This window comes from Triticum urartu, chromosome 6 (genome assembly GCF_003073215.2).
Source record: "Triticum urartu cultivar G1812 chromosome 6, Tu2.1, whole genome shotgun sequence".
NCBI lineage: Eukaryota > Viridiplantae > Streptophyta > Magnoliopsida > Poales > Poaceae > Triticum > Triticum urartu.
In genome coordinates, this window is record NC_053027.1 from 170,501,306 (window position 1) to 170,573,394 (window position 72,089).

Here is a 72,089-nt window from a genome sequence, read left to right on the forward strand (position 1 = left end):
GCAGATAATGCACTGAGCCAAACTTGAACGTGTCAAGTGCTTCATTCGGAATCTCCTTGTACATGTTGGACATGGAGTTGTGGTCCATCTTTTTCTTGGCATAAATGTCCATGTCATCTGCTTGCTCCTCTGGGGCATTGATCAGCTTCGCCCATTCCTCAACAGTAGAGTGGTACCTCGTACCCTCAGACATCCATGTAATCCTCCCATCTGGATAAAAGTGAGTTGTGGAGTAGAACTGCATGATGAGTTCCTCGTTCCACTTTGTGAGCTTTTGCCCACAAAGTCCTCTACTCCACACGCCTTAAAGCTGTCCTGAACTCCTGTGTAGTACTCTTCATTATCCTTGATATAGGTCCAGTCGACCCATCTCATGTCACATACAATTGGCTTCTTGTCAAGTAGCACTGTCTCATAGAAATACTGCTGCTCCTTTGTATGAAACCTGTAGTCCACTGCAGTCCTTCTCCTAGAAGCATATGGATCTTCTTCTCTCCATTTCCTGAGCCCTGAGTCTCTCCTAAGCTTCATATCCTCAGCCACAGGATGAGCATCGTTGTGGTCTGGGATCTTGGGCTTGAGCTTCCAAAGGACACTCTCTTCCTCTTCCTCTGCAACAGTCTCAGGCACTGGGGCCTTGTTCTTCTCAGTGGCTGGGATGCTTCTTGTGTTTCTCTTTGGTGCACTCTTAGGCTTAGATGCAGCCTTAGGTGCTTCCTTGGGCTTGGATGCAGCTCCCCCTGACCTTATGGCATCTCCCATAAGTTTGGCTGCCTTGGGCGCTGATGCAGCTGCCTCTTCTTCCTCCTCCTCTTCTACCATGATGGAGGCCTTCCCAAGCACTCTAGCCACAGTCTTCTTCACTCTCTCTTTCCTTTTCTTGCCCTCAGCTGCAACGGGCTCAATGGGAGCAGGCTTCTCAGTTGAGGCTCTAGCCTTTGACATGGGTTGCCTGCCTGCTGGCCTTTTGATTTTCAGGCCTGGCTTTGAGCCTTGAGCTGGCTCAACTCTCTTGGAAGTGGCCTCTTCCTCTGCCACATAGTCCTCATCTTCAGAATCTGAGGTTTTCTTCTTCCTTTGTCTCGTGGCAGCTTTAGGCAGGTTACTGGGTGTGCTCCTGCTGCCATCATCTGAGGAACTTGAGGGGCTAGTGCCCTCACTCAACTGCACTTGCTGCTCTGACAAGTTCTGGCTATCACTCTGGCCTGACATGTTGCAAACTGACTGCTGACCCTGTGAATAGATTATAGAGGAGATAGAGTGGATGAGCATCACAAAATGCAGAGATTTTTGCAAAAAGAATGATTCAAAAACTTAGTTTTAGTTTCCCACTGAAATCATCTCGGATCTACCGATTTTCAAACTCGGTGATACTGAAGCAGTTTTGGAACTTAAACTAGTGAACTCGGTAGGACCGAGTCACAGTTCGGTGGCACCAAGACTGCTAGGGTTTCACTGAGTTCAAAAATCGGTCACACCGATAAGTAATTCTCGGTCAGACCGAGTCTCACTTGTGCAATGGCATAAGCCAAATCGGTGGGACCGAGTTTTTCAACTCGGTGGGTCCGAGATGGTTTTGGCGGAAACCTAAACCTAGAATTTTCGAATCAAACCTAATCTATGAGCGTTTTGACTGGATAGAAGTTTATCAAACGTGGCCAGAAACAATATGATCACAATGTGCTAGGAATCAGATTGAGGAATAGCACAAAGATCAAGTCCATACCCTAGTTCGGCGGGGACTTGCTACGGCGGCAACGGCGGGGCAGAAATCCCGTTGACGGCGACGGAGACCAGCGACTGGAGGCTGCTGGCGGCGAGAAGACGATCCGGAGACCTCGGGGGCAGAGCAGGCTATCGCGCGGGCGAAGGGGTTCGGAGAAATTTCCAAATTTTTCCCGTGACTATATATAGCCCGACCCTGTCGGTGTGACCGAGTTGAACAGCTCGGTGGCACCGAGATTCATAACTGCGTGTAGTTACTGAAACTCGGTGAGACCGAAAGGTTCAAATCGGTTGCACCGAGATTGAAAACTTAGATCAACTTAATGATCTCGGTAGGACCGAAAGTGGAGTATCGGTCAGACCGAGAATCATAAAGAGGTTTTGGAAGTTTAAGTCTATGACAAATCGGGGACTCCGAGTGCTCCTCACACAGAGTGGTTCGAATCTGACTTGATCAAATTTTGTGATGCAGCATGAATACAGTTTGAGATGAGAAAAGCATAGATAGCTAGAGGAGGTTCTTAGGCATTCTTCTCCATCCACTTGGCAAAAGAAGATAAAGCCGAACAATCAAAGCAACAAGTGGATGTCCTCGAATGAGTAAAATATGCAATCAGCATGCTCACACAATAAGATAGCAAATGAAATATGTGGCAAAGCATGCACAACCAATTCTAGCATCTATCAAACAATTTGCGATGACTAGGTCATCTATATATGAGTATATTGACTTAGGAGTCAAGTGAGAACACTTGATCATAGGTCATACTCATCGTTTAAGCTCAAGTGGGGTTACCACTTTTACATAAAGCATTGTTTTGTTCACATCTTTAGAGTTGCTTTAGCTCAAGTCTTAGAGTAAAGCTCCCCCTAGATGTGATATCCCCCCTAAGAGGGATGAACTAACCTTGGGTTTTGTCGATGATGACTTCATGTAGACATTGAAGATGTGGATGCTCAATGTTGATGTAGATCTCTTGGAGCTATCCATTTGAGTGAATTGCACTTTCAATACCTACATGGGTTAGTCCCACAAGGAACAAACAAGGATATCCATAGACATAGAGTGATGCACACAAAAGATGATGTCCATGAAAACTTTTAGGTTACCTTGTCCCTTGTCTTACCAACAAGAGGGTTTGTGACTCCTTGAACTAGTGCAAGATGTGGAAGTTGATTGCACTTGTTCTTGCCAAAATGATAAGAGTGAAGTATGTTGGCGGAGTCACCCTCAAGAACTCTCTAGTTCTTCTTCTTTTGGATCCACGTCATCTTGATGGGAATCCTTGGAGTTGTAGTCGTACTTGATGAAGTGGAACTTGAAGAAGTCTTGGGAATCCACTTGACTGAGGTCTTAGGAGCTTCTTCAAATGCATCAATTTCCTCTTGAAGCTTGTCCTTGCCTTTTTGCTCGTAGTCTTGTGGTGGAAGATCATCTTGAGCTTGTGTCCCCTTGAAAGAAGTATACTTCTCTTGTTGAGGGACAAACTTTGTCTAGGGGTATTGATCTTCTTCCCATTCAACTCCATTAGCATTGAACTTTCGTTCAAAACCAACACCTTGATTCTTCCGGTGCATTCCTTGCTTGCGCACAATTTCCTCGAATTGCTTACTCCCGACAAGGCTTTTGTACACTCCTTTCTCTATAATTCCCTTTAATAAGCTATTTTCTTGCTCAAGTGTAACTTGGCTAAGAGAATCATTAGTGGAATCAAGAGAACTACTAGAAGCAACAATATTGGATTTAGCATGATCATTGTTACTACTAGCGGAAGAATCTTTCTTGTTAGACTTGACTTGAGGCATGTAAGTGGATAAGAGTAAACGCTTGGCAATGTAAGAAGAACTTTTCTTGCGGAGATCATCATTGATTGCTTTTAAGAACTCATGCTCTTGCTCAAGATTGAGCTTTTCAAAGTGTAGTTTCTCATGAGCTCTTAAAAGTTCTCGATGATCTTCGAAGATAGTGTCATGAGCTAACTTAAGAGTTTTTAGTTCTTTAGTTAGAGCCTCAATCTTCTCCTTATCATTGTCATTCATTTTATCTTGATTAGCATGATTAATTGGTCTTTCATCATAGTATTCATCACTAGAGTTGTCACCAAGCAAATCATCACCTAACAAGTCATCTTCATCACTATTGAAATCAACATACTCGGGGTGTGTTACCTTAGGACCTTTGGCCATGAAGCATCTTCCAATTCCTTCATTTGGTGAGTCAAATATGTCGTAGGAGTTGGTTGACACAAGACCTAGACCGGCAACACCTTCATCTTGAGTATCTCTCGGAGTGGATGTCGGAGTCGGAGCCGGATACCCATTCACCAACATGAGCTTGATGTCTTCGTCTTGTGTAGCTCCTTGATGATTTTTCCTTCCTTTCCGAATCCTTGCTTCTCTGTGAGTATCTTCGTTCATAACGATCATCTCTACTCCTTCTCTCTCTTGGTGGTGATCCTTTGCTTCTTCTTTTTGGAGAATCTTCTCTTCTCTTGTACGGAGCCGTACACTCGTTGGAATAGTGTCCGGGTCTTCCACAATTGTAACAGTTTCGTTCTCGACTAGAAGATCTTTTGTCATTGTAGGACCTTGACTTGGAGCTTCTATCTTTGCTTCTACTCTTGTAGAACCTGTTGAAGTTCTTCACCATTAAGCTCAATTCTTCATTGAAGTCTTGTTTCTCACTTGATGATGTAGGGGCTTCACATGAGGCTTTATAGGCACCACTTGATTTGTTGTGAAGTTCCTCTTTATCCTTAAGTGACATCTCATGAGCAACAATTCTTCCAATCACCTCCGTTGGCTTGAGATCTTTGTAATTGGGCATCATTTGGATCAATGTGCACACGGTATCATATTTTCCATCCAAGGCTCTTAGGATCTTCTTGATGATGAATTTATCGGTCATCCCTTCACTTCCTAAGCCGGCAATCTCATTTGTGATGAGAGCAAGCCTAGAGTACATTTCAGCGACACCTTCACCATCCTTCATCTTGAACTTGTCAAGTTGGCTTTGAAGCACATCCAACTTGGATTCCTTGATGGAGTCGGTACCTTCGTGCATATCAATCAAAGTGTCCCAAATTTCCTTTGCATTCTCAAGGCGACTGATTTTGTTGAATTCTTCGGGGCCCAATCCGTTGAAGAGAATATCACAAGCTTGAGCATTGTATTGCAACATCTTCAATTCATCCGCGGTAGCTTCACGGTTTGGTTCTCTCCCATCAAAGAAGTCACCTTGCAAACCAACGCACACAATAGCCCAAACAGCGGGGTTATGTCCAAGAATATGCATTTTCATTTTATGCTTCCAACTAGCAAAATTAGTACCATCAAAGTAAGGACCTCTACGGTGATAATTTCCCTCGCTAGACGCCATACTTCTCCTAGGTTGTGAAACCAAGGCTATGACCACCAAAAGCTATGGAGATCAAGCAAATGGAGACCAAAGCTTTGATACCACTTGTAGGATCGAAAGTATGTCTAGAGGGGGGTGATTAGACTACTTGACCAAATAAAAACTTAACCTTTTCCCAATTTTAGTTCTTGGCAGATTTTAGCTACTTTAGGACAAGTCAAGCAATCATCACACAATTCAAGCAAGCATGCAAAGAGTTTATGGGCAGCGGAAAGTAAAGCATGCAACTTGCAAGAATATAAAGGGAAGGGTTTGGAGAATTCAAACGCTATTGGAGACACGGATGTTTTTCCCGTGGTTCGGATAGGTGGTGCTATCCTACATCCACGTTGATGGAGACTTCAACCCACGAAGGGTAACGGTTGCGCGAGTCCACACAAGGCTCCACCCAAGGGCAACGGTTGCGCGAGTCCACGAAGGGGTCCACGAAGAAGCAACCACCCACAAAGGGTCCACGAAGAAGCAACCTTGTCTATCCCACCATGGCCATCGCCCACGAAGGACTTGCCTCACTAGCGGTAGATCTTCACGAAGTAGGCGATCTCCTTGCCCTTACAAACTCCTTGGTTCAACTCCACAATCTTGTCGGAGGCTCCCAAGTGACACCTAGCCAATCTAGGAGACACCACTCTCCAAGAAGTAACAAATGGTGTGTAGGTAATGAACTCCTTGCTCTTGTGCTTCAAATGATAGTCTCCCCAACACTCAACTCTCTCTCATAGGATTTGGATTTGGTGGAAAGAAGATTTGAGTGGAAAGCAACTTGGGAAGGCTAGAGATCAAGATTCATATGGTAGGAATGGAATGTCTTGGTCTCAACACATGAGTAGGTGGTTCTCTCTCAGAACATATGAGTTGGAATGATGTGTGTGTTCTGATGGCTCTCTCACTGAATGAGAAAGAGGTGGAGGGGTATATATAGCCTCCACACAAAATCCAACCGTTACACAGTTTTCCAATCTCGGTGGGACCGAATCAATAAACTCGGTCTGACCGAAATAGTAAACCTAGTGACCGTTAGGAATTTCGGTGGGACTGACATGCAACTCGGTAGGACCGATTCGGTTAGGGTTTGGGCATAACGTAATCTCGGTGAGACCGATTACACAAACTCGGTGAGACCGAATTTGGTAATTAGCTAACCAGAGAGTTGGTCAGGCAAACTCGGTGGGACCGATTTGCTCTTTCGGTGAGACCGAGTGGAACTCGGTGAGACCGAAAAGTTACAAAGGGGAAACACTGAGTTTACATTGCAATCTCGGTGGGACCGATTCGCTCTTTCGGTGGGACCGAAAAGTTACGAAAGGGAAACAGAGAGTTTGCAACCCCAATCTCGGTGGTCCCGGGATCCTTATCGGTAGAACCGAATTGCTAGGGTTTTGAAGTGGCTAATGACAAGTGAAACTCGGTGGCGCCGGATAGGAAGAATCGGTAGGACCGAGTTTGGCTTAGAGTTTAGGTCATATGTGGATATGGGAAAGTAGTTGAGGGTTTTTGGAGCATATCACTAAGCACATGAAGCAAGAGGCTCATTAAGCAACACCTCATCCCTCCTTAATAGTATTGGCTTTTCCTATGGACTCAATGTGATCTTGGATCACTAAAATATAAAATGAATAGTCTTGAGCTTTTGAGCTTGAGCCAATCCATTGTCCTTAGCATTTTGAGGGTTCCACTTTCACATCCATGCCATGCCAATCATTGAGCTTTCCTGAAATAATTATCTTGGAATAGTATTAGCTCAATGAGCTATATGTTGTTATGAATTACCAAAACCACCTAGGGATAGTTGCACTTTCAGGACTACTACATGCAAGAGGAGGATAATAGGACGCTGGCCTTCTTGGAGCGCAGGGCAACCTTGGACGGCACTTTTGAGAAGCACGTTGAGCTCGCCGCCAACGCCGCTGCTCCTCACACGTCGGTTGGTGACCCAGCGCACCAGGGCGTGAGGATGTCGTTGAACGTTGATGGATCCGTATGTATTTTTATCTTTCCATCAAATCCATGTAGTAGTATATGATACTACAGTAATTATCTTACCTTTCGCATCAACTTCATAATTTTCATACGTACTCCATGCATGAAAAGCGCCAGAACCAAACTTCTCATTACTCTAGGAAAAATCGTTATTTTCTATCTATCGGTCGCGCCATGGAGCAGAACCAAATTTTACAAGTTACGAGTTCAAAAGGAAAAGCCTGTCGTGTTCGCGTCGCACCCCCACACGGTTGGTCCGGCATGCCGCTCAAGCGGGAATGCGTGCGGTGTTGCATTTTCACTTACAAGTGGGACCGCAGTTGAGCAAACCGACTATCGGCAAACCCCCACCCCGCCCACGGCACGATGGCTGAGAAAACAGGAGGGAGAAGATATGGCTGTAGCATGGACTCCAAGAAAATTGGTGTCGGATGGGACTCGTGTGGGTGGCGTGTGCCGTACTGCTAGACGTGAATGCTACTGAGTTATGGCCCATGCCACCCCACTATATCGAGGTACGTAGAACAAATTTCCTGCAGTCCGTGCTCAGCCCTCCTCTATCTCTCTTCTCAGCCAGCCAGCGGACGCGCGGAGCCCATCGTCTGTTTGCTCACATGCGGCCCCACATGTCAGTGAAAACGCAAGAGGACCCACTGAACCTGCACATCTTTCACCTCGACGTGCTGGTGATGAAAAACAAATCCAATAAAGATCTTCGGTGGCCGCTTTTGGAGTTACTCAAGAGTAGTAAGATTCTATTTACAGTTTAACCCAAGATGCACATCTCGTGGCTTCAACTACCACTCTATTTTCTTTCATGACACGACCTGGATGCTGGTTGTCCCACGTGTCAGCAAAAGGAGGAAGAACCCGACCAAATCTTTGGTTCTGCTATCGGATGAGATTAGTGCACTTGTTGATACTCCTACTAGAATAGAGGCTAGACATGAGACTAGATGCGAGGAAGCAACGTCTACTTCTTTACACTCGAAGAAGAAAGAAGCACGCAAGATCAAGCCTCTGCAGATCAACAATGAATGCATCGAGAAGGCACTAATCCAACTTACGGGAGTAGTAAAATGTATTCTTGTGGTTCTTGTTTTCTTTGGTCTTGCTTTTCTAGTCAAAATTATCGTTCGAGTCCGTGCAAAATGGAGGTGCGTTTGGGGTCGTGCGTTGGAGTTGGCCTTACAAGTGGGACCGCAATTAAGGAAACCGACTATCGGCAAACCCCCACCTCACCCGCTGCGCGATGGCTAAAGTTAGAGAAACGACAAGGTTGAAGAGATTGCTCTAGCACGGACTCCAAGAAATAATATGGTGTCAGATGGATATCCTGGTGGTGGCGTGTGCCATACTCCTGGACGTGAATGCTTGTTCTGGCCCATGCCACCCTACTACTCCTGCTACTTACTCCTACTAGTATATAGTATACTAGTATCGAGGATTTGAGGTGTTGGTTACGTACAACGAACACATTAACATATGGCTACAGTAAAAACACCCGCCCGACGCGCGAAGCATGTGAAGCTAGTACAAATTTAGAGAAGCGACTCGAAAGACATTCATAAATTTAGTAAGTTTATCACAGGCATATCATTTTATTACATACAACAGTTCATCAACCCACATCGACAAGGAGGATACATTATAAATACTGAAGTTTTCACCACACAACAAATAACAAGCCATGAAATGAACTTCAACTCAACCATTCCGCGGCGTTGGAAATGCTTGTTTTGCACCACAACTGATTCTCTGGGATGGGCCATCTGTTGTCGATCTGGAGACCAACGCAGGATCGATCATCCAGGCTGAAGCGGCCTACTATATCAGTACCAGGGTAGGGAACCACCCAAATGTCTGAGGTATAGACACAGTTGCTTCTCATAAATGTGTCAATAGAAGTTGGATCACCTTTCACCATCATTGGATAGTTTTGTCCAAGGAAGAGCGAGTTTTGTCCAAGACTATCAATTCTGTGCCATGGAGAAGGAGTTGGTGCTAGCACACTAGTATCCATCCCGAATACCATGCAGCGGCTGTTGGAATAGGTCCGGAGAGTGCGACATGGGAGACACCTGCTTCCTTACCAGTAACATCATCAGTGCGTTGTATACACACAAGAAGAGGTGATCCATCGGAATTAGTTTCCAGGCGCCACAGAGTATATCGGCGCTGCTCGTCCTCATGCTCGTGATCATCACCATTGTCATCTCCCCCTTGGTTATAAATTTTTTCAAGTATAGGTGGTGGGATGTTCATAGGACCATGGAAACACAAGAAGAAGGTTAATTAGTAAAGGGAAACTTGCAAACTCGCATGCATGTGGATGAAACAATTATAATTACGGTGGAAGACAAACGTACCGAAACTATGAGGATACCATGCAAAAAGAGTGCCACGAGTGGTGGCAGCAAACACAAGGCCCTCGTATTGAATTGCATCACAGTACTCATTCGTGCACAGAAACTAATTTTTGAGCAATGTCCATCGAGTCAAACCACTAAGGATGGCAACAAGCTTATCGAAGATAGCAACAACTTCATAGTTGTTGTAATTCCAAGAGCGGTTGGGAACTCGACAAATTGCTATCTTCCGTAGAAGACAGTCACCATGATCGTATTTGAATGTGTGTACATTGCCGGTGTGATCAACCTCTGGGTAGTGTGCTGAGATTTTTGGAAGTGGAACCCAGTGACGAGTGTACACATTCACAAGTTCCCACTCGCGGTTGGACCCAATGTAAACAACCCAATCTCCATTTGCACCCGCCCAGGCCTTGCCCTCGAGCGATGGCATCTTAACATCATACGTATCATTATCAAGCGGCATCAACTGGCACAAGGCGAGGCCTCCGTCGTGCCGGCGCCAGTCATCAGGGTCACGGCGAAGAAGATAGGGGAGATCAAACCGCTCCTTGACTCTTGGGTTCTTTGTAATGATGTTATTAGTTGAGTCGAGAATGGGCTTGAATGAACCTGCCATGCTAGCCGAGGTGATGACGTTGCACCGGTCAATGAGTTCCTCCACCACGTCATCTTTCAGATCAGGGCAAGAATAACGGGGTCGTTTCCGGCCTGTTCCCTCCATGGAGAAGACAATCGAACAATGGCAGAAGAAAGGGTGAAGGGCTGAAGGAAAATGGAGGAGGGAGAGGAAGAGCGTGCGACAGCAGTTCCAAATCAAGAGGTAAAGGCGAAGAGTTGGTGGACGGTTGCGAGTTTGCCACGGTTCATGAAGAGGCGCCCCGTCCTACACGTCCGTTCGGAAATACTCCTACTACTCGCCGTCGTCTCACTGATATGTTGGAACAGGACCACATGTCAACAAAACATGGTGTGTAATTTCTCGTGCAAAATTTGATCTGGCCGCGTTGGCCCGAGGTGCCGCATTAGTTATCGACCTTTATTTTTTTCATGGCGTGCCGATCAGTTTTGAAGCACGACTAACTGGTACTGTACGTGGAGAGGATGACAGCAGGGACCCGCCAAGGTCATGGCAGTACGCAAGCAAGTGTCTCCTTATTTGAAGACAATAAAAAATGGCTCCTCCTAGTGGATTTCTGACATCTGGGTCCCATGACATTGTCAACGTAGTCAATAAACGAGAGAATTGCACAACGAGCGGCTGACACCAGGGACCCAGCAGCTCGCCTAGTTATTTTTGTTTTGGGTTAATTTGATAAATGCCACTCCAAATCTGGTGTATCCGAGAAATGCCACTGCAATTTCCAAACTTTGAAAAATGCCATTCATGCCATTTCTAATGGCATTTTTCAAAGTCTCGAGTGGCGTTTTTCAAAGTTCGCAAACTGCAGTGGCGTTTTTCAAAGTTTGCAAAAATTGCAGTGGCATTTTTCAAAGTTTGAAATTGCAGTGGCATTTTTATGAATCGCCATAATTGGAGTGGCATTTATCTAATTTGTATTTGAGATGGAAGCAGGGTGTCAACTGGGCTGTGTGGGACACTCTGCCCTGTCTAGACAGCCTTTTCTATTATGTTTACCACAGATTAGCCCAGCAGTTTTTTTTCTTTCTGAAAATGGCAAGCCTAGTTCTTTTGATATTTGTCAAGTAAGTCGCTTTATCAGGCATGCAGGGCTGCAAATCTTTCAAGACGAGGAGAGCTTCATTTGGCTGGCCGAGAAAATGGCCTATCAGTAATGAGAAATGGGTTGTACATTTTTAAAACACATCAAACCGGCAATTATTTTCAAATATCTTTTTTTCATTTCGAGATTTTAAATTGCATTGATTTTTATGCGTGGACAATTTATTGGATTTTATATTGATATACATTTATTTTTTAAATCAGTCTGAATGTGACTCGAAATTTCGGGATTAAAAACAGTTCAGACTGCACCGACATATGCAAAATTTCGTATAATTTTTTAACCGTGGCCACAATATGGGCTGTAATGCTAACATAAAGAACATGGGCTCCAAAAAAACCCGTAAGAATTAGCAAATGGGCTGTAAATTATTTGAAATAATGGAAGACGGGTTGTATGCTATTTTCCACAGATTTGAGGCTTTCCACAGATGGCCTGTATACTGTCGGATGTCCATCCAACGGCCGTCGTGCTTCTTCAATCTCTGCTCTTCCTGCTCTAGCCGCTCAAACAAGCACCGGCGGGACTGCCTGCTCCCTCCTCCCCGCGGCCGGTTGTGCTGCCGCGCAGGCCTCACCGCCCCACCGTACTCCCATTGCTGGCCTAGATATCCCTCTACTCACCCACACCTGCTGTTATTCTCTGGCGATGGCAGACGAACCAGTAAACCCTCGTACAGTCATACTCCCCTCCACGTGGGAAACAAAAACAACGGCCGAGTCTTCCCTACCTCCATGTCGTTCCCTTCCTAGTCCTCGCCGTCGTCCACCGCCCTGGTGCTCTCAGCGTGGCGTGGTCAGCATGGTCAACGACCGACATGCATCTGAAGTGGACTGTACGTGGAGAGGCTCACAGCTGGGTCCACGGCCGCATGCAAGGAAATGCCTCCTTATTATGCGCAAAATAATGATTTCCTCCACCTGACATCTGGGACCCACGAAAACGGCCTCTGTATTTCGCGAAAAAAACGTTACCGCCGCTGACAGCTCGGACCCACCAGCTATATCTTCGCACGCAAGGAAGTGCCTCCTTATTACGCACAAAAAATGAATACTCCCCCTGCTAGCTGGGACGCAGTATAGTGGGCCTACTAAGTTGACGGGGACGAAGGGCTTTGTCAACTTTGTCAATATGCACGATTCTAGCTCGACTAACCGTACGATGTCTGTCCAACGGCCGTAGTGCTTCTTCAACCTCTGGTCTTCTTGCTCCAGCCGCCCAAAGCAGCGCCGGTTGTGCCGCCAGCTCCTGCCTCCTGTGGCCGGCTGTGCTACCGCGGAGGCCTCACCGCCCCCATACTACTCCCACCGCTGGTCAGGCCATCTCTCCACTCCACTCACCCACACCCCCTGTTATTCTACGGCGACGGCAGTGCAGCCGAACCAGCGAGCCCTCGTACTCCTCTCCGCGTGGGCATCCACTGCCGCATCTTCCCCGGCTTCGCGTCTTCCCCTTCCTAGGCCTCGCCGTTGTCCACCGCCGTGGTGCTGTCGGCGCAGCATGGTCAATGTGGTCAACGACCGAATTCCATCGGAAGAATACTGTACATGGAGAGGCTGACATCTGGGTCCACGGCAGCCACAAAGAAGTGCCTCCTTATTACGAGGAAAATAATTATTCCTCCACCTCACAAAAGGGACCCACCGGACGCCCACCAGTATATCGCGAAAAAAACGTTTGCCCCTGACTGCTGGGACCCACCCGACGGGCCACCGTATTTCGCGAAAAAAACGTTCCCCCTGCTGTCAGCTCGGACCCACCGGAAGTGCCTCCTTATTACGCACAAAAAAATGAATACCCCATGCTAGCTGGGACCCACCTTAGTGGCAGGATGACTTGTGGGCCTACTAAGTTAACGGGGACGGAGGGCTTTGTCAACTTAGTCAATATGCACGATTCTAGCTCCAGTGACCGTACGATGTCCATCCAACGGCCGTAGTGCTTCTTCAACCTCTGGTCTTCTTGCTCCAACCGCCCAAACCAGCGCCGGTCCTGCCTCGTGCTCCTGCCTCCCGTGGCCGGCTGCGATGCGGCGGAGGCCTCACCACCCCCTACAACTCCCACCGCTAGCCAGGCCATCCCTCTACTCACCCACACCCCCTGTTATTCTGCAGCGATGACAGCCTCACACCGCAACGAACAAGTGAACCCTCGTACTCCTCTACGCGGGGGCATCCACTGCCGCGTCTTCCCTGGCTCCGCGTCATCCCCTTCCTGGCCTCGCCGTCGTCCACCGCCCTGGTGCTCTCGGCGTGGCATGGTCAACGTGGTCAAGGAACGGCTTCCATCGGACGTGGACTGTACATGGAGAGGCTGACAACTGGGTCAATATGCATGATTCTAGCTCAACTAACCGTACGATGTCTGTTCAACGGCCGTAGTGCTTCTTCAACCTCTGGTCTTCTTGCTCCAGCCGCCCAAAGCAGCGCCGGTTGTGCCACCAGCTCCTGCCTCCTGTGGCCGGCTGTGCTACCGCGGAGGCCTCACCGCCCCCATACTACTCCCACCGCTGGTCAGGCCATCTCTCCACTCCACTCACCCACACCCCCTGTTATTCTACGGCGACGGCAGTGCAGCCGAACCAGCGAGCCCTCGTACTCCTCTCCGCGTGGGCATCCACTGCCGCATCTTCCCCGGCTACGCGTCTTCCCCTTCCTAGGCCTCGCCGTTGTCCACCGCCGTGGTGCTGTCGGCGCAGCGTGGTCAATGTGGTCAACGACCGAATTCCATCGGAAGAATACTGTACATGGAGAGGCTGACATCTGGGTCCACGGCAGCCATAAAGAAGTGCCTCCTTATTACGAGGAAAATAATTATTCCTCCACCTGACAGCGGGGACCCACCGGACGGGCCACCAGTATTTTGCGAAAAAAAATCTTTTCCCCCTGACTGCTAGGACCCATCGGACGGGCCACCGTATTTCATGAAAAAAAACGTCCCCCCCCCCGCTGTCAGCTCGGACCCACGGGAAGTGCCTCTTTATTACGCAAAAAAATGAATACTCCGCCGGCTAGCTGGGACCAACCTTGCTGGGAGGCTGACTTGTGGGCCTACTAAGTTGACGGGGACGGAGGGCGTTGTCAACTTAGTCAATATGAACGATTCTAGCTCTAGTGACCGTACGATGTCCATCCAACGGTCGTAGTGCTTCTTCAACCTCTGGTCTTTTTGCTCCAGCCGCCCAAAACAGCATCGATAGTGCCGCATGCTCCTGCCTCCCGTGGCTGGCTGTGCTGCCGTAGAGGCCTCACCGCCCCCTACTATTCCCACCGCTGGCCAGGCCCTGCGGCAACGGCAGCCTCACACCGCAGCCGAACCAGTGAACCCTCGTAGTCCTCTCTGCGCGGGCTTACACTGCCGCGTCGTCCCCTTCCTAGGCCTTGCCGTCGTCCACCACCGTGGTGCTCTCCATGTGGCGTGGTCAACGTGGTCAAGGAACGACTTCCATCGGAAGAGTACTGTACGTGGAGAAGCTGACAGCTGGGTCCACGGCCACAGCCCAGTTTTTTGTGATTTGCCAAGTAAGTCGCTTTGTCAGGCCTGTTGGGCTCCAAATCTTTCAAGACAAGGAGAGCTTTCATACGGCTGGCCGAGAAAATGGCCCATCAGTAATGAGAAATGGGTTGTACATTTTTAAAACACATCAAACCAGCAATTAGTTTCAAATATCTTTTTTCATTTCAAGATTTTAAATTACATTAATTTTTATGCGTGGAGAATTTGTTGGATTTTATATTGATATACATTTATTTTTAAAATCAGTTTGAATGTGAGTCGAAATTTCGGGATTAAAAAACAGTTCGGACCGCACCAATATATGCAAAATTTCGTATAATTTTTTAACCGTTGCCACAATATGGGCTGTAATGCTAACAAAAAGAATATGGGCTCCAAAAAACCTTAAGAATTAGCAAATGGGCTGTAAATTATTAGAAATAATGGCAGATGGGCTGTATGCTGTTTTCCACAGATTTGATGCTTTCCTAAAAAAAGGTTGACGCACAAGCACTGACTGTTGGATGTCCATCCAACGGCCGTCGTGCTTCTTCAATCTCTGCTCTTCCTGCTCCGGCCGCTCAAACAAGCGCCTGCAGGGCTGCCCGCTCCCTCCTACTCGTGGACGGCTGTGCTGCCGCGCAGGCCTCACCGCCCGACCGTACTCCCATTGCTGGCCTAGCCATCCATCTACTCACCCACACCTGCTGTTATTCTCCGGCGACGGCAGACGAACCAGTAAACCCTCGTACAGTCGTACTCCCCTCCGCGTGGGAAACAACTGCCGAGTCTTCCCTGCCTCCGTGTCGTCCCCTTCCTAGGCCTCGCCTTCATCCACCGCCCTGGTGCTCTCGGCGCGGTGTGGTCAACGTGGTCAAGGAACGACTTCCGTCGAACATGGACTGTACGTGGAGAGGCTGACAGCTGGGTCCATGGCCGCAGCAAGGAAGTGCCTCCTTATTACGCGGAAAATAATGATTCCTCCACCTGACAGCTGGGACCCACCGGACGGGCCACTGTATTTCACGAAAAAAGCGTTTGCCCCTGACTGCTGGGACCCACCAGCTACATCTTCGCATGCAAGGAAGTGCGTCCAGGCAAAAAAAAATGATTCGCCCCCTGACTGTTGGGACCCACAACCTACATCTTCGCAGGCAAGGAAGTGCCTGACATTCGGGACCCACCTGGTCGAAGCATACGTAGCGTTGTCATTCTGGTCGCGAACGTGTACGTACATATATACTGGTCGATGTAGAGGCGCGCACGTGTCGTAGTAGAGGTGCGCACGTAGCATGTACACGTACGTACAGCGGCCAGGGTGCAAGAAAGAAAATATGGCCACATATGTGTACATACGGGCGGGGTCTCGAACGCCTACTCGCGCATACGTACGGCCAGGGCTCGTTTACATGGCTGGGTCGGAATGGAGAAACAGCGTCGTCGTCGTGTTCATGGGGAGGCAACGGAATGCGTCATGTTCATGGGGAGGCAACGGAATGCGTCGTGTTCATCGGGAGGGCTTGGACGTAACAGGCGATGGAAACGAGGCATGCCGTACCGCGGAACGGAGGAAACGGCCTTGTGTTCGACCGGCCACGTTCGAAACGGGATCCTGTTGATCGGGAGGGGTCTAGTGTACCGCAAAATGGAGGAAACGGACCTCGTATGGTCGAAACGGGGGTCCTGTTGATCGGGAGGGGTGTGGCATACCGCAAAACGGAGGAAACAGACTTGTGTTGGAGCGCTAGGGTCAAAACGGGGGTCCTGTTCATTGGGAGGGGTGTGGCGTACCGCAAAACGGGACTCCAAGGGATACTGTTCATCTCCACCGTCGACCCCCTCCAGCCTCCACGAGCTACTGTTCATCCACCGTCGACCTCCTCCAGCCTCCACCTGTGACTATTCATCCACGGGCTCCTGTTCATCCATCCTCCACCGCGTGCTACTCCACCGGCTACTGTTCAACCAGCCCTCTCCACGGGCTCCTACAACCACCCCTCCACGGGCTACTGTTCATCCTGCCCTCCACCGTCTACTGTTCATCCTGCCCTCCACGGGGTGGTCCTATTCATCCAGCCCTCCACGGGGTCCTGTTCATCCAGCCCCAACCGGCTCGATCGATCGGGGTCATGTTCATCCAGAGGCAACACCACGGGGTCCTGTTCATCCACCCCCACCGGGAACTGTTCATCCAACCCCCTGCAACACTCACTGTTCATCCAGAGGCAGCATCGATCGGCTTCAGTTAGCAGCAGTAGCGAAGGAATTGCTCGATCCGGTTCAGTTAACAGCCATCGATCGATCGCTCGGGTTCAGTACCGCATAGCCTGCAGTGCAATCGCTCGGGTTCAGTTAGAGCCCAACGCCTCGCTCGGGTTCAGTTAGAGCCAACGCCTCGCACACACGCGCATACATGTACGAGAGAAATGCGCATCGCTCGCCCCCCGACCTCCCACCGTAACCGGGGACTCCCCGAAATTTTCCTCCCCCTCGCTTCTACCATGGTTTTTTTCGTCATGGACGGCCCAAAGAATGTCATGCAGCTGCGTCTCCGGCCCGCCCAGGATGAAAAGCCCATTTTCTGTCATGATTTTTTATCATGGAAGTAGGAGCCCACCACATCTATGATGATACCGGGTTTTGTGACAATAATCGTCATAGAAGTGTCATATGTATGACATAAAAAAAATTCGTTCGGCCCAAAATGTCACGGATGTGTCTTTTTTTGTAGTGGCTAGAGCTGGCCGGCCTAGGAGCACATGATGAGGACTCTCCAGGTCAACCACCTTGAACCAAATTGCCTCGCGGCGGAAGTGATCTTTGTCTTCGAAGAGGACGTATATCTTAATCTTACCGATTGGTGAGCAGGAAAGGCCGGGCACAATGCCATGAAACACAGTCCGACTAGGCTGGAGCTATCTCTCTTTGATGCACAACTTCTCCATGGTGTCACGGTAGAGGATGTTGATGCTGCTACCAACCATCTATCAGGATCCGGGAGAAATGAGCAGCTCGCCTCTCTGTTGCAAGGGTGGCATCTAACACCAGGGCATAGGAACCCGGAGAAGGCATTACTTCCGGGTGGTCTGCGCTGCTCCAACTGATAGGCTTCTTAGACCAGTGCATGAACTCTGGGGCGGCTGAGGCAACGATGTTTACTTCATGGCGCTGCTAACGTCGGCTGTGCCGGCCACCAGCCACATTGGTGAAGACGACGTAAGCTCCATGATCCTCGGGATATTCATCTTGGACAGCGCCGACTACTGGACGGGCCGCCGGCTGCTGGGGAGGAGGCAGCGGCTGCCCACCAGGCGGTGGAGGCAGCAGTCCCTCACCCTTGGAGATTCGAGTGAGCCAGTGGCACTTCCGGGTGGTGTGGTTGGACGGCTTCGCGCCACTGTGGAACTTCCAGGGAGCATCAAGGGTTTGCTCATAGGAGAAGGCAGGCAGCCAAGTAGGCTTTCCGCCCTTCTGACGCTTGGGACCGGGCTGCCCCTTGGGCTGCTGGTCCTCAACTGTCGCCACCTACCGGCTCGTGGGAGCCGGCTGCAGGACCTTGCGCTTGTTGTCATTCTGCTGCTGGCGTCGACTATTGTCACCAGCCGGCATTCGGGGAGCCGGAGGGAGCACCTTTCCGGTCGCGTCCACTTGGAGCTCCGACTTCATGGAGGAGTCAGCCGTGGCGTACATGTCTGCTATGATCAGCAGCTCGTCGAGGGTAGCCGACTCGTCTAGAGGAGTCGGTGCTTGAGCAAGGTGCCCTCTCGGCACCCAGCAGTGAAGTACTCAATGGCTTGTGCTACCTCTTGAGCTTGTGTTGGTTTTCCCTTGAAGAGGAAAGGGTGATGCAGCACAGTACCGTAAGTATTTCCCTCGGTTTTTGAGAACCAACGTATCAATCCAGTAGGAGACTACACGCAAGTCCCTCGTACCCGCACAAACAAATAAGAACCTCGCAACCAACGCGATAAAGGGGTTGTCAATCCCTTCATGGTCACTTATGAAAGTGAGATCTGATAAAGATAATAAGATAAATATTTTTGATATTTTTGTTGTATAGATTGGAAAATAAAGATTGCAAAATAAACGACGACAGAAATAGCTTGTTGATGGGAGAATAATATAATGGACAATAGACCCGGGGGCCATAGGTTTCACTAGTGGCTTCTCTCAAGATAGCAAATTCTACGGTGGGTGATCAAATTACTGTCGAGCAATTGATAGAAAAGCGCATAGTTATGAGAATATCTAGGCATGATCATGTATATAGGCATCACGTCCATGAGAAGTAGACCGAAACGATTCTGCATCTACTACTAGTACTCCACACATCGACTGCTATCCAGCATGCATCTAGAGTATTAAGTTCATAAGAATAGAGTAACGCATTAGGCAAGATGACATGATGTAGAGGGATAAACTCAAGCAATATGATATAAAACCCATATTTTTATCCTCGATGGCAACAATACAATACGTGCCTTGCTGCCCCTGCTGTCACTGGGAAAGGACACCGCAAGATTGAACACAAAGCTAAGCACTTCTCCTATTGCAAGAAAGATCAATGTAGTAGGCCAAACCAAACTGATAATTCGAGGAGACTTGAAAAGATATTCAAATCATGCATAAAAGCTTTCAGAGAAGAATCAAATATTCTTCATAGATAGACTTGATCATAAACCCATGATACGTCTCCAACATATCTATAATTTTTGATTGTTCCATGCTATTATATTATCTATTTTGGATGTTTAATGGGCTTTATTATACACTTTTATATTATTTTTGGGACTAACCTACTAACCCAAGACCCAGTGCAAATTGTTGTTTTTTTGCCTATTTCAGTGTTTCACAGAAAACGAATATCAAACGAAATCCAAACAGAATCAAACCTTCGGGAGAGTTATTTTTGGAACAAACGTGATCCAGGGGACTTGGAGTAGACGTCAAGAAAGGAGCAAGGAGGCCACGAGGCAGGGAGGCGCGCCTGCCCCCCTGGGCGCCCCCACCCTCGTGGGCCCCTCGCAGATCCACCGACCTACTTCTTCCTCCTATATATATCCATATACCCCGAAAACATCCAGAAGCACCACGAAACCCTATTTCCACCGCCACAACCTTCTATACCCAAGAGATCTCATCTTGGGGCCTTTTTGGAGCTCCGCCAGAGGGGGAATCGATCATGGAGGGCTTCTACATCAACACCATAGCCTCTCTGATGATGTGTGAGTAGTTGACCACCGACCTTCGGGTCCATAGTTATTAGCTAGATGGCTTCTTCTCTCTCTTTGGATCTCAATACAAAGTTCTCCTCGATCTTCTTGGAGATCTATTCGTTGTAATTCTTTTTGCAGTGTGTTTGTCGAGATCCGATGAATTGTGGGTTTATGACCAAGATTATCTATGACCAATATTTGATTCTTCTCTGAAATCTTTTATGTATGATTTGTTATCCTTGCAAGTCTCTTCGAATTATCAGTTTGGTTTGGCCTACTAGATTGATCTTTCTTGCAATGGGAGAAGTGCTTAGCTTTGGGTTCTATCTTGCGGTGTCCTTTCCCAATGATAGTAGGGGCAGCAAGGCACGTATTGTATAGTTGCCATCGAGGATAAAAAGATGGGGCTTATATCATATTGCTTGAGTTTATCCCTCTACATCATGTCATCTTCCCTAATTCGTTACTCTGTTCTTATGAACTTAATACTCTAGATGCATGCTGGATAGCGGTCGATGTGTGGAGTAATAGTAGTAGATGCAGAATCGTTTCGGTCTACTTTTTGCGGATGTGATGCCTATAAACATCATCATGCCTAGATATTCTCATAATTATGCACTTTTCTATCAATTGCTCGACAATAATTTGTTCACCCACCATAATACTTATGCTATCTTGAGAGAAGCCACTAGTGAAACCTATGGCCCCCGGGTCTATCTTTTATCATATAAGTTTCCCATCTATTTTACTTTGCAATCTTTACTTTCAATCTATATCATAAAAATACCAAAAATATTTATCTTATTATCTCTATCAGATCTCACTCTCATAAGTGACCATGAAGGGATTGACAACCAGTTTATCGCGTTGGTTGAGAGGTTCTTATTTGTTTGTGCAGGTGCGAGGTGACTTGTGTGTAGTCTCCTACTGGATTGATACCTTGGTTCTCAAAAACTGAGGGAAATACTTACGCTACTTTGCTGCATCACCCTTTCCTCTTCAAGGGAAAACCAACACAGTGCTCAAGAGATACGAAGAAGAATTTCTGGTGCCGTTGCCGGGGAGATCTACGCACAAGTCAAGACATACCAAGTACCTATCATAAACTCTTATCCCTCGCATTACGTTATTTGTCATTTGCCTCTCGTCTTCCTCTCCCCCACTTCACCCTTGCCGTTTTATTCGCCCTCTTTTTTTGTTTGCCTCTTTTTCGCTCGCTTCTTGTGTGCTTGTGTGTTGGATTGTTTGTCACTGGCTCAAGATAATACTAAATTGTGTGATTTTTCCAATACCAACAATAATGATTTTAATAGCACTCTGATTGCTCCTCTTACCTATGCTGAATCTTGCGAAATTAATACTGCTTTGCTGAATCTTGTCATGAAAGATCTGTTTTCTGGCCTTCCTAGTGAAGATGCCACTACCCGTCTAAATAGCTTTGTTGATTTGTGTGATATCCAAAAGAAGAAAGATGTGGATAATGATGTTGTTAAATTGAAACTTTTCCATTTTCTCTTAGAGATCGTGCTAAAACTTGGTTTTCATCTTTGCCTAAAAATAGTATTGATTCTTGGAACAAGTGCAAAGGTGCTTTTATCTCTAAGTATTTTTCCTCCCTCTAAGATCATCTCCCTTAGAAACGATATTATGAATTTTAAGCAACTTGATCATGAGCATATTGCACAAGCATGGGAGAGGATGAAATTAATGATACGTAATTGCCCTACACATGGTTTGAATTTGTGGATGATCATACAAAATTTTTATGCTGGATTGAATTTTGCTTCTAGAAATCTTTTAGATTCGGCCGCGGGAGGCACTTTTATGGAAATCACTTTAGGAGAAGCTATCAAACTCCTAGATAATATTATGGTTAATTATTCTCAATGGCACACCGAAGATCTACTAGTAAAAAGGTTCATGCTATAGAAGATATTAATGTTTTGTGTGGAAAGATGGATGAACTTATGAAATTGTTTGCTAACAAGAGTGTTTCTTCTGATCCTAATGATATGGCTTTGTCTACTTTGATTGAGAATAGTAATGAATGTATGGATGTGAATTTTGTTGGGAGGAACAATTTTGGTAATAGCGCGTATAGAGGAAACTTTAATCCTAGGCCTTATCCTAGTAATTCCTCTAATAATTATGGTAATTCCTACAACAGTTCTTCTGGAAATTATAATAAGATGCCCTCTGATTTTGAATCTATTATTAAACAGTTTATTAGTTTGCAAAAGAGTTTCAATGCTTTGATTGAAGAAAAATTGTCTAAGCTTGATGAGTTGGCTAGGAACATGGATAGAATTTCTCTTGATGTCAATTCTTTGAAACTTAGATCTATTCCAACTAAGCATGAAGTCAATGAGTCTATCAAAGCCATGAGAATTTCCATTGATGAGTGCAAAGAAAAAACCACTAGGATGCGTGCAAAAAAGCATTGCTTTTTAAAAGTGTGTTCTTCTAGTTTTGATGATAATAAGGATGAAGATCTAAAAGTGATTGATGTGTCTCCTATTAAATCTTTGTTTCTCAATATGAATCTTGATAATGATGGGACTGGAGATGAGTCAACTTTAGTTAAAAGGCGTCCCAATGATTCAGAGTTTTTAGATCTTGATGCAATAATTGGTAAAAGTGGGATTGCAGAGGTCAAAACTTTACATAGCAATGAACCCTCTATTTTGGATTTCAAGAAATTTAATTATGATAATTTCTCTTTGATAGATTGTATTTCCTTGTTGCAATCTGTGCTAAATTATGTGCATGCTTATAATCAAAATAAAGCTTTTACCAAACATATCGTTGATGCTTTAATGCAATCTTATGAAGAAAAGCTTGAATTAGAAGTTTCTATCCCTAGAAAACTTCATGATGAGTGGGAACCTCCTATTAAAATTAAAATTAAAAATCATGAATTCTATGCTTTATGTGATTTGGGTGCTAGTGTTTCCACGATTCCAAAAACTTTGTGTGATGTGTCAGGTTTCCATGAATTTGACTATTGTTCTTTAAATTTGCACCTCGCAGATTCCACTATTAAGAAACCCATGGGAAGGATTAATGATGTTATTATTGTTGCAAATAAGAATTATGTGCCCGTAGATTTCATTGTTCTTGACATTGATTGCAATCCTACATGTCCCATTATTCTTGGTAGACCTTTCCTTAGAACGATTGGTGCAATTATTGATATGAAAGAAGGGAATATTAGTTTCCAATTTATGTTAAGGAAAGGCATGGAACACTTTCCTAGAAAAAATTAAATTACCTTATGAATCTATTATGAGAGCCACTTATGGATTGCATAACAAAGATGATAATACCTAGATCTATTCTTGCTTTTATGCCTAGCTAGGGGCGTTAAACGATAGCGCTTGTTGGGAGGCAACCCAATTTTATTTTTGTTTCTTGCTTTTTGGTTCTGTTTAGTAATAAATAATTCATCTAGCCTCTGTTTATATGTGGTTTATACTTTTAATTAGTGTTTGTGCCAAGTAGAACATTTGGGTAGACTTGGGGGAAGTTTTTGCAATCTTGCTATAAAAAACCGAAACTTTAGCGCTCACAAGATTTGCTACCAGTTTTTGCTGGAGAGTGTGATTAGGTTGATTCTTTTTGCATATGATTAATAGACAAATTCCTCACATCCACCAATTTATTTCAGAATTTTGGGGGTTAAAGAAGTAATTGAAACCTACAGATTACTACAGACTATTCTGTTTTTAACAGATTCATTTTTTTTCGTGTGTTGTTTGCTTATTTTGATGAATCTATGGCTAGTATCGGAGGGTATTAACCATAGAGAAGTTGGAATACAGTAGGTTTAACACAAATATAAATAAAGAATGAGTTCATTACAGTACCTTAAGTGGTGGTTTGTTTTCTTATACTAACGGAGCTCATAAGATTTTCTGTTGAGTTTTGTGTTGTGAAGTTTCCATGTTTTGGGTAAAGATTTGATGGATTATGGAATAAGGGGTGGAAAGAGCCTAAGCTTGGGGATACCCAAGGCACCCCAAGTTACAATTCAAGGACAACCAAAATCCTAAGCTTGGGGATGCCCCAGAAGGCATCCCCTCTTTCATCTTCGTCCATCGGTAACTTTACTTGAGGCTATATTTTTATTCAACACATGATATGTGTGTTGCTTGGAGCGTCTTGTATGATTTGAGTCTTTGCTTTTTAGTTTACCACAATAATCCTTGATGTAAACACCTTTTGGGAGAGACACACAGGAATCAGAATTTATTAGAATACTCTATGTGCTTGACTTATATCTTTTGAGCTAGATAATTTTGCTCTAGTCCTTCACTTATATCTTTTAGAGCACGGTGGTGGTTTTATTTTTTGGAAATTATTGATCTCTCATACTTCACTTATATTATTTTGAGAGTCCTTTAGAACAGCATGGTAATTTGCTTTGGTTACAAAATTGGTCCTAATATGATAGGCATCCAAGATCGGTATAATAAAAATTTGCATAAAAAGGTGCATTGAATACTATGAGAAGTTTGATACTTGATAATTGTTTTGAGATATAAAGATGGTGATATTAGAGTTGTGCTAGTTGAGTAGTTGTGAATTTGAGAAATACTTGTGTTGAAGATTGCAAGTCCCGTAGCATGCACGTATGGTAACCGTTGTGTAACAAATTTGAAACATGAGATGTTCTTTGATTGTCTTCCTTATGAGTGGCGGTCGGGGACGAGCGATGGTCTTTTCCTACCAATCTATCCCCCTAGGACCATGCATGTAATGCTTGGTTATTGATGACTTGTAGATTTTTCCAATAAGTATGTGAGTTCTTTATGACTAATGTTGAGTCCATGGATTATACGCACTCTCAACTTTCCATCATTGCTAGCCTCTTCGGTACCGTGCATTGCCCTTTCTCACCTTGAGAGTTAGTGAAAACTTCACCGGTGCATCCAAATCCCGTGGTATGATACACTCTATCACACATTAACCTCCTTATATCTTCCTCAAAATAGCCACCATACCTACCTATTATGGCATTTCCATAGCCATTCCGAGATATATTGCCATGCAACTTTCCACCGTTTCATTTATGACATGCTTCATCATTGTCATATTGCCGTGCATAATCATTTAGTTGATATCGTATTTGTGGCAAAGCCACCATGCATAATTTATCATACATGTCAGTCTTAATTCATTGCCCTTCCCGGTACACAGCCGGAGGCATTCATATAGAGTCATATTTTGTTCTAGTATCGAGTTGTAATTATTGAGTTGTAAATAAATAGAAGTGTGATGATCACCATTAATAGAGCATTGTCCCAAATAAAAAAAGGGGGAAGGCCAAATAAAAAAATAAAGGCCCAAAAAAGGAAATAAAAAGGAACAATGCTACTATCCTTTTTTCCACACTTGTGCTACAAAGTAGCACCATGATCTTTATGATAGGGAGTCTCTTGTTTTGTCACTTTCATATACTTATGGGAATTTTTCATTATAGAAGTTGGCTTGTATATTCTAACAATGGTCTTCCTCAAATGCCCTAGGTCTTCGTGAGCAAGCAAGGTGGATGCACACCCACTTAGTTTCTTTTGTTGAGCTTTCATACATTTATAGCTCTAGTGCATCTGTTGCATGGCAATCCCTACTCCTTGCATTGACATCATTTGATGGGAATCTCCCTAGCCCGTTGATTAGCCACGTCGATGTGAGACTTTCTCCTTTTTTGTCTTCTCCACATAACCCCCATCACTATATTCTATTCCACCCATAGTGCTATATCCATGGCTCACGCTCATGTATTGCGTGAAAATTGAAAAAGTTTGAGATTACTAAAGTATGAAACAATTGCTTGGCTTGTCATTGGGGTTGTGCATGATGAGAGCATTCTTGTGTGACAAAAATGGAGCATGACCAAACTATATGATTTTGTAGGGATGAACTTTCTTTAGCCATGTTATTTTGAGAAGACATGATTTCTTAGTTAGTATGCTTGAAGTATTATTATTTTTATGTCAATATTAAACTTTTGTATTGAATCTCTCGGATCTGAATATTCATGCCACAATAAAGAAAAATACATTGAGAATTATGCTAGGTAGCATTCCACATTGATAGGAGATAAAATTCACATCTATGGAATCACTATTTTGTTCAATCAAAGTAGACAAAGGCATATCATTAAAATCAATAGGAGCACTTCTACTAGCAACCAATTTCACAAGAGCATCAACTTTTTCACTCAAAGAAGTTTCTTCAACCGAATTAACTATTTTACTAGTAGGAGCTCATTCGGTATGCCATTGTGAATAATTTTCCATAATATTATCTAGTAATTTGGTGGCTTCACCCAAAGTAATTTCCATAAAAGTACCACCGACAGCGGAATCTAAAAGATTACGAGAAAAAAAATTCAACCCTGCAAAATTTTTTTTGTATGATCATCCAAAGATTTAACCCATGAGTTGGGCAATTCCTTAGCATCATTTTCATCCTTTCCCAAGATTGTGCAACATTCTCATGTTCAAGTTGCTTTACATTCATGATTTGGGTTCTAAGGGAAATAATTTTTGCGGGAGGAAAAATACTTAGTGATAAAAGCATCTTTGCACTTATTCCAAGAATCGATACTATTGCGAGGCAAAGAAGAGAACCAAATTTTTGCAGAATCACACAAGGAAAACGGAAATAATTTCATCTTGACCACATCATTGTCCACATCTTTTTTGCATATCGCATAATTCCACGAAGGTATTAAGATGGGACATGCATCCTCATTAGGTGTACCGGAAAATTGGTCTTTCATAACGAGATTCAGCAAAACAGTATTAATATCACAAGTCTCCGCACTAGTGGCGGGAGGAGCAAGCAGAGTGCCGATAAAATCATTGTTGTTGGTTTTTGAGAAATCACATAACTTGGTGTTCTCTTGAGTCATGATGACCACACAACAAGATTGCACTCAAAAACAGACCCGGCAAGAAAACAACGAACGAAATAGAAAGCCAAATAAAACGGCAAATTTTGTGAAGTGGGGGAGAGGAAAACGAGAGGCAAATAATGTAAATTGCGAGGAGATGAGATTTGTGATTAGGAACCTAGTATATGTTGAAGATCTCCGTGGCAATGGTGCCAGAAATTCCTTTTGATGTCCCTTAAAGCTACGTCGGTATTTCCCCAAAGAGGAAGGGATGATGCAGCACAACGGCAGTAGGTATTTCCCTCAGATATGAAACCAAGGTTATCAAACCAGTAGGAGAACCAAGTAACACAATGTAAACAACACCTACACACAAATAACAACTTCTTGCAACCCGACGTGTTAAAGGGGTTGTCAATCCCTTCCGGGGTACGGTGCCTCAAGATAGGCAAACAGACGTGAGGTAAATTTGTAGTAGATTGATAGATCGAACACCAAATAAATAAATAAGAATAACTTGCAGAAAAGTATGTTTGGGTTTTTGGTTTAGTAGATCTGAAAAAATAAAAGCAAGAGAAAAATAGATACCAAAGGAAAATATATGAGAAAGAAGACCCGGCGGCCATAGGTTTCACTAGTGGTTTCTCTCAATAAAAATAGCAAACGGTCGGTAAACAAATTACTGTTGGGCAATTGATAGAACTTCAAATACTCATGACGATATCCAGGCAATGATCAGTATATAGGCATCACCTCCAAGATTAGTAGACTGACTCCTGCCTGCATCTACTACTATTACTCCACACATCGACCACTATCCAGCATGCATCTAGTGTATTAAGTTCATCGAAAAACGGACTAATGCAATAAGAAAGATGATATGATATAGACAAGATCTATCTATGTAGATATAGACCCCATCGTTTTATCCTTAGTAGCAACGATACATACATGTTGTTTCCCTTTCTGTCACTGGGATCAAGCACCGTAAGATCGAACCCACTACAAAGCACCTCTTCCCATTGCAAGATAAATAGATCAAGTTGGCCAAACAAAACCCAAATATCGAGAAGAAATACGAGGCTATAAGCAATCATGCATAAAAGAGATCAAAGAAACTCAAATACTTTCATGGATATAAAAAGATATGACTGATCATAAACTCAAAGTTCATCAGATCCCAACAAACACACCGCAAAAGAGTTACATCATATGGATCTCCAAGAGACCATTGTATTGAGAATCAAGAGAGAGAGAGATGAAGCCATCTAGCTAATAACTACGGACCCAACGGTCTACAAAGAAATACCCACGCATCATCGAAGAGGCACCAATGGAGGTGGTGAACCCCATCCGAGATGGAGTCTAGATTGGATCTGGTGGTTCTAGACTCTGCGGTGGCTGGATGAATATTTCATCGACTCCCCTAGGGTTTTTGGAACATTGGGGTATTTATAGAGCAAAGAGGAGGTCTGAGGGGCACCAGAGGTGGGCACAACCCACCAGGCGCAGCCAGGGCCTGTTGTGTTCCTTCTGGCCCATAAAAATTCTCCGTAAAGTTTCGGGGCATTTGGACTCCGTCTGATATTGATTTTCTATGATGTAAAAAACATGGAAAAACAGCAACTGGCACTTGGCACTATGTCAATAGGTTAGTACCAAAAAATGATATAAAATTATTATAAAACATCCAAGATTGATAATACAAAAGCATGGAATAATCAAAAATTATAGATACATTGGGGACGTATCAGCCGCCCGTTGCCAACCCAGCTCCGCCTTCATCGCTTGACGTGCTCAATCTTGGCTCCTTCACCTTCCCGAGAGACAATGTTTCTTTTCCTGATTTAACGCCGGCACCGGTTCTCCCTTACCACTATGGCATCACAGTTGAAGAGGAAGGGGAAACCTGCACCCTAGTAGGACCCCAGTCGGCCTTCAAGCCCGCGTTCGAGCGGTCGACGGTGGTCAACCAAGAGGGTTGATGTCTACTACACAACCTTCTCTTTGTAGACGTTGTTGGGCCTCCAAGTACAGAGGTTTGTAGGTCAGTAGAAAATTTCCCTCAAGTGGATAACCTAAGATTTATCAATCTGTGGGAGGCGTAGGATAAATATGGTCTCTCTCAAGCAACCCTGCAACCAAATAACAAAGAGTCTCTTGTGTCCCCAACACACCCAATATAATGGTAAATTGTATAGGTGCACTAGTTCAGTGACGAGATGGTGATACAAGTGCAATATCGATGGTAGATATAGGTTTTTGTAATCTAAAAATATAAAAAACGCAAGGTAACTAATGATAAATGTGAGCGTAAATGGTCAATGTGTTGAAACAAGGCCTAGGGTTCATACTTTCACTAGTGCAAGTTCTCTCAACAATAATAACATAATTGGATCATATAACTATCCCTCAACATGCAACAAAGAGTCACTCCAAAGTCACTAATAGCGGAGAACAAACGAAAAGATTATGGTAGGGTACGAAACCACCTCAAAGTTATCCTTTCTGATCGATCTATTCAAGAGTCCGTAGTAAAATAACATGAAGCTATTCTTTCCATTCAATCCATCCTAGAGTTTGTACTAGAATAACACCTTAAGACACAAATCAACCAAAACCCTAATGTCACCTAGATACTCCAATGTCACCTCAAGTATCTGTGGGTATGATTGTACGATATGCATCACACAATCTCAGATCCATCTATTCAAACCAACAAAAAGTACTTCAAAGAGTGCCCCAAAGTTTCTACCAGAGAGTCAAGATGAAAACGTGTGCCAACCCCTATGCATAAGTTCACGAGGTCACGGAACTCGCAAGTTGATCACCAAAACATACATCAAGTGGATCACATGATATCCCATTGTCACCACAGATAAGCATGTCCAAGACATACATCAAGTGTTCTCAAATCCTTAAAGACTCAATCCGATAAGACAACTTCAAAGGGAAAACTCAACTCATCACAAGAGAGTAGAGGGGGAGAAACATCATAAGATCCAAATATAATAGCAAAGCTCATGATACATCAAGCTCATGCCACCTCAAGAACACGAGAGAGAGAGAGAGAGAGAGATCAAACACATAGCTACTGGTACATACCCTCAGCCCCGAGGGTGAACTACTCCCTCCTCGTCATGGAGAGCGCCGGGATGATGAACATGGCCACCGGAGAGGGATTCCCCCCTTCCGGCAGGGTGCCGGAACGGGTCTAGATTGGTTTTCGGTGGCTACGGAGGCTTATGGCGGCAGAACTCCTGATCTATTATGTTCCCCGAAGTTTTTTGGGTATATGGATATATATAGGAGGAAGAAGTACATCGGTGGATCTCCGAGTTGTCCACGAGGCAGGGGGCGCACCCCCACCCTCGTGGGCAGCCCGGGACTCTTCTGGTCCATCTTTGATACTCAGCGGGCTTCTTCTGGTCCAAAAATAAGTTTCGTGAAGTTTCAGGTCAATTGGACTCCGTTTGATTTTCCTTTTCTGCGATACTCTAAAACAAGGAAAAAACAGAAACTGGCACTGGGTTCTAGGTTAATAGGTTAGTCCGAAAAATCATATAAAATAGCATATAATTGCACATAAATGCATATAAAACATCCAAGGTTGATAATATAATAGCATGGAACAATCAAAAATTATAGATACGTTGGAGACGTATCAAGCATCCCCAAGATTAATTCCTGCTCGTCCTCGAGTAGGTAAATGATAAAAACAGAATTTATGATGTGGAATGCTACCTAACATATGTATCCATGTAATCTTCTTTATTGTGGCATGAATATTCAGATGCATAAGATTCAAGACAAAAGTTTAATATTGACATGAAAATAATAATACTTCAATCATACTAACAAAGTAATCATGTCTTCTCGAAATAGCATGGCCAAAGAAAGCTATCCCTACAAAATCATATAGTCTGCTATGCTCTATCTTCATCACACAAAATATTTAAATCACGCACAACCCCGATGACAATCCAAGCAATTGTTTCATACTTTTGATGTTCTCAAACCTTTTCAATCTTCATGCAATACATGAGCGTGAGCCATGGACATAGCACTATAGGTGGAATAGAATGGTGGTTGTAGAGAAGACAAAAAGGAGAAGATAGTCTCACATCAACTAGGCGTATCAATGGGCTATGGAGATGCCCATCAATAGATATCAATGTGTGTGAGTAGGGATGGCCATGCAACGGATGCACTAGAGCTATAAGTGTATGAAAGCTCAACAAAAGAACTAAGCGGGAGTGCGTCCAACTTGCTCGCTCATGAAGACCTAGGGCATTTTGAGGAAGCCCATCATTGGGATATACTAGCCAAGTTCTATAATGAAAAAATCCCACTAGTATATGAAAGTGACAACATAGGAGACTCAATCATGAAGATCATGGTGCTACTTTGAAGCACAAGTGTGGTAAAAGGATAGTAGCATTGCCCCTTCTCTCTTTTTCTCTCATTTTTTTGGGCCTTCTTTCCCTTTTTTTTCTTTTTGGCCTTTTTCTTCTTTTTTTTATTTTCGTCCGGAGTCTCATCCCGACTTGTGGGGGAATCATAGTCTCCATCATCCTTTCCTCACTGGGACAATGCTCTAATAATGATGATCATCACACTTTAATTTACTTACAACTCAAGAATTACAACTCAATACTTAGAACAAAATATGACTCTATGTGAATGCCTCCGGCGGTGTACCGGGATGTGCAATGATGCATGAGTGACATGTATGAAAAAATTATGAATGGTGGCTTTGCCACAAATACAATCTCAACTACATGATCATGCAAAGCAATATGACAATGATGAAGCGTGTCATAGCAAACGGAATGGTGGAAAGTTGCATGGCAATATATCTCGGAATGGCTATGGAAATGCCAAAATAGGTAGGTACGGTGGCTGTTTTGAGGAAGGTATATGGTGGGTTTATGGTACCGGCTAAAGTTGCGCGGTACTAGAGAGGCTAGCAATGGTGGAAGGGTGAGAGTGCGTATAATCCAGGGGCTCAACATTAGTCATAAAGAACTCACATACTTATTGCAAAAATCTATTAGTTATCGAAACAAAGTACTACGTGCATGATCCTAGGGGGATATATTGCTAGGAAAATACCATCGCTCGTCCCCGACCGCCACTCATAAGGAAGGCAATCAATAAATAAATCATGCTCCGACTTCATCATATAACGGTTCACCATACGTGCATGCTACGGGAATCACAAACTTCGACACAAGTATTTCTCAAACTCACAACTACTCAACTATCATGACTCTAATATCACCATCTCCATATCTCATAACAATCATCAAGTATCAAACTTCTCTTAGTATTCAATGCATTTTATATGAAAGTTTTTATTATATCCCTCTTGGACGCCCATCATATTAGGACTAAATTCATAACCAAAGCAAACTACCATGCTGTTTAGAGACTCTCAAAATGATATAAGTGAAGCATGAGATTTCATCTATTTCTTCAAAATAAAACCACCGCCGTACTCTAAAACGATATAAGTGAAGCACTAGAGCAAATGACAAACTACTCCGAAAAATATAAGTGAAGATCAATGAGTAGTTGAATAATTATGCAACTATGTGAAGACTCTCTAACATTTAAGAATTTCAGATCTTGGTATTTTATTCAAACATCAAGCAAAACAAAAGAAAATAAAATGACACTCCAAGCAAAAGACATATCATGTGGCGAATAAAAATATAGCTCCAAGTAAAGTTACCAATGAACGAAGACGAAAAAGGGGATGCCTTCCGGGGCATCCCCAAGCTTAGGCTCTTGGTTGTCCTTGAATATTACCTTGGGGTTCCTTAGGAATCCCTAATCTTAGTCTCTTTCCACTCCTTATTCCATAGTCCATCGAATCTTTACCCAAAACTTGAAAACTTCACAACACAAAACTTAACAGAAAACTCATAAGCTCCGTTAGCAAAAGAAAACAAAACACCACTTCAAGCTATTGTAGTTAACTCATTATTTATTTATATTGGTGTTAAACCTACTGTATTACAACTTCTCTATGGTTTATAAACTTTTTACTAGCCATAGATTCATCAAAATAAGCAAACAACACATGAAAAACAGAATCTGTCCAAAACAGAACAGTCTGTAGTAATCTGTAACTAACGCAAACTTATGGAACCCCAAAAATTCTAAAATAACTTTATGGACGTTAGGAATTTATCTATTAATCATCTTCAAAAAGAATTAACTAAATAGCACTCTCCAATAAACAATGGCAGCAATTCTCATGAGCGCTAAAGTTTGTGTTTTTTACAGCAAGATCAACAAGACTTTCCCCAAGTCTTCCCAACGGTTCTACTTGGCACAAACACTAATTAAAACATAAAAACTCAATCATAAAAGAGTCTAGATAAAATATTTATTGCTAAACAGGAGCAAAAATCAAGGAACAAAAATAAAGTTGGGTTGCCTCCCAACAAGCGCTATCGTTTAACACCCCTAGCTAGGCATGATGATTTCAATGATGCTCACATAAAAGATAAGAATTGTAACATAAAGAGAGAATCATGAAGAATATGACTAGAACATTTAAGTCTAACCCACTTCCTATGCATAGGGATTTAGTGAGCAAACAACTTATGGGAACAATAATCAACTAGCATAGGAAGGCAAAACAAGCAGAACTTTAGAACTTTAAGCACATAGAGAGGAAACTTGATATTATTGCAATTCCTACCAGCATACGTTCCTCCCTCATAATAATTTTCAGTAGCATCATGAATGAATTCAACAATATAACCAGCACATAAAGCATTCTTTTCATGATCTACAAGCATAGAATTTTATTACTCTCCACATAACCAAATTCTTCTCATTCGGAATAGTGGGAGTATCATAAGAAACTCGATTACTATAAATTGTTTCCATATTAAAAGAGTAATGTTTAGAAAATGGGTAATCATAATCATGACAATTTTTATAAATATAATCATCACTACTTTTTATAGCATAAGTATCATCAAAATAATCATCATAGGTAGCAACTTTGTACTCATCATAATCGATTGAAACCTCTTCCAAGATAGTGGAATCATTACTAAATAAAGTCATGACCTCTCCAAATCCACTTTCATAATTATCATAATAATATTCAACATCCTCAAAATAGTGGGATCATTACTTCCTAAAGATGACACTCTTCCAAACCCACTTTCATCAATATAATCATCATAAGTACGAGGCATGCTATCATCATAACAAATTTGCATATCAAAACTTGGGAGACTAAAAATATCATGTTCATTAAACGTAGCATACCCAAGCTTGGGACAAACATTAATTGCAGCAAATATATTCTCAAAAACATCATCTTCATCAAACATAGCATCCCCAAGCTTGGGCCTTTTCATATCATAAGCATAATCACTCTCATCATTAATAGTATGGACAGCACCAATAGTATAGCAATTATCATCATCACAAGGAGTAATAGGAGCAACATCATTTGGGAGAGATACCTTTTTACCTTTGCTTCTGCGTCTTTTCTTTTTCTTCTTCACATCATGTGTCGGTTTAATCCTCTTTTCGGAGCTCCTTATTAATGAGATTTCTTGAATAGAAGGCTCCTCCTCGTTACCTGATTCATCATAAAAAATAATAGGAGAATATTGGGAAGTCTCTTCCCTTTCGTTAGTATTCTCTTCATATTCTATTTATCTTCTTTTCTTTATGTAATTGGCAATATAAGGATTTTCAATGCAATTCACCGCACAATACATATAAATTTCTTCTGGATCAATATCGAGGAATTTCTTGAGGTTATATTCTGGAATAAGCTTAGTTTGACGTTTCATTTCTTCATAACTCAAAAGCAAACTAAGTCCATTATGATGTGCAAGGGAAATCAAGTCATCACAATTTTTGGACACGATCCGATCATGAAACAATTTGCATTTGATATTTAAATGACCATGATCATTGGAAAGTTCACAAGTATGGCTTAAGATATTTTAAATTTTCAGCACTAACATTTAGCCTTTCTTGCAACCATTTAGTTTCCAAATACTTATGCCTCTTGAAAAATCTATTTTCCCTATTTGGTATGTACTTGCAAACTCTATGCACTCCACAAAAATCGACATGCTTATAAGAGATATTTTCATCATAACTAGTGCAATCATCATTAGTACCATGGATATTCAAAGAGTTCATACTAATAACATTGCAATCACGCTCATCATTCAAAGATTTAGTGCCAAACATCTTATAGACTTCTTCTTCTAGCATTTGAGCGCAATTTTCCTTTCCATCATTCTCACGAAAGATATTAAAAAGATGAAGCGTATGAGGCAAACTCAATTCCATTTTTTGTACTTTTCTTTTATAAAGAAAACTAGTGCTAAAACAAGAAACAAAAAGATTCGATTGCAAGATATAAAGATATACCTTCAAGCGCTAACCTCCCCGGCAACGGCGCCAGAAAAGAGCTTAATGTCTACTACACAACCTTCTTCTTGTAGACGTTGTTGGGCCTCCAAGTGCAGAGGTTTGTAGGACATTAGCAAATTTCCCTCAAGTGGATGACCTAAGGTTTATCAATCCGTGGGAGGTGTAGGATGAAGATGGTCTCTCTCAAGCAACCCTGCAACCAAATAACAAAGAGTCTCTTGTGTCCCCAACACACCCAATACAATGGTAAATTGTATAGGTGCACTAGTTAGGTGAAGAGATGGTGCTATAAGTGCAATATTGATGGTAGATATAGGTTTTTGTAATCTAAAAATATAAAAACAGCAAGGTAACTAATGATAAAAGTGAGCGTAAACGGTATTGCAATGTGTTGAAACAAGGCCTAGGGTTCATACTTTCACTAGTGCAAGTTATCTCAACAATAATAACATAATTGGATCATATAACTATCCCTCAACATGCAACAAAGAGTCACTCCAAAGTCACTAATAGCAGAGAACAAACGAAGAGATTATGGTAGAGTACGAAACCACCTCAAAGTTATCCTTTTTGATCGATCTATTCAAGAGTCCGTAGTAAAATAACACGAAGCTATTCTTTCCGTTCAATCAATCCGAGAGTTCGTACTATAATAACACCTTAAGACACAAATCAACCAAAACCCTAATGTCACCTATATACTCCAATGTCACCTCAAGTATCCGCAGGTATGATTCGATATGCATCACACAATCTCATATTCATCTATTCAAACCAACAAAAAGTACTTCAAAGAGTGCCCCAAAGTTTCTACCGGAGAGTCAAGACGAAAACGTGTGCCAACCCCTATGCATAAGTTCACGAGGTCACGGAACTCGCAAGTTGATCATCAAAACATACATCAAGTTGATCACATGATATCCCATTGTCACCACAGATAAGCACGTGCAAGACATACATCAAGTGTTCTCAAATCCTTAAAGACTCAATCCGATAAGACAACTTCAAAGGGAAAACTCAATTCATCACAAGAGAGTAGAGGGGGAGAAACATCATAAGATCCAACTATAATAGCAAAGCTCGTGATACATCAAGATCATGCCACCTCAAGAACACGAGAAAGAGAGGGAGAGAGAGATCAAACACATAGCTACTGGTACATACCCTCAGCCCCGAGGGTGAACTACTCCCTCCTCGTCATGGAGAGCGTCGGGATGATGAACATGGCGACCGGAGAGGGATTTCCTCCCTCGGGCAGGGTGCCAGAACAGGTATAGATTGGTTTTCGATGGCTACGGAGGCTTCTGGCGGCGGAACTCCCGATCTATTCTGTTCCCCGAAGTTTTTAGGGTAGATGGATATATATAGGAGGAAGAAGTACATCGGTGGATCTCCGTGCTGTCCATGAGGCAGGGGGGCGTGCCCAGGGGGTGGGCGTGCCCCCCACCCTCGTGGGCAGCCTGGGACTCTTCTAGTCCATCTCCGATACTCCGTGGGCTTCTTCTGCTCCAAAAATAAGTTCCGTGAAGTTTCAGGTCAATTGGACTCCGTTTGATTTTCCTTTTATGCGATACTCTAAAACAAGGAAAAAACATAAACTGGCACTGTGCTCTAGGTTAATAGGTTAGTCCCAAAAATCATATAAAATAGCATATAAATGCATATAAAACATCCAAGGTTGATAATATAATAGCATGGAACAATCAAAAATTATAGATACGTTGGAGACGTATCAAGGGGCTGGCCAAGGTCCGTCCGGCCCTCACCACCGATTCCAATGAGTGGAAGGCGACAATGCCTTGGCCTGCTTCCCAGGCCATGATTGACATGGCAGCCACCGAGATCCCCATCCATCTTCACGCCCTCTTGGCTGGCCTGATCCCTCCTTTCTCCGATTTCTTCAACGCCATACTCTCGCATTACCAAGTCCACGCGCTGCTTCTGGATCCTCAATCCATCATTCTCCTTGCCGTATTTGCCTTCGTATGTGAGGCCATGGTAGGCATTGCCCCTTCCGTGGCCCTGTTTTGCCATTTCTTCTCGCTTCACCTAGTCGACGCCCGCTAGCGCTCGGGGTGCGTGGCTTTTTAGGATGCAGCGGCGACAGCCGGCTCGGGCATCGACTTCGAGCTCTCGCTAGTTGTAAGTGGATTCCGGAAGCGGTGGGTGTTCGTGGACGCCGGCATGCTCAACTCCTTTCTCCAGCTTCCTCGGGTTCCAGCCGTACCTAGCTCCGGCTGGGGGAACGCGAAGCTCGTCGACCATCGGCTTGCTCACGTCTGGCGCCGGCTAGCCAAGTTGAAGAAGCTCGGGGTGACGGTGAAGGAAATATGCCTTATAGGTAGTAATAAAGTTGTTATTTATATTTCCTTATATCATGATAAATGTTTATTATTCATGCTAGAATTGTATTAACCGGAAACTTGATACATGTGTGAATACATAGACAAAACAGAGTGTCCCTAGTATCCCTCTACTTGACTAGCTCGTTAATCAAAGATGGTTAAGTTTCCTGACCATAGACATGTGTTGTGTTTTGATGAACGGGGTCACATGATTAGAGAATGATGTGATGGACTAGACCCATCCGTTAGCTTAGCATAATGATCGTTAAGTTTTATTGCTATTGTTTTCTTCATGACTTATACATATTCCTTTGACTACGACATTATGGAACTCCCGAATACCGGAGTAACACCTTGTGTGCTATCAAACATCATGATACGTCTCCAACGTATCTATAATTTTTGATTGCTCCATGCTATATTATCTACTGTTTTGGATGTTTATGGGCTTTATTATACACTTTTATATCATTTTTGGGACTAACCTATTAACCCAGAGCCCAGTGCCAATTTTTGTTTTTTGCCTATTTTAGAGTATCGCAGAAAAGGAAAATGAAACGGAGTCCAATTGTCCTGAAACTTCACGGAACTTATTTTTGGATCAGAAGAAGCCCATAAGACTTGGAGTCCACGTAAGGGAAGCTTCGAGGAGGCCACGAGGTAGGGGGGCGGCCCACCCCCCTAGGGCGCGCCCTCCACCCTCGTGGGCCCCTCGTGGCTCCCCTGACGTATTTCTTTCACCCATATATACCCACGTACCCTAAAACTATCATAGAGCACAATAGATCGGGAGTTCCGCCGCTAGAAGCCTCCGTAGCCACCTAAAACCAATCTACACCCATTCTGGCACCCTGCCGGAGGGGGCAATCCTTCTCTGGTGGCCATCTTCATCATCCCGGTGCTCTCCATGACGAGGAGGGAGTAGTTCTCCCTCGGGGATGAGGGTATGTACCAGTAGCTATGTGTTTGATCTCTCTCTCTCTCTCTCGTGTTCTTGAGATGATATGATCTTGATGTATCGCGAGCTTTGCTATTATATTTGGATCCTATGATGTTTCTTCCCCCCTCTATTCTCTTGTAAGGAATTGAGTTTCCCCTTTGAAGTAATCTTGTCGGATTGAGTCTTTAAAGATTTGAGAACACTTGATGTATGTCTTGCCGTGCGTATCTGTGGTGACAATGGGATTGTAGACGACCAGACCTCAAACAGTCTGATCTCGTGCTCCGGTGTCATCCCTGGATCAGTAATGCTGACACCACACAGTACTCGGAGGATTTATAGCAGAGTAGCAATCACACACTTATTACATCGAGTGTCTCAAAAGAGAACTTATTACAATAAGTATGGCTTAAGGCCATCTAATAACGATAACAGCAGAAGGCTTGGAAGATAAGTGAGTCCATCAACTCCAACGGCATCACTGAGTATAGAACCACGACCTAAAAACTCCTTAATCGTTGTCTGAAAAGTCTGCAACATTAACGTTGCAGCCCGAAAACGGGTCAGCACATGGAATATGCTGGCAAGGTAACACATAGAGAGTAATGGAATGAAACAGCTATACTATATGCATATTTGGCTGGTGGAATGCTCTATGGTTACAGTTTTGCGTAAAGCCAATTTTTCCCTACTTCAAAGGAATAAAATTTAATTACTATCATGGTGGTTGTTAAACATTGAGAATGGTTGACAGCATTCTCAATCCCAATTAAGCATCATCATTAAACATAACCTAACAAAATTAATTTAGAGTAACATGTTGAGATTCACATGAAAATCCAAGTACTAGATACTCAAGATGTCCATAATCGGGGACACGGATAATCATGACTAGTTTATTACACTCTGCAGAGGTTTGCGCACTTTTCCCCACAAGACTCGATCGCCTCCGTTTGTTTTCTCGCACTACATGGTGTTTGAGAAGACCGATGACCGAGACATAGTCTTTCAGAAGCGCCAGCACCTTACGATGGGTAGACCGTACCACCTACATCCCCTACATCTGCTAGTCTACCACTGTAAGAGTTCGCACGACTTACTCAACTATGCTAGAGCCCATAATAGCTTGTGGCTGCACACGGAAGTTTCTAGTATGAATAGTCTCATGATCCCTTTGAGCCTGGGTGGCGGTCCAAAAGAAAACAGGCAAGTCCTGGAATACCCAGGTGCCTCAATCCACCCAGATGTGTGTTTAAGTTGCCACCTTAGATAAACCATTAATTAACAATCTCACATCTGTCATGGATTTCACTCACCCAATCCACGTCTACTAGCATAGCATGGCATAATAAGCAAACGTACAAGTAACTCCCAAAGGTTTGATAATAAACAGGTAATAGGTACTACCTCATCTACTTCCCATCCCACAATTTAATTAGATCCTAATCATGCAATGTGTGAGGATTGATCTAATGCAATAAAACTGGGTAGTAGAAAAGGTATGATCAAAGTGTTACTTGCCTTGCTGATGATCCGCAAAACCCAACGATTCGAAGTAATAGGCGGCGCACTCCGGGTATTCTATCATAGACAAAAAAACAAGCATACAATAAGTACTCATCTAATGCACAGGTAAAACTCAAATAAGAGATCTAACCAGAAGGTTCAACTTAAGAACTCCGGTTGGAAAAAAGAATCAAATCGAACGAAACAACGAAAGTCAAACGGCGAAAGAAAACAACTTCGTTCTAGTAATCTGGATCTAGGGCAAATTTTACAGTAGCAAAACCTTATTTAAGTTGGTTAAATGGATAGAGGGTTTCAAGACGAATCCCTAGGCGCTTGAATCGCCTGATTCCCATAAACGAGCGAAAAGTTAAACTAAAACGAAAATCGGATCAGGAATCGCAATCAGAAAAATCGCGGATTTAATCCGAGAAAAAGAAAAACGACGAACGCCGAATTTTTTTCTCTTTTTTTGTTTTCGGCACGGAAAATGAGGCGCGATGAACCTCAGGTGGCGGGATTGGCGGCGGCGGCTCCAGCGGCGCGCACGGATCGAGGCGGGGCTGATGGGCTGGGGCGGCTCGGGGAGGCGCTATTTAAAGCCTGCCCCCGGGCGGTGTCCCGCTCGGGTACGGCCCGAAGTCGGTTCGTTTTTTTTTAATTATTCCGCTTGGAAGAAAAATAAAAAAGAAATACTAAACAGACTCCAAAATTCTGAAATAAATTTTCACGGGCTTCTAAAATCAAGACGCACAAGGTGAACATTTATTTGGGCCCTAAATGCAATTTTGAAAAACGCATTTTTTTCCTAAATTCAAATAAAACAACGAAAAACTCCGAAATAAAATCTTATTTGATTTTATTATTAAATCCTCAATATTTCTTTATTTTGGGAAAGTCATTTTATTCCCTCTCTCATATTTTTGTAGTAGAAATAATTGACGATAAAATAAATAAAATCAAATGATCCTATTCTCAAAATTTGAGAAAACTCAAATATGAAAATAACGAAATCCCCAACTCTCTCCGTGGGTCATTGAGTTGCGTAGAATTTCTAGGATCAACCAAAATGCAAAATAAAATATGATATGCATGATGCTCTAATGTATAACATTCCAAATTGAAAATTTGGGATGTTACAAACCTGCCCCCCTTAAGATGAATCTTGCCCTCGAGATTCAGGTTGGCTAGAAAATAGGTGAGGGTGGTCTTTGAGCAAATCTTCCTCTCGTTCCCAGGTGGCTTCATCCTCCGTGTGGTGGCTCCACTGAACTTTGCAAAACTTGATAACCTTGCTGCGAGTAACTCGGCTGGCAAATTCGAGGATCTTAACTGGTTTCTCCTCGTAGGTCAAATCGTTATCCAACTAAATAGTTTCCAATGGCACTGTGTCTCTCAATGGTATGTCAGCCATCTCCGCGTGACATTTCTTTAACTGAGAAACATGGAACACATTATGTACTCCTGACAATCCTTCGGGCAATTCCAACTTGTAGGCCACTTCTCCCATACGCTCCAAAACTCGATATGGTCCTACAAATCGTGGCGCTAACTTCCCTTTAACTCCAAAACGCTTTGTTCCCCGAAGTGGAGATACTCGAAGATAAGCTCTGTCTCCGACTTTGTAAACTGTCTCCTTGCGTTTAGAATCTGCATAACTTTTCTGTCTGGACTGGGCTACCTTGAGCCTATCACGAATCAGCTTCACCTTCTGTTCAGACTCTTTAATCAAGTCAGGACCAAACAACTGGCGGTCTCCAACTTCGTCCCATGACAACGGTGTCCTGCACCTCCTTCCGTACAAAGCTTCGAAAGGGGCCATCTTTAAAATGGTTTGGTAACTGTTGTTGTAAGAGAACTCTGCATATGGCAAATTATCGTCCCAACTAGATCCATAATCTAGCGCACAAGCTCTCAGCATATCCTCCAAAATCGGATTGACTCTCTCGGTCTGTCCATCTGTCTGTGGATGAAAAGCTGTACTGAATTCTATCCTGGTTCCCAAAGTTTCGTGCAACTGCTTCCAGAACTTTGAGGTAAACTGGGTTCCTCTATCCGATACGATACTCCTTGGAACTCCATGAAGACATATGATCCTGGTCATGTATATCTTTGCCAACTTAGCACTGGTGTAAGTGGTCTTTACTGGGATGAAATGAGCTACTTTCGTCAATCGATCAACTACAACCCAAATCGAGTCATAGCCTGAACGAGTCCTGGGCAATCCCGTGATAAAATCCATGCCTAGCTTATCCCACTTCCATTCGGGTATCGGCAATGGTTGTAACAATCCTGCTGGCTTCTGATGCTCTGCCTTTACTCTCTGGCATACATCACAAACTGCTACATACTCCGCTATATCCTTCTTCATTCTGGTCCACCAGAAAATATCCTTCAAATCCAGATACATCTTGGTATTTCCTAGGTGAATTGAATACGGTGAGTCGTGTGCCTCTTGCAAAATCAACTTCCTGATCTCCGGGTCATTGGGCACATAAACGCGGTCTTCAAACCATAGGGTGTCGTGCTCATCCTCATGAAATCCTTTAGCTTTTCCTTTGCTCAGTTTCTCCTTTATAGCGGCAATCTCTTTGTTAGCTTTCTGAGCTTCTCTGATTCTATCCATCAAAGTTGACTGAATCTCCAATGCTGCTACATAGCCTCTCGGAACTATTTCCAAACATAGTTCACGAAGATTTACGGCTAACTCCCTTGGTATTTCTCCCGTCATTAACGTATTGACATGGCTCTTGCGGCTTAATGCGTCTGCTGCTACATTAGCCTTTCCGGGGTGATAATGCAATTTCATATCATAATCCTTGATAAGCTCCAACCATCTCCTTTGTCTGAGATTTAACTCCTTCTGTGAGAAAATGTACTTCAAACTCTTATGATCCGTGTACACCTCACAATGATTTCCAATGAGAAAATGTCTCCATGTCTTCAATGCATGCACTACGGCTGCTAACTCCAAATCATGCGTAGCATAATTCAACTCATGAGGCTTCAGTTTTCTTGAGGCATATGAAACAACTCTCCGTTCCTGCATAAGCACTGCTCCAAGTCCTCGACGTGAAGCGTCGCAATACACCTCATAATCCTTGGTCTGGTCTGGCAAAATCAACACTGGTGAGGTAACCAAACGTTTCTTCAACTGCTGGAAACTAGCCTCACACTCCTCTGTCCATATGAACTTGGTATCCTTCTTCAACAACCCAGTCATAGGCTTCGCAATCTTTGAGAAATTCTCAATAAATCTCTGGTAGTATCCTGCGAGTCCAAGAAAACTCCGGATCTCTCCAACTGTTGTCGGGGCTTCCCACTTGGTCACGGTTTCAACTTTAGCGGGATCTACTGCTATACCTTCTCCTGATATAACGTGTCCGAGGAATCCTACTTCCTTCAACCAAAACTCACATTTGCTGAACTTGGCATATAATTAATGTTCTCTGAGCTTTCCAAGTACCAAACGCAAATGCTCCTTATGCTCCTCTTCATTCTTCGAATAAACCAGGATATCATCAATGAACACTACGACGAACTTATCCAAAAACTCCATAAACACTTTGTTCATCATGTTCATAAAATAGGCAGGTGCGTTAGTCAGACCAAATGACATAACGGTATACTCATACAGCCCATACCTAGTAGTAAAAGCTGTCTTAGGTATATCCTGTTCTCGAATCTTCAACTGGTGGTATCCTGATCGCAGATCGATCTTGGAAAATACCTTAGCTCCTTGCAATCGATCGAACAGATCATTGATCATCGGTAGTGGGCACTTGTTCTTGATCGTTACTTCATTCAATCCTCGATAATCAACAACCATCCTTAACGATCCATCTTTCTTCTCCACCAGAAGTACTGGCGATCCCCAAGGTGAAGAACTTGGGCGAATATATCCTTTATCCAGTAACTCCTTAATCTGCTTCTTAATTTCCACCAAATCCTTTGCTGGCATCCTATATGGTCTCTTTGATATTGGACCTGTGCCTGGCAATAGCTCAATCAAAAACTCAATATCTCTATCCGGTGGCATGCCTGGCAACTCCTCTGGAAATACATCAGGAAAATCCCTTACCACTGGTACTTCCTCCTGCACAACTCCTGTTAAGCAATTTACTTGAGTCCTCTTTGGCACATGCCAGGATACATACTTGATCCTTCTCCCTTCTGGTGTGGTAAGGAAAATTGACTTACTAGCACACTCAATATTCCCTTCATACTTTGATAACCAATCCATGCCTAATATCACATCCAATCCTTGAGATTCCAATACTATTAGGTCTGAGGGAAAAACATAGTTACCAATCCTTAATGGTAACCGATCACACCATAGACTAGCCACATACTCTGCTTCGGGCGAGGTTACTAACATGGGTGACCTAAGGGCTTGGGTTGGTAGGTTATACTTATCCACAAATCCCCTTGAGATGTATGAATGCGATGCACCAGTATCAAAAAGAACGAGTGCAGTAAATGACTTAACCAAAACTTACCTATTAATGCATCGGGCTGAGCTTCAACCTCCTCCACGCTAACGTGGTTCACCTGTCCCTTGTTAAAAGGGTTCAGCTTCTTCCCAGAACTTCCATTGCCATTTTGGCCTTTAGGACATTCATTGGCATAATGTCCGGTCTTCAAACACTTAAAGCAAGTGACTTGGCTCAAGTCCTTCTTGGCTGGGGTTGAGGGGTTGGTGCGGTTCTGGTCGTTGCTTCCTCCATTGCCATTACCATTCTTGGTGCCATTGTGATTGTGTGAGCTACCTCCTCCATGGGTATGCTGAAAATGTCCTCCCGGTCTAGGGGTAAAACGTGGCTTCTACTGAGCTCCTGAATTGTACTTTCCTTGTCCATACTTCCTCTTGCGATTCTCAATTTGCTGCTGCTTCCCTTCAATCATAAGAGCACGATCTACCAACTCCTGGTAGTTGTTGAAGGTTGCTACCATCAACTGCATGCTCAGCTCATCATTCAGTCCTTCCAGAAACTTCTCCTGCTTAGCTGCATCCGTAGCGACGTCATCTGGGGCATAACGTGCTAGCTTACTAAATTCCTCCACATACTGGCCAACTGTCCTTCCTCCTTGGCGCAAGTTGCGAAACTAATGCTTCTTCATGCCATAGCTCCTGCTGAAACATGTGCAGTATGAAAAGCCTGCTGAAACTGGTCCCATGTGACAGTGTCTACTGGGAAAGTGGCTATGAAATTCTCCCACCATGATGCTGCGGGTACTTCTAGCTGATATGCAGCAAACTTCACCTTCTCCGCATCTGTGCATCCTGCTGTGGTCAACTCCCTAGCTGTCTTGCGGAGCCAATCATCTGCTACTATTGGCTCGGTGCTACTGGAAAACACCGGCGGATTCAGCCTAAGAAAACAGGCTAAGTGGTCAACAGGTGGTGGTGGTGGTGGGTTGTTGTTGTTGTTCCCCTGATTCTGATTCTGGACTAGCAACTGCATCAATGTGTTCTGCTGCTGGATCAACTGGGTGAGCTCCGGTGGAAAGGAAAATCCGGGGTCACATCTCGGAGGCATCTAAGGGTTTAGAAAAGATGAGATATAAGAATAGAGGGGGTCTAAAGAGAAAACACTACCCATATGCACATGAGGCAAAGGAAAACAATTCACTTCAATCAATCAAACAAGGGCATACAATCGATCTATCTATCGCAAAAGTGCTCCGAGTACTATATTTACATGGTGGACTACTACTACTGATGAGGTGGTCTACTAGAAATATTCTTCGGTCGTTGACTCCATGATATCTGCTCCAGCTTCATCAACATAGTCATCATCGCTACTATCCGCTTCCGAGTTGGTGCCGTCGATGATGATGTAGTCTTCCGAGCTAATCTCCTTGGGTTCTTTGTCTTCATCTACTGGCGTAGGGTCTCCCATAAATATTCCAATCTTCTTGATCAGGTCGTCATTCTTCTCCACCAATACTTCAATTTCCTCTTCATAATCTTCACGTGTAGCCTTGAGTTCTTCCTCCAATTCCTTGATTCTAATCTTAGCCTTCTTCAGATCTATCATGTCGGCGCACATCTGGTTCTCCTATCGTCGAATGTGCTGGTTTAGCTCCTGGATAAAAGCTGCAATTGATCTATCCTTCCTGGTGCTGGTCATCTCCCAGTGCTCATCTCGGCGCCCACAAATCTGGTAGATAGTATCCTTGAGATCATTGCGGTAGACTTCTCCAATGCGTCGCATGGCGATGTGAGCTGCCATGCTCTTTCCTAGACTCCAAGTTGGTGCATCAAAAGAAAACTCTATGGGCTCAGTGACTGGCATGAGCGTCCTTCCTGGAACTTGAACTTGAATCATCCAGCTCTCTTCTTTAGGTAAAGTGGCGTTGTAGGTTCCTGTGAAGCTTGGTACTCCTATGTTCAGGTATCTAGTGACTTCCTTCAAGTGTCGTCCAAAGGGTGTATCTTCATCCGGTTGTGTGAACTTGTTCCTTGCATCCGCCATCCTAAAGAGTAGAAAAGATGAGAGGTCAGAAGAGAAGAGAGTGAATAGTGATCTAGGTCTCTAACTTAGTGGTCGTGTCGTCCTACAGTCAGCGTGTGCTTGTGACGCCCCCGATTTCGTACACTAATCATACACGCAAACGTGTACGATCAAGATCAGGGACTCACGGAAGATATCACAACACAACTCTACAAATAAAATAAGTCATACAAGCATCATATTACAAGCCAGGGGCCTCGAGGCTCGAATACAAGAGCTCGATCATAGACGAGTCAGCGGAAGCAACAATATCTGAGTACAGACATAAGTTAAACAAGTTTGCCTTAAGAAGGCTAGCACAAACTGGGATACAGATCGAAAGAGGCGCAGGCCTCCTGCCTGGGATCCTCCTAAACTACTCCTGGTCGTCGTCAGCGGCACACGTAGTAGTAGGCACCTCCGAGTTGTAGTAGTCGTCGTCGACGGTGGCGTCTGGCTCCTGGGCTCCAACATCTGGTTGCGACAACCAGGTAGAAGGGATAGGGAAAAGAGGGAGAAAGGGGGAAAAGAGGGAGAAAGCAACCGTGAGTACTCATCCAAAGTACTCGCAAGCAAGGAACTATACTACATATGTATGCATTGGTATCAAATGGAATAAGGGTTTCATATGTGGACTGAACTGCAGAAAGCCGGAATAAGGGGGGATAGCTAGTCCTTTCGAAGACTACGCTTCTGGCAGCCTCCGTCTTGCAGCATGTAGAAGGGAGTAGACTGAAGTCCTCCAAGTAGCATCGCATAGCATAATCCTAACCGATGGTCCTCCCCTCGTCGCCCTGTGAGAGAGCGACCACCGGTTGTATCTGGCACTTGGAAGGGTGTGTTTTATTAAGTATCCGGTTCTAGTTGTCATAAGGTCAAGATACAACTCCAAGTCGTCCTGTTACCGAAGATCACGGCTATTCGAATAGATTAACTTCCCTGCAGGGGTGCACCACATACCCCAACACGCTCGATCCCATTTGGCCGGACACACTTTCCTGGGTCATGCCCGGCCTCGGAAGATCAACACGTCGCAGCCCCACCTAGGCACAACAGAGAGGTCAGCACGCCGGTCTAAACCTAAGCGCACAGGGGTCTGGGCCCATCGCCCTTAGCACACCTGCACATTGCGTACGCGGCCGGAAGCAGAACTAGCCCCCTTAATACAAGAGCAGGCTTACGTTCCAATCCGGCGCGCGCCACTCAGTCGCTGACGTCACGAAGGCTTCGGCTGATACCACGACGCCGGGATACCCATAACTACTCCCGCGTAGATGGTTAGTGCGTATAGACCAAATGGCCAGACTCAGATCAAATACCCAGATCTCGTTAAGCATGTTAAGTATCCGCGAACGCCGACCAGGGCCAGGCCCACCTCTCTCCTAGGTGGTCGGAACCTGCCCTGCCGCTCCGCCTCAAAACTCCACTCGCGGGTGCTCCTCAAGCCGACCCGTCTTTAGTCACCACATGTATCATGTATAAAGTATATAGTATATACCCGTGATCAACTCCCGAGTGATCATGGCCCGATAGTATAGCATGGCAGATGGACAAGGATGTAGGGCCACTGATGATAATCTAGCATCCTATACTAAGCATTAGGATTGCAGGTAAGGTAACAACAGTAGTAGCAAGGACAGGCTATGCATCAGTATAGGATTAACGGGAAGCAGTAACATGCTACACTACTCTAATGCAAGCAGTATAGAGAAGAGTAGGTGATATCTGGTGATCAAAGGGGGGGGGCTTGCCTGGTTGCTCTGGCAAGAGAGAGGGGTCGTCAACTCCGTAGTCGTACGGGGTAGCAGCGGCGTCGGTCTCGGTGTCTAGAGAGAGAAGAGGGGGAAGAAACAATAAATATAATGCAAGCATATGCATAGTGATGCATGACAAGACAAGTTACGGCGTTAGAGGTGCCCTAACGCGGTAGTAGGTGATACCGGTGAAGGGGGATAACATCCGGGAAAGTATCCCCGGTGTTTCGCGTTTTCGGACAGAGGAGCCGGAGGGGGAAAGTTGCGAGTTCGCTATGCTAGGGATGCGTAGCGGGCGAACGGACTGCGTATCTGGATTCGTCTCGTCGTTCTGAGCAACTTTCATGTACAAAGTTTTCCCATCCGAGCTACGGTTTATTTTATATTAATTTTAAAAGATTTAAATCATTTCTGAAATTAATAGAATAAAATTAATTTGGAAATGCCATTATGATGTCAGCATGACATCAGGGTGATGTCAGCAGTTAATAGTCAGTTGACTTGGTCAAACTGACGCGTGGGTCCCGGTTGTCATTGACTTAGGTTAACTAAACAGGATAAAATAGTTTAGTAATTTATTAATTGTAAAAGGCATTTAATTAATTGTTTTTGCTACTGTTTAAATCCTTATAGTTCATTTAAGCATTTTATAAAAGCTTGGTTTCTCCACCATAATTGCTTACGATTTATTTGAAACAACCCGAACATTTTAGTTTTAATTTTTTTTGAAAACTTTTGTTGTTTGCTTTTCTTTTGAATTTGAACTTGAACCGGTTTCGAACTAACGCAAGATTAGTAACCCAATAAGGTGACGTGGCATAATTAGCAGAGGTTACTGTAGCTTGATTATCCGGGCGCCACACAACGTGTGCTCTGATACCATCTCTGTAGCGACCAGACCTCAAACAGTATGATCTCTGTGCTCCGGTGTCATCCCTGGATCAGTAATGCTGACACCACACAGTACTCGGAGGATTTATAGCAGAGTAGCAATCACACACTTATTACATCGAGTGTCTCAATCGAGAACTTATTACAATAAATATGGCTTAAGGCCATCTAATAACGATAACAGCGGAAGGCTTGGAAGATAAGTGAGTCCATCAACTCCAACGACATCACTGAGTATAGAACCACGACCTAAAAACTCCTTAATCGTCATCTGAAAAGTCTGCAACATTAACGTTGCAGCCCGAAAATGGGTCAGCACATGGAATATGCTGGCAAGGTAACACATAGAGAGTAATGGAATGAAACAACTATACTATATGCATATTTGGCTGGTGGAATGCTCTATGGTTACAGTTTTGTGTAAAGCCAATTTTTCCCTACTTCAAAGGAATAAAATTTAATTACTATCATGGTGGTTGTTAAACATTGAGAATGGTTGATAGCATTCTCAATCCCAATTAAGCATCATCATTAAACATAACCTAACAAAATTAATTTAGAGTAACATGTTGAGATTCACATGAAAATCCAAGTACTAGATACTCAAGATGTCCATAATCGGGGACACGGCTAATCATGATTAGTTTATTACACTCTGCAGAGGTTTGCGCATTTTCCCCACAAGACTCGATCGCCTTCATTTGTTTTCTCGCACTACATGGTGTTTGAGAAGACGGATGACCGAGACATAGTCTTTCAGAAGCGCCAGCACCTTACGATGGGTAGACCGTACCACCTACATCCCCTACATCTGCTAGTCTACCACTGTAAGAGTTCGCACGACTTAGTCAACTATGCTAGAGCCCATAATAGCTTGTGGCTGCACACGGAAGTTTCTAGTATGAATAGTCTCATGATCCCTTTGAGCCTGGGTGGCGGTCCAAAAGAAAACAGGCAAGTCCTGGAATACCCAGGTGCCTCAATCCACCCAGATGTGTGTTTAAGTTGCCACCTTAGATAAACCATTAATTAACAATCTCACATCTGTCATGGATTTCACTCACCCAATCCACGTCTACTAGCATAGCATGGCATAATAAGCAAACGTAGAAGTAACTCCCAAAGGTTTGATAATAAACAGGTAATAGGTACTACCTCATCTACTTCCCATCCCAAATTTAATTAGATCCTAATCATGCAATGTGTGAGGATTGATCTAATGCAATAAAACTGGGTAGTAGAAAAGGTATGATTAGAGTGTTACTTGCCTTGCTGATGATCCGCGAAACCTAACGATTCGAAGTAACAGGCGGCGCACTCCGGGTATTCTATCGTAGACAAACAAACAAGCATACAATAAGTACTCATCTAATGCATAGGTAAAACTCAAATAAGAGATCTAACCAGAAGGTTCAACTTAAGAACTCCGGTTGGCAAAAAGAATCAAATCGAACGAAACAACGAAAGTCAAACGGCGAAAGAAAACAACTTCGTTCTAGTAACCTGGATCTAGGGCAAATTTTACAGTAGCAAAACCTTGTTTAAGTTGGTTAAATGGATAGAGGGTTTCAAGACGAATCCCTAGGCGCTTGAATCGCCTAATTCCGATAAACAAGCAAAAAGTTAAACTAAAACGAAAATCGGATCAGGAATCGCGATCAGAAAAATCACGGATTTAATCCGAGAAAAAGAAAAACAACGAACGCCGAATTTTTTTCTCCTTTTTTGTTTTCGGCACGGAAAACGAGGCGCGACGAACCTCGGGCGGCGGGATTGTCGGCGGCTCCGGCGGCGCGCGTGGATCGAGGCGGGGCTGATGGGCTGGGGCGGCTTGGGGCGGCGCTATTTAAAGGCTGCCCCGGGCGGTGTCCCGCTCGGGTACGGCCCGAAGTCGGTTCGTTTTTTTTTAATTATTCCGCTTGGAAGAAAAATAAAAAAGAAATACTAAACTGACTCCAAAAATTCTGAAATAAATTTTCTCGGGCTTCTAAAATCAAGACGCACAAGGTGAACATTTATTTGGGCCCTAAATGCAATTTTGAAAAACGCATTTTTTTCCTAAATTCAAATAAAACACCGAAAAACTCAGAAATAAAATCTTATTTGATTTTATTATTAAATCCTCAATATTTCTTTATTTTGGGAAAGTCATTTTATTCCCTCTCTCATATTTTTGTAGTAGAAATAATTGACGATAAAATAAATAAAATCAAATGATCCTATTCTCAGAATTTGAGAAAACTCAAATATGAAAACAACGAAATCCCCAACTCTCTCCGTGGGTCATTGAGTTGTGTAGAATTTCTAGGATCAACCAAAATGCAAAATAAAATATGATATGCATGATGCTCTAATGTATAACATTCCAAATTGAAAATTTGGGATGTTACAGGGATACCACGTGATTCACTTGATGTATGTTTTGGTGATCAACTTGCGGGTTCCGCCCATGAACCTATGCATAGGGGTTGGCACACGTTTTCGTCGTGATTCTCCGGTAGAAACTTTGGGGCACTTTTTGAGGTCCTATGTGTTGGTTGAATAGATGAATCTGAGATTGTGTGATGCATATCGTATAATCATACCCACGGATACTTGAGGTGACATTGGAGTATCTAGGTGACATTAGGGTTTTGGATGATTTGTGTCTTAAGGTGTTATTGTAGTACGAACTCTAGGGCTGTTTGTGACACTTATAGGAATAGCCCAACGGATTGATTGGAAAGAATAACTTTGAGGTGGTTTCGTACCCTACCATAATCTCTTCGTTCATTCTCCGCTATTACTAACTTTAGAGTGACTCTTTGTTGCATGTTGAGGGATAGTTATGTGATCCAATTATGTTATTATTGTTGAGAGGACTTGCACTAGTGAAAGTATGAACCCTAGGCCTTGTTTCAACGCATTGCAATACCGTTTACACTCAACTTTATCATTAGTTACCTTGCTGTTTTTATAATTTCAGATTACAAATACCTTTATCTACTATCCATATACCACTTGTATCACACTCTCTTCGCCGAACTAGTGCACCTATACAATTTACCATTGTATTGGGTGTGTTTGGGACACAAGAGACTCTTTGTTATTTGGTTGCAGGGTTGCTTGAGAGAGACCATCTTCATCCTACGCCTCCTACGGATTGATAAACCTTAGGTCATCCACTTGAGGGAAATTTTCTACTATCCTACAAACCTCTGCACTTGGAGGCCCAACAACGTCTTCAAGAAGAAGGTTGTGTAGTAGACATCAAGCTCTTTTCTGGCACCATTGCCGGGGAGGTGAGTGCTTGAAGGTATATCTTTAGATCTTGCAATCAAGTCTTTTAGTTTCTTGTTTTATCACTAGTTTAGTTTATAAAAGAAAACTATAAAAAAATGGAATTGAGTTTGTCTCATACGCTTCACCTTTTTAATATCTTTTGTGAGTATGATGGAAAGGATAATTGTGCTCAAGTGCTAGAAGAAGAAATCTATAAAATGTTTGGCACTAAATATTTGAATGATGAGCATGATTGCAATGTTTTTAGTATGAATTCCTTGAATATCCATGATGCTAATGATATGCAAAGCCACAAGCTTGGGGAAGCTATGTTTGATGAAGATGATATTTTTTGTCCCCCAAGATTTGATGAGAAAATTTATTATGATGAAAGCATGGCTCCTATCTATGATGATTATTGTGATGACACGTATGCTTTAAAGAATAATAATAACAATGAACCTTGCCATCTTGATATTAATTTTCAATCCCATGATAGTTACTTTGTTGAGTTTGCTCCCACTACTATTCATGAGAAGAATTTTGCTTATGTGGAGAGTAGTAAATTTTCTATGCATGTAGATCATGAAGAATGCTTTAAGTGCTGGTTATATTGTTGAATTCATTCATGATGCTACTGAAAATTATTATGAGAGAGGAATATATGATTGTAGGAATTACAATAATATTAAGTTTCCTCTCTATGTGCTTAAAGTTTTGAAGTTATGCTTGTTTTACCTTCCTATGCAAGTTGATTCTTGTTCCCACAAGTTGTTTGCTCACAAAATCCCTATGCATAGGAAGTGGGTTAGACTTAAATGTGTTAGTCATATTCTTCATGATGCTCTCTTTATGTTTCAATTCTTATCTTTTATGTGAGCATCGTTGAAATAATCATGCCTAGCTAGGGGCATTAAACGATAGCGCTTGTTGGGAGGCAACCCAACTTTATTTTTATTCCTTGCTTTTTTCTCCTGTTTAGTAATAAATAATTTATCTATCCTCTGTTATTATTGAGTTTTTATGTTTTAATTAGTGTTTGTGCCAAGTAGAACCGTTGGGAAGACTTGGGGAAAGTCTTGTTGATCATGCTGTAAAAAACAGAAACTTTAGCGCTCACGAGAATTGCTGCCATTTTTTATTGGAGAGTGAAATTTAGTTAATTATTTTTGAGGATGATTAATAGATAAATTCCTCATGTCCAGAAATTTATTTTAGAATTTTTGGGGTTCCAGAAGTTTGCGTTAGTTACAGATTACTACAGACTGTTCTGTTTTTGACAGATTCTGTTTTTCATGTGTTGTTTACTTATTTTGATGAATCTATGGCTAGTAAAATAGTTTATAAACCATAGAGAAGTTGGAATACAGTAGGTTTAACACCAATATAAATAAATAATGAGTTCATTACAATACCTTGAAGTGGTCTTTTATTTTCTTTCGCTAACGGAGCTCACGAGATTTTCTACTTTAAGTTTTGTGTTGTGAAGTTTTCAAGTTTTGGGTAAAGATTTGATGGATTATGGAACAAGGAGTGGCAAGATCCTAAGCTTGGGGAGGCCCATGGCACCCCCAAGATAATATAAGGACACCTAAAAGCCAAAGCTTGGGGATGCCCCGGAAGGCATCCCCTCTTTCGTCTTCGTTCATCGGTAGCTTTACTTGGAGCTATATTTTTATTCGCCACATGATATGTGTTTTGCTTGGAGCGTCATGTTATTTCATTATGTTTTGATTTCTGTTTGAATAAAATACCAAGATCTGAAAATCTTAAATGTTAGAGAGTCTTCACATAGTTGCATAATTATTCGACTACTCATTGATCTTCACTTATATCTTTCAGAGTAGTTTGTCGTTTGCTCTAGTGCTTCACTTATATCTTTTTAGAGCACGGTGGTGGTATTATAGAAATAGATGAACTCTCATGCTTCACTTATATCATTTTGAGAGTTTTAAATAGCATGGTAATTTGCTTAAATAGTCCTAATATGCTAGGCATCCAAGAATAGTAAAAACTTTCATATATAGTATTGAATACTAAGAGAAGTTTGATGCTTGATGATTGTTTTGAGATATGGAGATGGTGATATTAAAGTCATGCTAGTTGAGTAGTTGTGAATTTGAGAAATACTTGTGTTGAAGTTTGTGATTCCCGTAGCATGCATGTATGGTGAACCGTTATGTGATGAAGTCGGAGCATGATTTATTTATTGATTGTCCTCCTTATGAGTGGCAGTCGGGGATGAGCGATGGCCTTTTCCTACAAATCTATCCCCCTAGGAGCATGCGCGTAGTACTTTGTTTCGATAAATAATAGATTTTTTCAATAAGTATATGAGTTCTTTATGACTAATGTTGAGTCCATGGATCATACGCATTCTCACCCTTCCACCATTGCTAGCCTCTCTAATACCGCGCACCTTTCGCCGGTATCATACACCCACCATATACCTTCCTCAAAACAGCCACCATACCTACCTATCATGGCATTTCCATAGCCATTCCGAGATATATTTCCATGCAACTTTCCACCGTTCCGTTTATTATGACACGCTTCATCATTGTCATATTGTTTAACATGATCTTGTAGTTGACATTGTATTTGTGGCAAAGCCACCATTCATAATTCTTTCATACATGTCACTCATGCATCATTGCACATCCCGGTACACCGCCGGAGGCATTCATATAGAGTCATATCTTGTTCTAATATTGAGTTGTAATTCTTGAGTTGTAAGTAAATAAAAGTGTGATGATCATCATTATTAGAGAATTGTCCCAGTGAGGAAAGGATGATGGAGACTATGATTCCCCCATAAGTCGGGATGAGACTCCGGACGAAAATAAATAAATAAAAGAGGCCAAAGAAGCCCAAATAAAAAAAGAGAAAAGAGGCCATAAAAAAAGAGATGGCCCAAATAAAAAAAATTAAAATGAGAGAAAAAGAGAGAAGGGGCAATGCTACTATCCTTTTACCACACTTGTGCTTCAAAGTAGCACCATGATCTTCATGATAGAGAGTCTCCTATGTTGTCACTTTCATATACTAGTGGGAATCTTTCATTATAGAACTTCGCTTGTATATTCCAATGATGGGCTTCCTCAAAATGCCCTAGGTCTTCGTGAGCAAGCAAGTTGGATGCACACCCACTTAGTTTCTTTTTGAGCTTTCATACATTTATAGCTCTAGTGCATCCGTTGCATGGCAATCCCTACTCACTCACATTGATATCCATTGATGGGCATCTCCATAGCCCGTTGATACGCCTATTTGATGTGAGACTATCTTCTCCCTTTTTGTCTTCTCCACAACCACCCTTCTATTCCACCTATAGTGCTATATACATGGCTCACGCTCATGTATTGCATGAAGATTGAAAAAGTTTGAGAACATCAAAAGTATGAAACAATTGCTTGGCTTGTCATCGGGGTTGTGCATGATTTAAATATTTTGTGTGGTGAACATGGAGCATAGCGAGACTATATGATTTTGTAGGGATAGCTTTCTTTGGCCATGTTATTTGAGAAGACATGATTGCTTTGTTAGTATGCTTGAAGTATAATTATTTTTATGTCAATATGAACTTTTGTCTTGAATCTTTTGGATCTGAATATTCATGCCACAATTAAGAAGAATTACCTTGAAATTATGCCAAGTAGCACTCCGCATCAAAAATTCTATTTTTATCATTTACCTACTCGAGGACGAGCAGGAATTAAGCTTGGGGATGCTTGATATGTCTCCAACGTATCTATTATTTTTGATTGCTCCATGCTATATTATCTACTATTTTGGATGTTTATGGGCTTTATTATACACTTTTATATCATTTTTGGGACTAACCTATTAACCCAGAGCCCAGTGCTAGTTTCTGTTTTTTTGCCTATTTTAGAGTATCGCAGAAAAGGAAAATCAAACGGAGTCCAATTGAGCTGAAACTTCACGGAACTTATTTTTGGATCAGAAGAAGCCCAGAAGACTTGGAGTCCACGTAAGGGAAGCTTCGAGGAGGCCGCGATGTAGGGGGGCGCGCCCTCCACCCTCGTGGGCCCCTCGTGGCTCCCCTGACGTATCTCTTTCACCCATATATACCCACGTACCCTAAAACTATCGTAGATCACAATAGATCGGGAGTTCCGCCGCCAGAAGCCTCCGTAGCCACCGAAAACCAATCTAGACCCGTTCCGGCACCCTGCCGGAGGGGGCAATCCTTCTTCGGTGGCCATCTTCATCATCCCGGTGCTCTCCATGATGAGGAGGGAGTAGTTCTCCCTCGGGGCTGAGGGTATGTACCAGTAGCTATGTGTTTGATCTCTCTCTCTCTCATTTTCTTGAGATGATACGATCTTGATGTATCGCGAGCTTTGCTATTATATTTGGATCCTATGATGTTTCTTCCCCCCTCTATTCTCTTGTAATGAATTGAGTTTCCCCTTTGAAGTAATCTTATCGGATTGAGTCTTTAAAGATTTGCGAACACTTGACGTATGTCTTGCCGTGCGTATCTGTGGTGACAATGGGATACCACGTGATTCACTTGATGTATGTTTTGGTGATCAACTTGCAGGTTCCGCCCATGAACCTATGCATAGGGGTTGGCACACGTTTTCGTCGTGATTCTCTGGTGGAAACTTTCGGGCGCTTTTTGAGGTCAGATGTGTTGGTTGAATAGATGAATCTGAGATTGTGTGATGCATATTGTATAATCATACCCACGGATACTTGAGGTGACATTGGAGTATCTAGGTGACATTGGGGTTTTGGTTGATTTGTGTCTTAAGGTGTTATTCTAGTACGAACTCTAGGGCTGTTTGTGACACTTATAGGAATAGCCCAACAGATTGATTGGAAAGAATAACTTTGAGGTGGTTTCGTACCCTACCATAACCTCTTCGTTCGTTCTCCGCTATTAGTGACATTGGAGTGACTCTTTGTTGCATGTTGAGGGATAGTTATGTGATCTAATTATGTCATTATTGTTGAGAGGACTTGCACTAGTGAAAGTACGAACCCTAGGCCTTGTTTCAACGCATTGCAATACCGTTTACGCTCACTTTTATCATTAGTTACCTTGCTGTTTTTATAATTTCAGATTACAAATACCTTTATCTACTATCCATATACCACTTGTATCACACTCTCTTCGCCGAACTAGTGCACATGTACAATTTACCATTGTATTGGGTGTGTTGGGGACACAAGAGACTATTTTTTATTTGGTTGCAGGGTTGCTTGAGAGAGACCATCTTCATCCTATGCCTCCTACGGATTGATAAACCTTAGGTCATCCACTTGAGGGAAATTTGCTACTATCCTACAAACCTCTGCACTTGGAGGCCCAACAACGTCTACAAGAAGAAGGTTGTGTAGTAGACATCACGTCACAACGTAACTGGGTGATTATAAAGATGCTCTACAGGTGTCTCGGAAGGTGTTTGTTGGGTTGACATAGATCGAGATTAGGATTTGTCACTCCGAGTGTCGGAGAGGTATCTTTGGTCCCTCTCGGTAATGCACATCATGATAAGCCTTGCAAGCAATGTGACTAATGAGTTACTTGTGGGATGATGCATTACCGAACGAGTAAAGAGACTTGCCGGTAACGAGATTGAACTACGTATGAGGATAACGATGATCGAATCTCGGGCAAGTAACATACCTATGACAAAGGGAATAACGTATGTTTTCATTGCGGTTTGACTGATAAAGATCTTCATAGAATATGTAGGAACCAATATGAGGATCCAGGTTCTGCTATTGGTTATTGACCGGAGATATGTCTCGGTCATGTCTACATAGTTCTCAAACCCGTAGGGTCCGCACGCTTAATGTTCGATGATGATTTGTATTATGAGTTATGTGTTTCGGTGACATGACGAGGAGTCTCGAAATGGTCAAGAGGTAAAGATTGATATATTGGACGATGGTATTCGGACACCGGAATGGTTTTGGAATGGTTCGGGTATTTTTCGGAGTACCGGGAGGTTACCAGAACCCCCCCCCCCCCCCCCCCGGGGAAGTAATGGGCCTACATGGGCCTTAGTGGAGAGAGAGGGGAGCCCGCAAGGGTGCCCCCCCAAGGGAGTCCGAATTGGACAATAGGGAGGGCGGTGCAGCCCCCTTTCCTTCTCTCCCTCTCCCTCTCCCTCTCCTTCTCCTTCCCCCTTTTCCCCTTTCGTAAAAAGGAAAGGGGCGACTAGGATTGGGAGTCCTAGTCGGTTTCCCCCGTTATGGCGCGCCCCCTGGCCAGCCTCCTCCCTCTCCCTCCTTCATATACGTGGGCAGGGCACCCCTTGGAGACACACCAATTGTTCCAAGCCATGTGCGGCATCTCTCTCCATGGTTTAATCCTCCGGTCATATTCACGTAGTGCTTAGGAAAAGCCCTGCGCGAATCACATCACCACGTGCGTCGTGCTGACGAAACTCTCCCTCGACACTTTGCTAGATCAATAGTTCGAGGGACGTCATTGACCTGAACGTGTGCTGAACTTGGAGGTGCCGTACGTTTGGTACTTGATCGGTTGGATCGCAAAGACGTGTGACTACATCAACCGCGTTAACCTAACGCTTCCGCTTTCGGTCTACGAGGGTACGCGGACACACTCTCCCCCTCTCATTGCTATGCATCTCCTAGATAGATCTTGCGTGATCGTAGGATTTTTTTTTGAAATCGCATGCTACATTCCCCAACAATGGCATCGATCCGAGCCAGGTCCATGCGTAGATGATATGCATGAGTAGAACACAAAGAGTTGTGGGCGATCATAGTCATACTGCTTACCACCAACATCTTACTTTGATTCGGCCGCATTGTTGGATGAAGCGGCCTGAACCAATCTTACATGACCACGTTCATGCGACCAATTCCACCGACAGACATGCAACTTGTTTTTCATAAAGGTGGCTGGCGGGTGTCTTTTTCTCCAACTTTAGTTGAATCGAGTTTGATTATGGCCGGTCCTTGTTGAAGGTTAAAATAGCACACTTGAAGAAAAATCGTTCTGGTTTTGATGCATAGGTAAGAACAGTTCTTGCTAGAAGTCCATAGCAGCCATGTGAAACTTGCAACAACAAAGTAGAGGACGTCTAACTTGTTTTTTGCAGGGCTTGTTTTGATTTGATATGGTCAAGACATGATGTGATAAAAGTTATGGTATGAGATGATCATGTTTTGTAGAAGTTATCGGCAACTGGCAGGAACCTTATGGTTGTATCTTTATTGTATGAAATGCAATCACCATGTAATTACTTTACTTTATCACTATGCGGTAGTGATAGTTGTAGAAGCAATAGTTGGTGAGACGACAACGACACTACGATGGAGATCAAGGTGTCAAGCCGGTGACGTTGGAGATCATGACGGTGCTTTGGAGATGGAGATCAAAGGCAAAGATGATGGCGGCTGCAACCTCTTGAGCATAGCGTTGGTTTTCCCATGAAGAGGAAAGGGTGATGCAGCAAAGTAGCGTAAGTATTTCCCTCAGTTTTTGAGAACCAAGGTATCAATCCAGTAGGAGATTACATGCAAGTCCCTCGTACCTACACAAACAAACAAGAACCTCGCAACCAATGCGATAAAGGGGTTGTCAATCCCTTCACGGTCACTTACGAAAGTGAGATCTAATAGAGATAATAAGATAAATATTTTTGGCATTTTTGTGGTGTAGATTGGAAAATAAAGATTGCAAAATAAAATAAATTGGAAACTTATATGATGGAAGATAGACCCGGGGGCCATAGGTTTCACTAGTGTCTTCTCTCAAAATAGCATAAGTATTACGGTGGGTGAACAAATTACTATCGGGCAATTGATAGAAAAGTGCATAATTTTGAGAATATCTAGGCATGATCATGTATATAGGCATCACGTCCGCGACAAGTAGACCAAAACGATTCTGCATCTACTACTATTACTCCACACATCGACCGCTATCCAGCATGCATCTAGAGTATTAAGTTCATAAGAATAGAGTAACACATTAGGCAAGATGACATGATGTAGAGGGATAAACTCAAGCAACATGATATAAACCCCATCTTTTTATCCTTGATGGCAACAATATAATACGTGCCTTGCTGCCCCTACTGTCACTGGGAAAGGACACCACAAGAATGAACCCAAAGCTAAGCACTTCTCCCATTGCAAGAAAGATCAATCTAGTAGGCCAAACGAAACTGATAATTCGAAGATACTTGCACAGATAAAAAATCATACATAAAAGATTTTAGAGAAGAATCAAATATTGCTCATAGATAATATTGATCATAAACCCACAATTCATTGGATCTCGACAAACACACCGCAAAAAGAATTACATCGAATAGATCTCCAAGAAGATCGAGGAGAACTTTGTATTGAGATCCAAAGAGAGAGAAGAAGCCATCTAGCTAATAACTATTGACCCGAAGGTCTGTGGTAAACTACTCACACATCATCGGAGAGGCTATGGTGTTGATGTAGAAGCCTTCCTGTAGGATCTAGAAGTAGATGTGTCTAGAGGGGGGGTGATTAGACATTTAGTGCTAAAGTTGCCATTTTTAAGCTTTTTCGGTTTAAGTGGAGTTTAGGCACAATTTCAATACACACAATACATATCAAGCAAGCATGCAAAGAGTATATGAGCAGCGGAATGTAAAGCATGCAACTTGCAAGAATGTAAAGGGAAGAGTTTGGAGAGATCAAACGCAATTGGAGACACGGATGTTTTTCTCGTGGTTCGGATAGGTGGTGCTATCCTACATCCACGTTGATGGAGACTTCAAACCACGAAGGGTAACGGTTGCGCGAGTCCACACAGGGCTCCACCAAAGGGCAACGGTTGCGTGAGTCCACACAGGGCTCCACCCACGAAGGGTCCACGAGGAAGCAACCACCCACAAAGGGTCCACGAAGAAGCAACCTTGTCTATCCCACCATGGCCATCGCCCACACAGGACTTGCCTCACTAGCGGTAGATCTTCACGAAGTAGGCGATCTCCTTGCCCTTACAAACTCCTTGGTTCAACTCCACAATCTTGTCGGAGGCTCCCAAGTGACACCTAGCCAATCTAGGAGACACCACTCTCCAAAGTAACAAATGGTGTGTAGGTAATGAACTCCTTGCTCTTGTGCTTCAAATGATAGTCTCCCCAACACTCAACTCTCTCTCATAGGATTTGGATTTGGTGGAAAGAGGATTTGAGTGGAAAGCAACTTGGGAAGGCTAGAGATCAAGATTCATATGGTAGGAATGGAATGTCTTGGATCTCAACACATGAGTAGGTGGTTCTCTCTAGAACATATGAGTTGGAATGATGTGTGTGTTCTGATGGCTCTCTCACGGAATGAGAAAGAGGTGGAGGGGTATATATGGCCTCCACACAAAATCCAACCGTTACATACAATTTACCAATCTCGGTGGGACCGAATCAGAAAACTCGGTCTGACCGAAATAGTAAACCTAGTGACCGTTAGTGATTTCGGTGGGACCGACTGGATCAACTCAGTGGGACCGATGTGCTAGGGTTAGGGTAAATCCCAAACTCGGTTTGACCGATTACTCAAACTCGGTGGGACCGATTTGGGTAATAAGTGAAACTGAGATTTGGTCAAGCAAACTCGGTGGGACCGATTGCATATCTCGGTGGGACCGAGAATATTGCAATGGGTAACAGAGAGTTTGCAAGCCCATCTCGGTGAGACCGAGATCCCATCGGTGAGACCGAGCTGATTAGGGTTTGGCAGTGGCTTATGACAAGTGAAACTCGGTGGCGCCGGATAGGAAGAATCGGTAGGACCGAGTTTGGCTTAGGGTTTAGGTCATATGTGGATATGGGAAAGTTGTTGAGGATTTTGGAGCATATCATTAAGCACATGAAGCAAGAGGCTCATTAAGCAACACCTCATCCCTCCTTGATAGTATTGGCTTTTCCTATGGACTCAATGTGATCTTGGATCGCTAAAATGTAAAAGTGAAGAGTCTTGAGCTTGAAGCTTTAGCCAATCCCTTGTCCTTAGCATCTTGAAGGAGTTCCCACAACCTTTAGTCCGTGCTACTCCATTGTTGAACTTATCTGAAACATGCTAGATAGAAGTGTTAGTCCAACAAGAGATATGTTGTCATCAATTATCAAAACCACCTAGGGAGCACTTGTGCTTTCAATCTCCCCCTTTTTGGTAATTGATGGCAACATACATCAAAGCTTTAGATAAAGATATAAAGAACAGCAAGTAAAGCTTTGGAAGAACATGTAGCAAGCATAGGCTCCCCCTACATGTATGCACTCATGTAAATATGAAATATAGAGGCATGTGAGAGCATAATCATGACAGAGTAGGCAATGTGTTACATGTATCTTGGCCATATGCATCAGAGCAAAAGATTATCAAGGAAAATACCTTCATGCTCATGAGTCCTTCTTGCAAACAGTATGTACATAAGCAAGAACTCCTCATACTCATGATTTTGATGCATATACTTACCTTGTGGTCTCGAGTTGGCTTAGGATGGAATGAACCTGCACAAACAAGGTTAGATAACACAGGTACGTCCACTAGCTAGAGCAAACAAAAGAAACCACAAGAATACCAAGACTGGGATGACATGTAGAGAGTGAGTACAAGGTACCACATTGGATTCAACATGTCCCCAAGAATAAAGATATGCAATGAATTTGGCTGATTTCTTTTCCCTTAGGTGTCTTTCTCCCCCTAAATCTTACATGGGATATTTGGAGAAGATAGGAAACAGAAAATCAGAGCTGAAGGATATGAACAAAACTTAATTCAAATGAGTTCATATGAACATGTCTTTCCCCCCAAAAGACATGTGGCATCTCTCCTCTTGAACATCAAGCATCTGGGATCCTTGAGACTTTCTCTCCCCCTTGAGGTCTCTCTCTCCCCCTTAATACTTTCTCTCTTGTAGGTTTGGTCCTTGAGACTGTTTCTCTCCCTTGATGTGATCTCTCTCTCCTACAAGCTTTGATGTGATCTCTCTCTCCCCCTTTGACATCAATTTCCAAGAAGGTTTTTCCTGGAATCCGTCGAATAGGTTTGGTCCTTGAGATTCAGCACAAAGCAGAGGATAAAATTGTGATGCTTGTGGAGGACAAGATTCATTGAGTGGAGCTGGATCAGAAGAAATGTAGAACAAGTGGCAAACTATTTTTCTGGTTGCAAAGTCGGTGGCACTGAGTGGCATATTTCGGTGGTACCAAAAAGATTCGGTTGGACCAAAATTTGCAAGTCGGTGAAACCGAGTTTACACAGAGAAAAACACTTGTCACCTCAGCTCACTAGTCAAGTAAGATCTCACAAAGATTTGCAATGAATTAGCTGAAGGATTTGCAAGGAATTTGATGCAGAAATATGCAGAACAAGAACAAAAAGGAAAAGAGTGAAAGTTTCTAGATGAAGTTTTTTTTGTTTGAGAGAGAAGGAAACAAATATGCAAGGAACAAATGCAATAACTCAGAAGAGAACTTCATCTAGAATTGGGCGGTGACATAGTCACCTATGTTAGAGTATATTGACTTAGGAGTCAAGTGAGGACACTTGATCATAGGTCATACTCATCGTTTAAGCTCAAAATGGGGTTACCATTTTTCGTTTAAGCATCTTGATGTATTCACATCTTGTTGAGTTGCTTTGACTCATGTCTTGGAGTAAAGCTTCTCTAAGATGGAATGACATACCTTGGGTGGTGCTGTGGTTCTTGCTCATGTAGTTGAACTTGTGTGGGTGCTCAGGGTTGATGTAGTTCATCAAGAGTTGGGAGCACCACTTGGAGTTTGAGTTCATCTACCTACATGGGTTAGTTCTTGCAAGGAAGAGCACTTGTGTATCCAAAAATGACAATCATGAAGCTTAATATAGAATCTGTCAAAGGATATGTTTGAATGGTTTTCTGCTTCCTTGTCTTCAACCACTATTGTGTAGAGTCTTGGTCTTGTAGAGATTGCTCAAGATGTGAGTGAGTCGCAATCTCATGGAATTAGATTCAACCAAGAACCTACATGGGTTAGACAACATGCAAGGTGCAAATATATCCAAGACATAAGATAGTTATCATAAGAGATACATCATGGATTAGTCATAAGCTCATGTCTTGCATGTATCCAATGGAGTTTCTACTCCAAGTTCGAAGCATCAATGATGTTCAATTCTCCTCTCAACCTGCAAAACACTTTCTCATCAAGCGGTTTAGTGAATATATCCGCTAATTGCTTATCGGTGCGAACATGCTTAAGATTGATGTCACTCTTAGCAACATGATCTCGAATGAAATGATGACGAACTTCAATATGCTTAGTTCGAGAATGTGTACATGATTATGACCAATTTTGATAGCACTTTCATTGTCACAAAGCAGTGGAACATGTTTCACATAAATCCTATAATCTTTAAGAGTTTGGGTCATCCAAAGTAATTGAGCACAACATGAACCAGCGGCAATGTATTCCGCTTCGGCGGTGGATAAGGATACCGAGTTTTGTTTCTTGGAAGACCAAGACACAAGAGATCTGCCAAGAAATTGATAAGTACCCGAAGTGGACTTTCTATCAACCTTGTCTCCGGCATAATCCGAGTCAGAATAGCCAACAAGATCAAAAGAGGACCTTTTAGGATACCAAATGCCAAAATTTGGTGTATGGATTAAATATCTCACTATCCTTTTCACAGCCTTAAGATGACAATCTTTAGGAGCAGCTTGATATCGTGCACACATGCACACACTTAGCATAATATCGGGACGTGAAGCACATAGGTATAATAATGAACCAATCATAGAGCGATAAACCTTTTAATCAACAGGTTCACCATCTTTGGTCAAATCATTATGTCCACTAGTAGGCATGGGTGTAGACATACCTTTGCATTCTTGCATATTGAACTTCTTGAATAAGTCCTTGGTGTACTTTGTTTGAGAGACAAATGTACCTTCCTTAGTTTGCTTGATTTGCAACCCGAGAAAGAATTTGAGTTCACTCATCATAGACATCTCAAACTTCTCTGACATTAGCTTTCCAAACTTTTCACTAAAGAGAGGGTTAGTTGAACCAAATATGATGTCATCAACATAAATTTGGCATACAAATAGTTCTCCATTAACCCTTTTAGTAAAAAGAGTAGAATCAATTTTACCAATTTCAAAGCCACTTGTAGTAAGGAACTTGGTCAAGCATTTATACCATGCTCTAGGAGCTTGTTTAATACCATAAAGAGCTTTGTGAAGTTTGTAAACATGATTTGGTTTCTTAGGATTGACAAAGCCGGGAGGTTGTTTGACATAAACTTCCTCCTCTATTTCTCCATTTAGAAAAGCACTTTTAATGTCCATTTGGTACAAGGTGATATTATGGTGATTAGCATAGGCAACTAAGATGCGAATGGACTCAAGTCTAGCAACGGGAGCATACGTCTCACCATAGTCCATACCTTCGACTTGTGTGTATCCTTGGGCGACGAGATGTGCTTTGTTGCGAACCACTTGTCGATCTTCATCTTGCTTGTTGCGAAACACCCATTTGGTACCAATGATGTTGTGGTTGTTGTCGGGCTTCTCAACCAATGTCCAAACTTGGTTTCTCTCAAAATTATGTAGCTCTTCATGCATAGCGTTTATCCAATCTGGATCTTCCAATGCTTCTTCAACCTTCATTGGTTCAATGCTAGAGATGAATGAATAGTTTTCACAAAAGTTAGCTAAATGAGTTTTTGAGCGAGTGATTCTCCCGGTTTGTATATCATTGAGGATTTTCTCGACGGGATGATCTTTGGCAATTCTTGCTCGAACTCGTGAGAGCTTTTGCTTGGGTCTTCGTTGAACATCTTCTTCATCTTGTTCTTCTTCTTGGCCTTCTTCATTGTTGACATCGTCGTTCTCTTGTCGTGGTGGAGAAGGAGGTTGTTGATGTTCATCTTGACGTACTTCCTCGTTTTCTTCAACTTGGTGTGTCCCACTTGTGGATGCTTCCGTGTCGATTCTTGGTTCACCTTGTCGTGAAGTAGAAGCTTCCACTTGGACGGATGAAGTACTCTCCTTCACCTCTGTTGGACGAATTTTGCCAATGGACAAGTCTTGAATTGCTTCTGAAGGGTCTTTGTCTCCTACATCAATTGGCAATTGCTCTACTTGCGAGCCATTAGATTCATCAAACTTCACATCTACCGTCTCTTCAACCTTTCGGGTGAAATTGTTGTAGACACGGTAAGTGTGAGAGTTTGATCCATAACCAAGTAGAAAACGTTCATGAGATTTAGGAGCAAACTTTGAACGACGATGCTTATCAAGAATGTAGCACTTTGAGCTGAATACTCGAAAGTATCCAACTTGAGGCTTGTTACCGATGAGGAGCTCGTATGCCGTCTTGCTGAGTAGCTTGTGAAGATATAAGCGATTTGTTGCGTGACAAGCTGTCTCAACCGCTTCTGCCCAAAAGTGCTTTGGCGTCTTGTATTCATCAAGCATCGTTCTTGCCATTTCGATGAGCGTCCAGTTCTTCCTCTCAACAACTCCATTTTGTTGAGGTTTGTATGTAGCCGAGAACTCGTGTGAAATCCCTTCTTCGCTAAGAAAGGTGTCCACATTTGCGTTCTTGAACTCCGTTCCGTTGTCACTCCGAACCTTCTTGATCTTCACATCAAACTGATTTTGGGCTTTCCTAGCGAAGTTTCTGAAGATCTTCTGGACCTGCGACTAGTCATTAAGAAAGAACACCCACGTAAATCTTGAAAAATCATAAACTATAACTAGACCAAAAGAATTTCCACCAAGACTCTTGTAGGCATTGGGACCAAAAAGATCCATGTGAAGCAGCTCGAGTGGCCTCCTTGTGGTCATGATGTTCTTCACGGGATGTCTTCCTCCAACCTGTTTACCTGCTTGACAAGCACTGCAAAGTCTATCCTTATCAAATATGACATCGTTAACTCCAAGGATATGATTTCCTTTAATAAGCTTGTCAAGGTTTCTCATGCCAACGTGACCTAGTCGTCTATGCCACAACCAACCTTTTGAGGATTTAGCAACAAAGCAAGTTTTAGGTTGTGCCTTTTTAGAGAAATCGACAATGTAAAGATCACCTCTACGCATACCCGTAAAGATCATTTTATGATTGTCTCAACGAAATACTTGGCAATCTACCTCAGTAAATAGGACATTCAAACCGAAATCAACAAGTCTAGATACTGAAAGTAATTTGTAGCCAAGAGATTCAACGAGCATGACATTTTGAATGGAACTATCATGTGAGATGGCCACCTTACCAAGGCCAACCACTTTACCCTTTGAATTATCACCAAAGGTGACATATTTTCGAGGGCCGTTGTTTTCAGCAAGCTCACGAAACATCTCTTCATCTCCGGTCATATGATCAGTACATCCACTATCAAGAACCCATTCCTTTCCTCCTGATTCATATCCCCGAAGATTAGCCATAAGACCAAAATGTCTCATTGCATCATCAAGATCGAAGTCACTATCATCATCATCATAATATTCATGTTCATCATGATCTTGTGACTCATCATTTCCTAGAGAGGGTAATTCATTAGATAAATGATCAAGGTGGTTACTTTTATGAATTCTTATAGCTTTGAATATGATATCATTAATGATTCCAACATCTCCTTTAGCATGCTTAAGATTGGCAAGTTCAAGAAGACATTTACCATAACTAGGATCACTAGAGTTCATCTTACTCAAGGCAATAGATTTATGGATAATTTCATCCAAAGTTTTCAAGGAATGATTGGGAAACCTTTCCTCAAGAAATTTCCATATAGTATAGGCGCAATTTTGAGTAGGCAAACTAGCAATCAAATTTTTGGGCAATCCTCTAATGATGAGCTCAATAGTTCTAAGATTGCGAATCATGTCAATATCTTCATCTAGGGTAGGATGCAAGGGATCAATATGGGGTGCACAAGGGCTAGCAATATACTTGTTCAAATGATATTGAGCATCTCATTTTTCCACTCATGAAAATACTTTCCATCAAGAATAGGCACTCTATGTCTAAGACTCCCTAGAGTAGACACATCCATCTTCCTCCAATGGTGATTAAACCAAGGCAATGGAGAATGGAGACCAAAGCTCTGATACCACTTGTAGGATCTAGAAGTAGATGTGTCTAGAGGGGGGGTGATTAGACATTTAGTGCTAAAGTTGCCATTTTTAAGCTTTTTCGGTTTAAGTGGAGTTTAGGCACAATTTCAATACACACAATACATATCAAGCAAGCATGCAAAGAGTATATGAGCAGCGAATGTAAAGCATGCAACTTGCAAGAATGTAAAGGGAAGGGTTTGGAAAGATCAAACGCAATTGGACACACGGATGTTTTTCCTGTGGTTCGGATAGGTGGTGCTATCCTACATCCACGTTGATGGAGACTTCAACCCACGAAGGGTAACGGTTGCGCGAGTCCACACAGGGCTCCACCAAAGGGCAACGGTTGCGCGAGTCCACGAAGGGCTCCACCCACGAAGGGTCCACGAAGAAGCAACCACCCACAAAGGGTCACGAAGAAGCAAACTTGTCTATCCACCATGGCCATCGCCCAACACAGGACTTGCCTCACTAGGGAGATCTTCATGAGTAGGCGATCTCCTTGCTTACAACTCTATGGTTCAACTCCACAATCTTGTCGGAGGCTCCCAAGTGGACAACTAGCCAATCTAGGACACCACTCTCCAAAGAAGTAACAAATGGTGTGTAGGTAATGGTGTGTAGGTAATGAACTCCTTGCTCTTGTGCTTCAAATGATAGTCTCCCCAACACTCAACTCTCTCTCATAGGATTTGGATTTGGTGGAAAGAGGGTTTTAGTGGAAAGCAACTTGGGAAGGCTAGAGATCAAGATTCATATGGTAGGAATGGAATGTCTTGATCTCAACACATGAGTAGGTGGTTCTCTCTCAGAACATATGAGTTGGAATGATGTGTGTGTTCTGATGGCTCTCTCATGGAATGAGAAAGAGGTGGAGGGGTATATATGGCCTCCACACAAAATCCAACCGTTACATACAATTTACCAATCTTGGTGGGACCGAATCAGAAAACTCGGTCTGACCGAAATAGTAAACCTAGTGACCGTTAGTGATTTCGGTGGGACCGACTGGATCAACTCGGTGGGACCGATGTGCTAGGGTTAGGGTAAATCCAAAACTCGGTTTGACCGATTACTCAACCTCGGTGGGACCGATTTGGGTTATAAGTGAAACTGAGATTTGGTCAAGCAAACTCGGTGGGACCGATTGCATATCTCGGTGGGACCGAGAATATTGCAATGGGTAACAGAGAGTTTGCAACCCCATCTCGGTGGGACCGAGATCCCATCGGTGAGACCGAGCTGATTAGGGTTTGGAAGTGGCTAATGACAAGTGAAACTCGGTGGCGCCGGATAGGAAGAATCGGTAGGACCGAGTTTGGCTTAGGGTTTAGGTCATATGTGGATATGGGAAAGTAGTTGAGGATTTTGGAGCATATCATTAAGCACATGAAGCAAGAGGCTCATTAAGCAACACCTCATCCCTCCTTGATAGTATTGGCTTTTCCTATGGACTCAATGTGATCTTGGATCACTAAAATGTAAAAGTGAAGAGTCTTGAGCTTGAAGCTTTAGCCAATCCCTTGTCCTTAGCATCTTGAAGGAGTTCCCACAACCTTTAGTCCATGCCACTCCATTGTTGAACTTATCTGAAACATGCTAGATAGAAGTGTTAGTCGAACAAGAGATATGTTGTCATCAATTATCAAAACCACCTAGGGAGCACTTGTGCTTTCACTTCCGTGATCGATTCCCCCTCTGGCGGAGCTCCAAAAAAGGCCCCAAGATGGGATCTCTTGGGTACAGAAGGTTGCGGTGGTGGAAATAGGGTTTCGTGGTGCTCTTTGGTGTTTTCGGGGTATATGGGTATATATAGGAGGAAGAAGTACGTCAATGGAGCTGCAAGGGGCCCACGAGGGTGGGGGCGCGCCTGCCCCCCTGGGCGCGTCCCCCTGCCTCGTGGCCTCCTTGCTTCTTTCTTTACTTCCACTCCAAGTCTCCTAGATCACGTTTATTCCAAAAAAACTCTCCCGAAGGTTTCATTCCGTTTGATATTCCTTTTCTACGAAACACTGAAATAGGAAAAAAAAACAGCAATTTGCACTGGGCCTTTGGTTAGTAGGTTAGTCCCAAAAATCATATAAAAAGGTATATTAAAGCCCATTAAACATCCAAAATAGATAATTGATAGCATGGAACAATCAAAAATTATAGATATGTTGGAGACGTATCAATGGCCATATCTTGTCACATATTTTGATTGCATGTGATGTTTATCTTTTATGCATCTTATTTTGCTTAGTTCGGCGGTAGCATGATAAGATGATCCCTCACTAAATTTCGAGGTATAAGTGTTCTCCCTGAGTATGCACCATTGCTATAGTTCGTCGTGCCGAGACACCATGTGATGATCGGGTGTGATAAGCTCTACATTCACATACAACGGGTGTAAGACAATTTTGCACGTGCAGAATACTCAAGTTAAACTTGACGAGCCTAGCATATACAGATATGGCCTCGGAACACTGGGACCAAAAGGTCGAACGTTAATCATATAGTAGATATGATCAACATAGAGATGTTCACCATTGAAAACTACTCCAACTGACGTGATGATCGGACATGGTTTAGTTGATATGGATCACATGATCATTTAGATGACTAGAGGGATGTCTATCTAAGTAGGAGTTCTTAAGTAATATGATTAATTGAACTTAAATTTATCATGTACTTAGTCCTGATAGTTTTCTTTTCCATATCTATATTATTGTAGATCAATGGCTCGTGCTACCGTTCCCTTGAATTTTAATGTGTTCCTAGAGAAAGCTAAGTTGAAAGATGATGGTAGCAACTACACGGACTGGGTCCATAACTTGAGAATTATCCTCATTGCTTCATAGAAGAATTACATCCTGGAAGCACCGCTAGGTGCAAGGCCTGCTGCAGGAGCAACTCCGGACATTATGAACGTCTGGCAAGCTAAAGCTGGTGACTACTTGATAGTTCAGTGTATCATGCTTTATGGCTTAGAATCAGGACTTCAAAGATGTTTTGAACGTCATGGAGAATATGAGATTCCAAGAGTTGAAGTTAATATTTCAAGCAAATGCCTGAGTTGAGAGATATAAACTCTCCAACAAGTTCTATAGCTGCAAGATGGAGAAGAACAGTTCTGTCAGTGAACACATACTCAGAATGTCTGGGTACCATAACCACTTAACTCGGCTGGGAATTAATCTTCCGGATGATAGTGTCATTGACAGAGTTCTTCAATCACTGCCACCAAGCTATAAAGGCTTCGTGATGAACTATAATACGCAAGGGATGGAAAAGACAATTCCCAAGCTCTAGCAATGCTTAAAGCTATGGAGGTAGAAATCAAGAAGGAGCATCAAGTGTTGATGGTTAACAAGACCACTAGTTTCAAGAAAAAGGGCAAAGGGAAGAAGGGGAACTTCAAGAAGAATAGCAAGCAAGTTTCTACTCCTGGGAAGAAGCCCAAGTCTGGACCTAAGCCTGAAACTGAGTGCTGCTACTGCAAAGGGAGTGGTCACTGGAAGAGGAAGTGCCCCTAGTATTTGGC